This window comes from Nelumbo lutea, chromosome 1 (assembly GCF_056320005.1).
Source record: "Nelumbo lutea isolate HS-2025 chromosome 1, American lotus-T2T, whole genome shotgun sequence".
NCBI lineage: Eukaryota > Viridiplantae > Streptophyta > Magnoliopsida > Proteales > Nelumbonaceae > Nelumbo > Nelumbo lutea.
Genome location: NC_142684.1, coordinates 104,707,515 through 104,779,603, shown reverse-complemented (window position 1 = coordinate 104,779,603; position 72,089 = coordinate 104,707,515). Strand labels below are relative to the sequence as shown.

The 72,089-nt window shown below is 39.7% G+C and overlaps 2 protein-coding genes across 2 annotated transcripts; one reads left to right on the top strand and one right to left on the bottom strand.

Moving 5' to 3' along the window:
• The first annotated feature begins 31,807 nt into the window (after nucleotides 1-31,807).
• Nucleotides 31,808-43,840, top strand: LOC148876559 (uncharacterized). The gene is made up of 5 exons (XM_088963951.1): nucleotides 31,808-32,015; nucleotides 32,947-33,006; nucleotides 42,721-42,801; nucleotides 42,894-43,069; nucleotides 43,531-43,840. The coding sequence occupies exons 1-5, from the start codon at nucleotides 31,994-31,996 to the stop codon at nucleotides 43,627-43,629; spliced, it is 438 nt and encodes a 145-aa protein (XP_088820077.1). The 5' UTR covers nucleotides 31,808-31,993; the 3' UTR covers nucleotides 43,630-43,840.
• A 5,262-nt stretch (nucleotides 43,841-49,102) lies between these two features.
• On the bottom strand, nucleotides 49,103-52,282 carry LOC148876558 (gamma-glutamyl peptidase 5-like). The gene is made up of 3 exons (XM_088963852.1): nucleotides 51,689-52,282; nucleotides 49,574-49,723; nucleotides 49,103-49,469 (listed from the first exon to the last, which is right to left on the bottom strand). Exons 1-3 carry the CDS (start codon nucleotides 51,995-51,997, stop codon nucleotides 49,194-49,196), a joined length of 735 nt encoding a protein of 244 aa, XP_088819978.1. The 5' UTR covers nucleotides 51,998-52,282; the 3' UTR covers nucleotides 49,103-49,193.
• Nucleotides 52,283-72,089: the final 19,807 nt, after the last annotated feature.

The window sequence follows — 72,089 nt, the reverse complement described above, 5'->3', positions numbered from 1 at the left end:
GTCCAAAATGTTCCAAATTATTCATTGGATTGGATTAGACCTGGTCCATTTGTAATGGACTCACATTGGACTGAATCAGATTGGACCAAATTCAGTCCAATGGACACCCTACTTGTAGCTAGAGAGACCTTCTCTTGACTTGGAATTGGAGGGCTCACATCGCGAGAATTCAAATTTACAGAGAAATATAAGGAATTGATTATCCCAATATTAGCTTGAGGATCTGGATTCCTCTCTCTAAAGCATCTCTCATTCCTTGCACAACAAATGAAGTATAGAACTATTGCATACCAACCTAGGGCCAAGTTACAAGTAATTCTATTAGGAAGATTAATGAGTAAATTATTAACACAATTCAGCCAAGAGCCATTAAAAATTATGAACACTTAAAGAACAAATGATTTAATGATTTTGGGTCCTGATTGCGAAGGACACATTGTTGATCTTGAGAAGACAAAAACAGGGTCTGCTTTACTAGAATATAACTGTTCACAACCCTCCAAAAAAAAAAGTTGAAACCTTAGGTGAACGAAAAGTTTCCAAATGACCTTGAAGCATTTTCTTTGAAAATTAGACACTTGGCTCAAAAGAGGATTTGGAGCTTGGATATAGACATGTTTCACCTTAAATTTACATGAGGGGTGACAGGTCCAAACCCAATGAATTGAATTTTCTTCAAGGAATACTGGTGTGTTGATAATATCTCCACTAATCTCATCATAGACGATGATAAATAGCCTACTGATTCCAGTCCCCATTCAAAATAAAATCCGAAATTGGGACATTCTCTAATTCGGATGATGTAGGTTGAGGAATGAAAAGGAGTCGGTCATTGCTTTTTTATGAAGGGGAATTTGGCCGGAACTCATAATAGTAAAACACGTGAATGTGATTCGGCGTAAGTGATAAATCAATATGATCAGATCGGCACGTGGACATGATTCAACACAAGTGATACCTTAGCATAAATCAACTCGCTACAAAGTGACAGCGGGTACCCTGGTACCCCGAACTAAAGTTACTTCGGGCTAAGATCGTCCCAGTACCAGTTCGCGACCAGGACTGCGGTGCCAAATCCGCCACAGGTCGTGCTCGGACAGTTAGGCCCACTTTGGAAAGAATCCACCTCAAGACCAACCCACAGTGCAAAATCACCTCAGCACCAAAGCACTTCGACATTCAGAGCAGGTCGGGTCCGGAGAGCACGAGCTCGAATAGCTCGTCACTAGGCAGCTCGCCACCAAACAGCCCGACACTTCATAGGCAGCTTGCTGCCTAGTCAGATCATCCCGCATGGCCACCCCCAAGGATCACACCTTCGTATCCCGCACCTTACGAAATCATACCTTGCAACGACTATATTAACTCACCCACTCCCCGATTCAGACGGAAATGGCCAACCTCACAATGGGAGACGTTACTCCCAACTAACATGATAACGGGGCCTGCCGCAACGGAAATCCAGGACTTACTCCACCAAACCCGTCAGGGCTCCGGTATATAAAGATCTTATCCCCCAGGGGCGAAGGTAATGCATAATCTTGCTATCTAGCTCTCTAATCCTCTGTTATCATCTTCAAACTCTCTACTATTAAAGTGCTTACTTAACCATTGGAGTGTCCCCATCGGGTAATCCACCCTGGGATCTCTGACTCGTTTATTGCAGGAACCTTAGTTCTCGTCATTGCTGTGAAGGGATAAGAGATCCATCGTATGAACGCCCAAATCTTGTGGAATAAGGGGGCGAATTTCAAAAATTTTTCTCTCCCTTCAACTAGGAATCACATTCACTATTTAGAAAAATCATATTTTCAATGATAAATCTTGAACCATAAATTGAACCAGATCTGAACCAAAAAGGAGTAGGAGAGAGGTAAACCTGATATAGAGAAATATTATCTCTCAATGGAGGTGTTCACACCCAAGGAAGGATCCAAAGACTGCTCCTACTGAAAATGGCGCAATGCAGGATGGAGCAAAATTAACAGCGTTCTCCAAGAACCTGATCCTTCGTAAGAATAGCTGGGTGGCACATGAGCACTGCTTCCAATCAGTCCTTTATCAAGATCGAATCTTGATTTCTCTTACAAAGTTGGAGATCGAACTAGAGGTCTGGCGACGGTAGGAAAGAGGCAGCAAGAAAGTATTTCGTAGAGATTACAAAAATCTTTCTTCTATGATTTCAGCTCTGAAGACTAGAGATCTTGGTGTGTTGTTCTGCTGTCTAAAGACCGCCACCCCTCTTTTTCTTGTAACCCTAAAGGATCAGCTCCTAATCCAATTTGGAGTTGCTTATCCAAATCACATTTGGATCGGGCCTTCCTTTTGGTGAAAATGATAAACCCTTATCTTATCTGTAGACTAGATCAGTCCTCTCCTAATCCTATTAGGAGGCTCCTAGATCTAAATCTTATTTAGATCTTGGACTCTCTGAGTGGATAGGGTCAAACCCCAATCCTATCAACTAATTTAATCCCAGATCCGCCCCTCATTTAAACTTATCAAATCAGTCCAATTCAAAATGGGCTTCAGGCCCATTAATGTTGTGTGCTCATTTATCCTTCCAAACTACTGCCCAGTTGGGATTTCTCGTATGGTGTGGGACCCAAACAGTGATCTACACATCAGCCACATGGGTTCGGCCCAGCCTTTGTTACAAGGCCTGGCCAAATACACTACTATGGATAGTGCACCCCCTGAAACCCATCACATGGGCTCTATGGGCCCAACACTTACATTAAGTAGTCCCTAGGCCAAGCCACCTTGTAACACCCAAGGACTGTGGGCAGATGCAAGATTAGCCCATCAGGTATTGCCCTCAATGGTCTTACACTCAACCTCTCAGCTCATAATGATCAAACACTGCCCGACAAGAGAGGACCTCTCCCTCGACTACAAGGTACAGTGTTGCACTCTCTTCCTATATGGATCCCGGGAATTAAAACATTTTGCAAACATTTTGAAACCATAACATATATATACTTTTATATCTCATATAAAATATATTTTGCAAAAAACAAATCTCAATGATTGAAATCGGATGCCAGCAGTCTTGGTTTCCATCAGTGAGATTACATCCCCGATCATTACATTTGTCCAACAAAGAGGTTGATTCTGTCACTATGATCACCCACTTAGATGAATTCTCAGACTGCCCCAACATACCCAGGTTTTGAACTCCGCTAAAAATCTCACTGATTGGTACATCAAAGATAACCCAACCCAACACCTAGTGTAGTATCATAATCGAGTCTAGGGGTCGGTTGTAATTTTTCAGTTTTGCCCATTAATCTTCAAGGTCCAGGGCAATATAGGAAATCTGGTCCAATTCAAAAATTCAATTAATTCTACACTGCATGTGCCTAGGGTCTCACCCAGGCAGCTGAGATAGGCCACCCCAACCGACTTGGTGGTACATCAGTGCTAGCCTTATCAAAATAGGTTTCCCCAAACCGACCCACTGGTTGTGAACATTCTAAACTAACACGAGTCTCATTAAGTGTCCAGTTTAAGGGTATTACACGGAAACATACCAAGGGAATATGAATCAAATATGTACTTTTATTCATTTACAATAAACTCATAATGTACATCATTCTGATTGAAGTTAAAGGCATACAAAACTGTCTAACATGCCGGCAATCAGATCATCTCCAACAGGGAGCAGTCGGATTACGCCACATCATTTGGTGTCGTCTATGGGAAATCGTTACTAAAAGCCTCTTATCTTCACTTCAAAAACCTCAAGCTCATCCATGACTTCCTCTAGCAATGCCAGATAATACAGCGAAGCGAACATCTCCGGAGGGCAACCCCAGTTCCCGTCTGTCTGCATAGGTCAGTTCACCATACCGCTCTTTGCGGGTGGGATCCCAGCACTAACTGTGCCCATGAACGCCCCACATCCTCCTATCGTGGGTGTGACTTCCGTTGAACCCTCTGTGGTTTCACCATACCGCTCTCTGCGGGCTATTCAAACCCAAATGTTGCAAGTCCAACAGTTCCAACATTACCAGCAGCAGGTTCTACATCACATCTACCAGCAGTTGTTCCCACCACAACAATAGAACTAGCAAATGGCTCCACCCCAATGTCTAGTGACATGGCAGAACCAACAATAGTTCAACCACCGTCAAAGCAACCGCCCTCCCCGCCGAGGAGAGACTTCCCAAGTCTCATCCCGCAGCAGAAGGGGAAAACAAGTAGCCCTTCCCACCTCGCAGCAACGAGACATGACGAGAGATACTTGGCCCACCAAAGCCAATCCGCCCTAGCACGCATAACCAGAAGCTTCACTTACAGGAAATTGATTCGAAGCCCTGGCCACGAACTCTACACAAGACCCTTCTGCTCGAGGAAGCCAATGTCAGTAGTCTGATTATCTTCAAGCCAAGACACGACTAGACAATACCGAAGCAAGCAACACCAACGCAGATTCAATCAAGAAGCAATGAAGACAACATCCTAAGGTGCGTCGGGCAATAATTCCATATCAGCTCACAGAACCCAACCGACCCGAGCTGCCCAAAGGTAAGGCGGAGGCGAGCTCGGAAGTCGCAAAAGCTGCCCCTCTCCTCTCTGTGCCGTCCCTTCTGTCCTGCGAGCTCCTAGCCACTCCAATAACAAAGGACTTCTAAGTGCCCCCGCTGGACAAACAGAACCAAGAAGGTAACCTTATCTCCACTATACTTCCTGTAAACACAGGGTTCATCCGGATTCTACTCGAAATCAAACGATTTGACGGCAGAGTCAAAACGGATGTTCCAACTTCTAGAAGCTTGCTTAAGTCCATAAATGGATCTATAAAGTTTACATACCATGTTTTCCTGACCTACAGCAATGAAGCCTTGTGGCTGCTGCATATAGATATCTTCAATAAGATCTCCATTTAGGAATGCAGTTTTGACATCCATTTGCCAAATCTCATAATCATGGTATGCTGCTACAGCTAGCAGGATCCTAATGGATTTAAGCATGGCCACAGGCGAAAAGGTTTCCTCATAATCGATGCCCTCTTTCTGAGTGTACCCTTTCGCCACCAGACGAACTTGAAGGTCTCAACCTTACCATTGGGGCCCTTCTTCCTCTTGTAAATCCATTTGCAACCGATTGCTTTTACCCCGGATGGTGGATCTACTAGAGTCCAGATTCCATTGGTCTCCATTGAGTCCATCTCTACTCTCATGGCCTCCACCCACTTCTGGGAATCTATGTCCAGCATATGAATCTATGTCCATTGAGTCCATCCTCATGCTAATGATGGAAGGCCTTTAGAGAGTTCATCATATGAATCTCCCTATCACATGCACTCATATTAGCTGGAGGGAATAAAATTACGCCCTAGTTTGATTTAGGTCAAACCAAAGTGGATCCCACTGACTTTCATAAAGCCAGATTTCGGTGGGCCTTGAATCGGCTAGGGTTCCGCACGTAACCTCTTGATGAGGTGTGGGGCCCACCACTGAGGGAAGTCATCCAATGACCAATAGGGACACCATGGCAATGATGTGCATTCAGCCATGGTGTGCGCAAGAGCCACTGTCGAATGAGCATGGGCCAAGTACTTATGGCCCATGTACGTAGCACATCACACATCCATACATCACATGCAGGGATAAATTGATCAAATCAATTAATTATCTGTAAGGCCCGTTGGAAGCGCGTTAAAATTCCATAATATTAACCATTAATATTATCTAGGTATATGGGCAGAATTAGGGTTACCCAGTTCAGCCCATATAGCTTTATCCTTTAAAATTGGCTTTTGCAGTTTTAACTATTTAAAATTGGGCCTTTACAGGCTAGGCCGAATTAACCATTTAATTAAATATCAATCCTTAGGCCCATTAGTGGGAAATTAGGGCTGACTTTCAGCCTTGATTAAACCCTAGAATTGGTCCAAACAGTTTTGAACCAATCTTGGTTCGAATGGGTCTAGTGTTTGATTTTTAATTAAATCCTTAATTCAAGAAAATAATCTGAAATTAAATACTGATAAAAGGAAATACAAGAATCAGTCAAACAGGGTTGTTCGCACAATCCTTCCTGCAAAACAGAGGTTAGATCACAGAATGCAGTTTCACAAACTGCAAATCGCAGATAGCATTTCTCTCATCTGCGAAATCTCCTTCTCTACGAAATCTCCCTTTCTGCGCCGCCAACTTCGATCCAAAATAAAAATAAATAGAATTTCTATTTCTATTAATAATTACATCAAATCGAATACCTATACATTGAGTCTAGAAAATAAAAAAAAAATTATTTACAGACCCAAAATAAATCAAGAACTGCAAAATCGCAGATTCCCGGCACAAACCAAGAATTCGATCTCCTCTTGTACGAACAGCCCATAAATCAAGAAAATTATAAAGAACAATTCTAAATAATAATCAGATTTATTTAAAATTAATTTTAGATTATTTGCCCATCTGTTTTGGCAACAAATTTCCCAAAAACCAAATCTGCGCAAATTGGGTAGAACTCCTTCTTTTTGTTACTTTGAAAAGATCAGCTCCTAATCCCATTAGGAGGTGCTTATCCAAATCATATTTGGATCAGCCTTCTCTTCTACTGATAAGGTTAAACCCTTATCTTATCTGCAGATTAGATTAGCTTTATCCCAATCCCATTAGGAGGTTTCTAGATCTGAATCACATTCAGATCTGGACTCTCTGAGTGGATAGGATTAAGACCCTATCCTAACTGCTAATCCATCTTAGAATTCGCCCCTTTAATTAACTAAATAAATAGCTCAGTTCGAAATGGGCTTTAGGCCCATTAAACTTATGTGCTCACTTAACCTTCCTAACTGCTGCCTAGTTGGGCTTCCTTGTATGGCGTGGGACCCAAGCATTGATCTACACATCAGCCACATGGGTTTGACCGAGCCTTTGTTACAAGGCCTGGTCGAATACACTGTTAAGACAATGCACCCCCTGAAACCCATCGAATGGGCTCTATGGGCCCAACACTTACCCTAAGTGGTCCCTGGGTCAAGCCACCTTGTAACACCCAGGAACTGTGGGCAGATGCAAGATTAGCCCATCAAGTATTATCCTCAATGGTCTTACACTTAACCTCTTAGCCCATAATGATCATACACTGCCCGACAAGAGAAGACCTCTCCCTCGGCTGCAAGGAACAGTGTTGCACTCTCGACTTATATGGATCCCGGGAATTAAAACCTTTTCCAAATTATTTCGAAACCATAATTTATATAATTTTATATCTCATATAAAATATACTTTGCAAAACAAATCTCAACGGTTGAAATCGGCTACCGGCAGTCTTGGTTTCCAACAGTGAGAGTGCATCCCCGATCATTACCTTTGTCCGACAAAGGGGCTGATCCTGTCACTATGATCACCCACTCAGATGAATTCTCGGATTGTCCCAACATACCCAGGTTTTGACCCCCGCTAAGGATCTCACAGATTGGTACATCAAACACACCCCGATCCGACACCTAGTGCAGTATCATAATCGAGTCTAGGGGTCGGGTGTAACTTTCCAGTTTTGCCCATCAATCTCCAAGGTCCAGGGCAATACTGGAAATATGGTCCAGTTCAAACATTCAATTAATCCCACACTGTATGTGCCTAGGGTCTCACCCCGGTAGCTGAGACAAGCCACCCCAACCGACTTGATGGCACCACAGTGTCAGCCTTGTTAGGATAGGTCTCCCCAGACCGACCCATTGGCTGTGAACTTTCTAAACTAACACGAGTCTCAATAAGTGTCCTGTTTAAGGGTATTACACAGAAACATACCAAGGGAACATGAATCAAATATGTACTTTTATTCATTTACAATAAACTCATAAAGTACATCAATTTTGATTGAAGCTAAGGGCATACAAAATTGTCTAACAAACAAGCCCAAAGACATCACCGCAATCCTCAAGCTCACTGATCAATTCATCAAGACTGAAGAGGAAATGAATAAAAAAACCAAAGCTCCAGCGGAGAAGAGGAGGAGGGAAGACGGCAGGTCACACAATGGTAGCGGCAAAAGAAAGAAAAGTGAGTCCCTAACCAGGGGAGGGAACATGTCAGATTTTCATCCTCGAGCTTCCCCGGTTGAAAGAACGAACTTAAGCCCCTCAACGCAAAGTGAGGGGAAATTCTTATGTCAATTAAAGATGCCCCGGTTGAGGGGAGATCCCACCACTAGAAATGAAAATGTATATTGTCACTTTCATAGAGATCATGGTCATAGCACCGAAAATTGTAAGAACCTCCGCAACGAGATCGAAGAGCTCATCCATCGCGGATACCTAAGAAATTTTGTACAAAAGAATAATAAAGGTCAAGCAAATCAGTGGAGGGAGCAAAAGAGAGTTGCTCCCAAGCCCAGCAATAGGCTGAGCGAACAGAGGCAACTGCCTGAAGAAAGACCAGTCTGTTGGGTAATCAATACGATCATCGGCGGGTCGGTTATCGCACGTTGTTCCCTAGTAGAAGGAAGGACTTTAGTTCGCAAACTAGAGTGCGAAGAGCAGAACCCTCCAAAGTGGTCGCGGCCTGAGGACCCTATATTCTTTACTGAGGACAACGCGCACGGGATTCAGTACCCCCACGACGATGTGCATGTCATAAGAATGAAGATCAACGACTTCGAAGTCAAGCGCATCTTGGTAGATTCAGGGAGTTCGGCCGATATCCTGTTCAAGGGCACCTTCGACAAGCTACAACTCCAGGAGAGTGACATCCAACTTGCGAGTACTCCTCTAGTGGGGTTCAGCAGAGAAGTCAGGCCCCTTGAGCGAATTTCATTGCCTGTAGAGGTCAGGACATGGCCCAACATCGCGAGGTTTGAACTTGCCTTCCTAGTAGTCACAATGCCTTCCCCGTGCAATGCCATTATAGGATGGCCCATCACCCATGCACTTCACGCGGTGGTGTCTACCTACTACGTAGCCATGAAGTTCCCCATGGACTTCGGGGTAGGGGTAGCTCGGGGCGACTAGCTCGAGTCACGGAAATGTTACATTGCGTCCCTCAAGGGGAAAGCCAAGTTAGCGGAAGACGTCAAGCTCAAGCAGTCCTCATCCCAACCTCGGAAGAAGATCTGGCCAGGACTTTCCAGATTGGGGTAGCAATCGAAGAACCTCTTCGAGCTCAACTTGTAAGTTTTTTGCTCAAAAATTTAGATGTATTTGCATGGTCCACGGCAGAAATGTCTGGCATAGACTCAAAGGTAATAACTCACAAATTAAATATTGATCCCATAGTCAGGCTCGTTAGATAGAAGAAATGCAACCTCGCCTCGGAATGCTGGAGGATAGTTGACGAGGAGGTCGGGAAACTTCTCATAGTTGATTTCATCAGGGAGGTCCCTTACCCGAGCTGAGAAGCTAAACCCGTTCTGGTAAAGAAGGCCAACGGTAAATGGCGAATGTGCGTCGACTATACTGACCAGAATCGAGCCTGCCCGAAGGATTGTTTCCTGCTCCCCAAGATCGACCGTCTAGTGGACACGACCTCAAGGCACGAGTTGTTGAGTTTTCTGCATGCATACTCGAGCTACAATCAAATCAAGATGAACCCTGCTAACGAAGAAAAAATGGCTTTTATTACCAAACTAGGCCTATATTGTTACAAGGCCATACCCCTTGGGCTTAAAAATGCCGAGGCAACCTACCAAAGACTTATGAACCAAATTTTTGAGTCGTTGATCGGTGACTAGGTTGAATGCTATGTAGACGACATGGTCGTCAAAAACAAATTTCCAAACTGCTTAACAAATGATTTACAACATGTTTTTGAAATTTTACGCAAATATAATATGAAATTAAATCCTAACAAATGTGTCTTCGGTGTCACCTTGGGTAAATTTCAGGGTTACATAGTTAACCAACGTGGCATCGAAACCAACCCCAAAAAAATAAAAGCCATACTAGATATGGAGCCACCTCATAAGTTGAAAGAGGTTCAGAGGCTAAACGATCGCATAGTCGCGCTAAGCCGCTTCATGTCCAAGTCAGCAGATCGTTGCCTTCCCTTCTTCAAGGCAATTAAGAAAAGTAAAGACTTTAAGTGGACTGAAGAATGTCAGTTCGCCTTCGACGAGATGAAGAAATATCTAATTAATATCCCGGTTCTTACCCGACCCGAGGAGAGTGATGTTTTATAGTTGTACCTCTCCGCGAGCAATGAGGTGGTCAACTCGGTACTAATAAAGGAAGTAGATCTGGTCCAACGACCTATCTGCTATGTAAATAAAGTTTTGCAGGACGCCGAAACAAGATACCCAAAGATTGAGAAGATGGTGTACGCATTGGTCATCGCAGCCCGGAAACTTTGACCATACTTCCAAACCCATACTATCATTGTCCTCACCAACAATCCTCTGAGGCAAGTCTTACCCAAACCTGAGGTTTCGGGCAGGCTGATGAAGTGGGACATTGAACTTAGCGAACATCCAGTATGAACCTCAAACAGCTATCAAGGCCCAAGCCTTAGCTGACTTTGTCGCATAATGTACCTTCAGCACTACAGTCCCTGAGCTAACCGAGCCCAAACACAGAAAGGAAGCTTCAACCAGCATGACACCTCTCCCGATTAGAGCAAACCCGACCTAGGACAAGGAGCCCTAGATCCTCCATGTAGACGGCTCATCAAATCAGCAAGGAAGCGAAGCCAGAGTCATTCTGCACGGGCCATGCGGGGTGAAGCTGGAATACACACTTCGGTTTGAGTTCGCAACATCTAACAATGAAGCAGAATATGAAGCACTGATACCCAGACTCATGCTAGCAAATGAAGTACAAGCGAAGCACCTTGTCATCTGTAGCGACTCCCAACTCATGGTCAACCAGGTAACCGGTGATTACGAAGCTCACGACCCCACTATGGCTGCTTTTCTAGTCAAGGTCAGGGAAGTTCTACGCGGCTTCCAATCATTCTTCATCAAGCATATTCCAAGGTCCGAGAACGCTGAGGCGGATGCATTATCTCGGTTAGCCAACACAAGCAATAACTCCATGAGGGCCATGTTTATAGAGAACACGCCTCGGCCTAGCATTCTCGGGGGGGGGGGGGCAAAAGAGGTCGCTCCTGTTGCACAAGCAGAGCCGAGCTGGATTGACCCACTTGCGAGCTACCTGCTTCACAGAACCATCCCTACAGATCGCAACGTGGCCAAAAGGGTAGAGCGCCAGGCAGCCAAGTACGTCGACGAACGACTATACCAGAGATCCTACACGCTCCCCTACTTGCTCTGCTTGCGACCCTCAGAGGCCGAGCTCGTTCTTCGTGACACTCATGAAGGACTATGTGGCAGACACTTGGGGGGTAGGGCTCTCGCCCAGAAAGCGCAACGGAAGGATATTACTGGCCCATGATGAAGGCAGACGCACTCGAGCTCGTCAAGAAATGCGATAAATGCCAAAGTCATGCCAACATCCATCATCAACTTGCTACCGACCTGAAGTACCTCACCAGCCCATGGCCTTTCGCATAGTGGGGGATGGACATTCTCGGACCATTCTCGCCAACGACAGGACAAAGGAAATTCCTAGTAGTAGTAGTGAATTACTTTACAAAATGGGTAGAGGCGGAACCCCTAGCAACAATCACAACTTGAACTGTACATAACTTCTTTTTGAAGAGCATAGTATGTCGCTTCAGACTACCTCAAGTAGTTATATCTAACAACGGAAAGCAGTTCGAAGATATCAAGTTTCAAAACTAGTGTGCCGAGATGGGGATACAACAGAACTTCACTTTAGTGGCACACCCTCAAGCAAATGGGCAAGCAGAAGTCCCGAACAGAGCTATACTCTATGGACTAAAAGCTCATTTAGCCCGAGCTAAAGAACTATGAGTGGACGAGCTGCCCAACGTACTATGAGCCTATCGAACTACTGTCAAGACCGCCATAGGTGAAACCCCCTTTAACCTTACCTATGACACGGAAGCAATAATTCCAGCCAAAATCGAAGTACCTATATTACGCCTAGAGGCATACGACAGAGAAGCAAATGATGACAAGCTTCATACCAACCTCGACCTAGTCGAAGAAGTACGGGACCTCGCGTATATTTGAACTACAGTTTACCAGCAAAGGGTAGCTTGGTACTATAACGCCCAGGTAAAAAAGAGACACTTTCGTGTCGAAGACCTGGTCCTTTGGAAAATTATGGTACCTGAGCCCAGTGTGGGTAAGCTCGGATCAAATTGGGAATGTCCCTACCGAGTGAAGCGAGCACTCGGGGAAGGTACGTATGAGCTCGAAATGTTAGAGGAAAAACAGGTACCTCATGCATGGAACATCAGCAATTTAAGACGATACTACCTGTAATCGTCAAACTAGGGGAGTGGACTGAGAGTCACTCCTAGAAAATCCAGGAGTGGACTTCGAGTCGCTCCCAAAAGCCTAAGGGATAAAATACTACAAGACCTATTCGCATCTTCGGGATGGGCAAAATCAAGGAGAGTGAACTACGAGTCGCTCCCAAAGCCTAAGGGCTAAAATACTACAAGACCCAGTTTCCTCTTCGGCATGGGCAAAACCAAGGAGAGTGGACCTTAAGTCACTCCCAGAGCCTAAGGGCTAAAAACACCGAACTGACGAAGACCTTGACAGGTCAGGCCCGAAAAGGACAAATCGACAATCAAGCAAGTAGCCCGTGCACGGAGTGCATTGCGAGTTACCCCTACTAATAGCCCTAGCATACAGCTCGGGGTGACAGACACTTGGAAAAATTACACTTTGGTTACCCTTACTCGTTACCAAGCTTGGTAACTCGAAAGTCCGGGGTAACCCACACAATTTGGAGTAACAAACAATTTTTACTTTCATTATCCTTACTCGTTGTCCAGCTCCGTAGCTCGACAATTCGGGCAACCTGTACATTTGCTGCCTAGATCGATAGTTATCTGTACTTAGAATACTTTTTACACAAAAGAATACTAAAAAGATTGGTATTTCATTCATAAAAAAGTGCAGGTACAAGGATTTTGTTCTAACCCAAACTCAATGATTTCGGGGTGCACATTCAAGAGCCAAAAAAAAAAAAAATAGAAGACGCTATCATGCAGGAAGACTGCCAACCATATTCGAGGGGTCCACCACTTCGACTCGTCATCGCTCTCCTCCCATGATGAGTCGGGCTCATCGTCCGCTGCCTTGGCCACTCTGAGTGCTAAGCCCGACATCATAATAGCATAGAGGTTGAGATCGGGGAACTTCTGTTGGACCAAATACCTGCACAACTTGAACCTGGAGCGTTAGGAGCTCGAGCCATATTCAACTTGCAAAGGGCGAAACTCTGGGGACTCCTTGAAGCGCTCAACAACCTGTTTCCTTTCTTCTATTTGTGCCTCCTGGATGGCGGTCTCAAGGATTTGGGAACGCTCCTAGACTAGGGCCTCTAGGCTTTCGACCTCTCACTGAAGTCGCGCCCTCTCCTCAGTCAACGCAGAGATCTACCCTTCCTGGACCAAGATCAGCTGCTTTTGGCCCTTAGCTCCCTTTTTGGCTTGAAGTGATTTGCCCCGAACTAGGTCCAAATCGCACTGAAGCTTCCACACCTCCACCTTGGCATCCCAAGCTTCCCTTGAACAGATTGCAGATTGGTAAGCCAGTGTGTGAATATCAGAGTTGGCCTAGCAAAAGAAGACCAAGGTTAGTAAAAAAAAAAACAAAATTGAAGGCATGATACTCACCACCATACAATGGCAAGCGGCTAGTCCCAAGAGCCGAGCTGAAGGCATGTTAGCCCATTTCGTGACCTCACCATGGAAGATGACATCCCGGCTCTTGCACACCGCAAGCGTGTGATCCATTATACTTTCTTGCGTGCTTGCGAGAGCACTCTCTGATTCGGCGTCCACCTCCTCAGGCATAAACGAGCCTCCTAGCTCCTGGGGATGAACTTCCCCCTTGCGGTCCTCACCCATGACCGCTTCGGGAGACACAGGTCGGGCCTCCTCCTTGGGGGGCTTAGTGGAGATCGGCTCCACAGCCAGAACCTTGGTTGGACCAAAGGGTAAAGACCCAATTTCTAGACGAGGTCTCTTCGCGGCCCTCTGCTTCTTCCCCTTCTGGGAACTCCTCAAGAGACTCTCTACATCGACCTTTGGCATTGTGGCTGCAAAAAATAAGACAATTAGTAAAAAATCTTAAAAGATGTTTTAAATAAATACCTGAAAAAGAAACCTACCAAGAGGACTCAAACCAACTCGCACCAGTGCCTCCTCGGCCAAGGAGCTTTTCATCTCAAGGTCGATGTCCCTCCAAGAATTAATCACCGCCCTGGTCTCTGCATCCAAGCTCACCCCGGGGTCCTAGGTAGCCACCCTCCAGTGGGTTGGGAAAGACCACCCTTCTGGGTTACGGACGATGAGATACCGCATTTTCTAGGTTGGAACCTTGTTCGGGCAGCTGGACAGGATTTTGAATCCGGGCTTGAGAGAGATGTAATAGCTCCGTCTTACATCCCTGTGCAGATACGTTGAGTTTCTCTTGATCGCGTAGATCGAGCTGAAGATGTTGGGGGTTAAAGGTCGGTTACAGGCATGGAACAAAGAAATAGTGCCAATGATGTTCCGAATAGAGTTCGGAAGAAGCTAGTCAATAGTGATGTTGTAAAACCTAACTATTTCTATCAAAAAAGGATGAAGAGGGAAAAGCAGCCCTACCGCGAGCTACTCCTAAAAAATAGCGAGCTCATTGTGATCATGAGCCCAAGGGTATTGACCAAGAGGAAGACTAAAGACCAAGCTATCTTAGAGACGATAGTGGGACACTAAGCACAACAATCTATCCAAAAATAGTTTGGAAGGACCAAAGTCATTGGGATCCCGACTTCGGGAAGAGGATCGTCCCTCTTCCTGAGTTTTGGTCTCCCCGAGCCGAGATGGCTCGACTTTAGGGATAGAGGTTCCCTCTAAAGACCGAAGAGGGGAGGCACCCTGCCGAGAGCTGACCTCCCTAGCAGGGATAGCAGCACCCTTCACCTCGCTGGCACTATCTAAGATCCTATCTACACTAGGACTCGACAAAATTAAAGAACAAGAAAAAAACTAAAGAACGAAGACTGACCGAAGGAAAAGACGACTCTGGAAACAGAGGGAAGATCGAGCTAAGAATCTGACACGACCTCGAGAGAGCTCAATCACAGAGTATACAATGAGAAGAATGAATCACAGCCCCCCTATTTATAGCCACTGTGCTGAAGAAGCAACGGTCAAGATCAAAGCAATATGACGGTTCCTAAGAAAACTGGCTGCACGACCCTCGAGATCGAAAACAATTTAGCACATTTTTTGGCATCCATAGAATTTATAGATCATGTGACGTCCGCGCGTAAACCGCACAAAACCTATCTGACAGAGTGGCCTGGGCTTCGAGCCAAATCCACTTGTCACATCGTGAACTCCCCGCAGTAGGTCAAGACCCCTGGCTCGAGGAGTGGGGGGCAATTAATGAAGGGGAATTTGGCCCGACCTCATAACAGGGAGACATGTGGATGTGACTCGGCGTAAGTAACAACTCAACAATATCAAATTGGCACGTGGACATGACTCAACACAAGTGACACCTCTACATAAATCAGCTCGCTACAAAGCGACCTCGGGTTACCCCGAACTAAAGTTACTTCGGGCTAAGATCGTCCTAGTACCAGTTCGCGACTAGGACAACGGTGCCAAATCCGCCACAGATCATGCTCGGACAGCTGGGCCCACTTTGGAAAGAATCCACCTCAAGACCAACCCACAGTGCAAAATCACCTCAGCACCAAGTCACTTTGACATTCAGAGTAGGTCGGGTCTAGAGAGCATGAGCTCTGACAGCTCGTCACTTGGCAGCTCGCCACCAAGTAGCCCGACACTTCATAGGCGGCTTGCTGCCTAGTCAGATCATCCTGCATGGCGACCCCTGAGGATCGCACCTCCGTATCCCGCACCTTACGAAATTGTACCTTGCAATGGCTATATTAGCTCACCCATTCCCTGATTCAGACGGAGATGGCCAACCTCACAATGGGAGACATTACTCCCAACTAACATGATAACAGGGCCTGCCGCAGCGGAAATCCAGGACTTACTCCACCAAACCCGTCAGGGCTCCAGTATATAAAGATCTCACCCCCCAGGGGCGAAGGTAATGCATAATCTTGCTCTCTAGCTCTCTAATCCTCTGTTATCATCTTCAAACTCTCTACTATTAAAGTGCTAACTTAGCCATTGGAGTGTCCCTGCCGGGTAAGCCACCCTTGGATCTCTGACTCGTTTATTGCAGGAACCTTAGTTCTCGTCATTGCTGGCAGCCAAATTGTCTCCGACAGGGAGTAGTTGGATTACGCCACATCACTTTTCACCCAAGGAACTTTATTTATTACCACTACAGAATTTGGTCTCACTAGACATCCAACTTGCGAAGCTTGGGGGCTGTGGACTTCTAGTATAGGGTGCTCGATCTTTTAACATTGTAGGGGAAGAAAAGCTTCTTTGGTATAGTTTGTTAATTATGTGAGAAGCTCGAGGGTATGTGAAAACCCCAAGTTGAATAGGTGGGAGAGAGCCTTATCAAAAGAAAGGAGAAGAGGGAGAAGCTCGTCTGAGAGCGACAAAGAGAAAGGAGTGATAGAGAGAAAGAGCCGAGAGAGAAGAAAAGAGGGAGATGATTGGAAAGCTTCCATCAGCTGCCTCTACTGTCATTGTCAATCACATCTTCATTCAGACCCCAGTGCCGCTCATCTCTGATACACTCTTCTACCATATCGAGCTAGGGTTTCAGCAACGTAAAAAACCCAATTCTATGTTGAACCTTTGTACGTGAATCCTGCAGCATCATCAATCTTAAGGTCACAGGAGGTAAAATCCACTGCCTCATCCTCTATCCCTCTCGAAGTGGGTTTAGTAGTTTGCTAGTGTAGTTTATTTGTTTTTATTTCTTTTTTTTCTTGTCATCTTGCTTATGCTGGTCATTTTTTGTTAGTTCAGTTCTGCAGTTAGAGTATTCTCCAATGACCGAAGGGCTAGCACGTTTCTTCACTCTTCTTACCAGTTAACTGAGTCCGAAGGTGGAGGCTCTGATAAAAAAGGGGTGAGGGATTCCTCACCCTTTTGCTTAGGCCCGTGCATCCAAATGGAGACTAGTCTTGGAAGAGAAGAAATAAACAATTATGCTCATTCAATAAAGAACCAGATTCTTGAATCCAAATTAAGAAGGGAATATTGGTGTTCACACTAACCAAACCCTCTCCCTCTCTCTCTAACTTACCCAGATTAGTTTTGTCCTGGTCGATTTGTATGGAGTCACCATTAAATCCAAATTTATTTAAAAAAAATAAAATATGGGAGGCCAATCACTCCCAACTATCTTACTCTTATGAGTGTCAACTCCATCTCATTGGCCATGAAGTGAACTATTGAAGGTTTTTCCCGACATTCGCAATTGTCTTTCAGATACTTGGATTTTCATAATTGGGCCCACAATTCATGTAAATGCTAGGCAAGTTTCTTGAGCAGAACCAGGTTTACTATTTGAGTAATACAAAGGACCAAACCATCGAATCCTTTGGACTGAGTAAGCTTATTCCTAGCACACCAACAATAAGGATAAGGATTTATCTTTGATTTCTCCCACCAAAAGTTTTTAATGTGTTTGTCAATTTCCAAAATAGTTTTTTTTTTTGGGAGAATTGGACCAAACTCATAGAAGGGATCGAAATGGATTGAAGAACAACTTGTATTAGGGTATGCCTCCCAACTTGACTAAGGGTCGATGCTTTCCAACAGTTTAGCTTAGCCTTAATGTTGTCTAGGACAAAAGAGAAATTGTTGTTTTTATTTCTATACTAGTAAAGAGATACCTAGCAGCAAGTTCCTCCTCGATACTCCACTGCATAGCAGGCCAGGCCCTGCCATCGCAGCGAGCAACCCCCTCGCCAGGGAGAGACCTCCTAGACTCAGAACCCCCTTGGGAGTCAGGCCTCATCCCGCGGCAAGAAGGATAGGCAAGCCTCCCCCCCCCCCACCTCGCAGCATGTAATCAGGCCGGGGGACTCTCAGCCATCCAGGCTCGCATCACCTCGGCCTTCACAGTTCAAGATCCCACTCGTCCTACGGCAAGAAGGATAGGCAAGCCCCTGCCCCCCACCTCGCAGCATGTAATCAGGTCGGGGGACTCTCAGCCATCCAGGCCTGCATCACCTTGGCCTTCATAGTTCAAGATCCCACTCATCAAGAACTATTTCGAGGTACTAGTTGCGGATTATAGACAAGGCCCTTCGATCCACAGCCATCGGCAGCAGTCCGAGCCCCTCCCTAAGCTTACTGTGCCCGACAACACAGAGGTGAGCAACACCAATGCAGAGCCAACAAAGAAGAAGCGGAGATGTCGCCGAGCTCACCGAGCTACAGCCTAGTGCCTACCCGAACTCCACTCCTCTTTGTACCATCTCCTCTAGCTCATGAACTCCTAGCCATCCCAATGCCCAAAGACTTCAAGGTACCTCTCCCAAGGACAAGTATGATGGATCATTCAACCCGAATAATCACGTAGATGCCTTTCAATCGCAGATGCACTTAGTTGGGGAAATTTAGTCCTGCATGTGTGTAGCATTCTCCACCACGTTCAAGGGAGTAGCTCGCACATGGTACAAGAACCTCGCTCCTGGAACGATCAAGAGTTGGGCACAGTTTGTGCAGATTTTCACCTCCCATTTTGTCTCCAGCAAGAGATGCCCGAGGACCCAAGAAAGTCTCCTCGGCATAGTCTAGAGGGAAGGGGAGTCCATCCGCAGCTACATCAAGAGATTCAATGATGCATGTCTGCAGATGCTAGACTTGGACCCCGTGGTGAGGCTCACAACAGCCAAAAGAGGCATAATGCACAAGGAGTTCAAGTGGCACGTGGTTGTCAATAGACCTAAAGACGTAACTGGATTCCTCAAGTTTGCGGATCAGTTCATCAGAACGGAAGAGTAGATCAACCAGAACAGTGAGAACCCGCCTGAGAATAGGAAAAGCGAAGGTGAGTCCTTGACCCACGGGGACAACAAGAAGAGGAAAGAGCTAGTTTGGGGAGGAAGGCCATATCAGTCTTTCCGAGCTCCTCCAACCGAAAGACCGAACTACATGCCATTGAATGCAAAGTGAGCTCAGATCCTTATAGCGATCAAGGGCGCGCCGTACGTGAAGTGGCCACCCCAGCTGAGAGGAGATCTGAATGTTAGAAATAAAAACTTGTATTGTCATTTTCATAAAAATCATGGTCATAGTACTGAAAGTTGTAAAAACCTCTGCGATGATATAGAAGAACTCATCCATAATGGATATTTAAGAAATTTTGTACAAAATGATAATAAAACAGGGCGACAGGTGGAGCAAGGTAGAGATGCTCCCGAGTCCAGCAACAGGCAAGGTGACCTGCAGAGGCAGCCACCCGAAGAAAGGCCAGTTCGGGAACAATGCAAATGATTATCGGCGGGTCGATCATCGCGGGCTGCACCTCAGCTACGGCAAGGACCTCGGCTTGCGAGATTGAAAGAGGAGAGCGAAATCCCCTGAAGTGACCAAAGATAGAGGAACCAATCTTCTTCACCGAGGATGACGCGCGCAGTCCTGTACCCCCATGATGACGCGCTCGTTGTAAAGATAAGAATCAATGATTTTGAGGTGAAGTGTGTCCTCGTTGACTCTGGCGGTTCAACAGACATACTCTTCAAGCCTGCTTTCGACAAGCTTCAGCTTTAGGAGAGCGATCTCAAGCCTGCGAACACTCCCTTGGTGGACTTCAGCGGAGAGAAAGTTAGGCCCCTAGGGAGAGTCGTCGTATTAGTGGAGGTTGGCACCTGGCCTAGCATAGTGAGGCTCGAGCACAGCTTTTTGGTGGTTGCAACTCCCTCCCCGTACAATGCCATAATAGGTTGGCCCATCACCCATGCTCTACGAGCGATGGTCTCCACCTATTATTTGGCCATGAAGTTGCCCACAGGCTTCGGAGTTGGGGTAGCGCGAGGCGATCAACTCGAGTCTTGCAAGTGTTATGTTGCTGCCCTCAAAGGAAAAGCCAAGGTGGCAGATGACCTCAAGCTGGAGTGACCTACGGAGCACTGTGAAGTGCGAGCTGCACCTATAGAAGAGACGACTTCCATGCCTACTTCAACAGAGGACCCAGCTTCGACCCTCCAGATCGGTGCTTCAACGAGGAGCCTCTACGATCTCAATTGGTAAGATTTCTACTTAAAAATTTAAATGTTTTTGCATGGTCCACAGCAGAGATGCCCGGCATAGACCCCGAAATCATCACTCACAAACTAAACACTGATCCTGTAGTTAGGCCTGTTAGACAGAAGAAAGGAACCTAGCCCCGAAGCGTTGGAGAGTAGTTGACGAGGAGGTCGGGAAGCTCATCATAGCCAATTTTATCAAGGAAGTCCATTATTCGAGCTAGGTAGCCATCCCCATTCTGGTAAAAAAGGCTAACGGTAAATGGTGCATGTGTGTCGATTATACCAACCTGAACTGAGTTTGCCCAAAGGACTGCTTCCCACTCCCCAAGATTGACCGTTTGGTGGATGCGATCTCAGGGCATGAGTTATTGAGCTTCTTGGATGCCTATTCGGGCTACAACCAAATCAGGATGGACCCTGCGGATGAAGAAAAAACGGCCTTCATAACTGAGCCCGGCCTGTACTGCTACAAGGTCATGCCCTTCTGACTGAAAAATGCCGTGGAAACATTTCAGAGACATGTAAACCGACTGTTTGAGCCATTGATTGGCAAAAAAGTAGAGTGTTATGTAGACGACATGGTCATCAAAACCCAAATTTCAAATTATTTAATAAAAGATTTGCACTTTGTTTTTGAAATTTTGTGCAAGTTTAATATGAAGTTAAACCCGAACAAGTGCGTTTTCGGTGTCACCACGGTAAATTCCTAGATTACATCATTAACCGACGTGGTATTAAGGCCAACCTTGATAAAATTAAGGTCATCTTAGATATGAGACCACCCCGGAATTTGAAGGAGGTTCAGAGGTTGAATGGTCGAATAGCCGCTTTGAGCCGCTTCATTTTTAAATCGGCAGATCGCTGCCAGCCTTTCTTTAAGGCAATTAAGAGAAGAAAGACTTCGAATGGACTGAAGAGTGCCAACTAGCTTTTGACGAGCTCAAAAGGTACCTCACTGGTATCCTGGTGTTAACCCGACCCGAGGAGGGAGACATTTTGGAGTTGTACCTCACCACGAGTGACGAGGTAATCAGCTCGGTATTGACAAAAGTAGTAGATCGAGTATAACGACCCATCTATTATGTTAGCAAAGTGTTGAAGGAAGCAAAGACGAGGTATCCTAAGATCGAAAAGTTGGCATACGCATTAGTTGTTGTAGCTCAGAAACTGTGACCGTACTTCCAAGCTCATACAATTGTCGTCCTCACTAATAAGCCTCTAAGGCAAGTCTTGTTCAAGCCCGAGGTCTCCGATAGATTGACGAAGTGGGCCATTGAACTCAGCGACTACGACATCCGGTACAAGTCGCGAATTGCCATTAAGGCCCAAGCCTTAGCTAACTTTGTCACGAAATGCACTTTCAGCACTGAGGTCCCTGAGTTGGTCAAGCCCGAGCACAGTGAGGAAGCTCCAACTAGTGCAGCTTCTCTACTGGTTAGACCGAAACCGGCCTGGGATGAGGAGCCTTGGATCCTCCATGTGGATGGCTCGTCAAATCAGCAGGGTAGTGGGGCTGGAATTGTTCTGTATGGGCCAAGCGGTTTGAAATTGGAGTATGTGCTATGCTTCGAGTTCACTGCGTCCAACAATGAAGCGGAGTACAAGATGTTGATAGTCGGGCTGGCCTTAGCAAGCGAAGTGAAAGCTAAGCATATCGTTATCTACAACGACTCCCAACTCGTGGTCAACTAGGTCATTGGCGAATACGAAGCTCGCGAGCCAACCATGGTTGCCTACTTAGCCAAAGTCAGAGAAGCCCTGCTCAACTTCCAGTCCTACTTCATCAAGTAGATTCCAAGATCCGAGAACGCTGAGGCCGATGCCCTATCCCAATTAGCCAGCACAAGCGAGAACACCATGAGAACTGTGTACATAGAGAACTTGCATAGGTCTAGCATTCTCAAGGGGGCAAAGGAGGTCGCTCCTGTCGTACAAGCAGAGCCGAGCTGGATTGACCTACTCACGAGCTACCTGCTACATGGGACCCTCCCTGCAGATCGTAATACTACCAGAAGGGTAGAGCGCCAGACATCCAAATACGTCATAATAGACGGGTAGCTGTACTGAAGATCTTACACGCTCCCTTATCTACGCTGCTTACGGCCCTTTGAAGCCGAGCTCGTGCTCCGTGACACTCATGAGGGCTTGTGCGGCGAATACTTGGGGGGCAGGGCCCTCGGATAGAAAGCACTGCTACAGGGATATTACTGGCCAACGTTAAAGGCAGATGCGATTGAGTTCGTCATAAAGTGTGACAAATGTCAGAAGCACACCAACATCCACCACCAGCCCGCTGTCAACCTAAAGTACCTCACCAGCCCATGGCCCTACGCACAATGGGGGATCGATATACTCGGACCATTTCCACCAGTGACAGGACAGAGGGGGTTCTTAGTGGTAGCAATTGATTATTTCACTAAGTGGGTAGAGGCCGAACCTCTCACAACGATCATAGCGCGGAATGTGCAGAACTTTTGGAAGAATATAGTTTGTCATTTCAGACTACCCCGAATACTCATCTCTGATAACGGCAAGCAATTCGAGGAAATTAAATTTCGGAACTGGTGCAAAGATATGGGAATACAACAAAATTTTACCTCGGTGGTGCACCCTCAAGCAAATGGCCAAGTGGAGGTCACAAACAGAGCCATTCTCCGTGGACTGAAGGCGCGCCTAGACCGAGCTAAGGGACTGTGGGTAGACGAGCTGCCTAGTGTACTATGGGCTTATTGAATCATGGTGAAGACCGTAACAGGCGAGACCCCCTTCAACCTCACTTACGGCACTGAGGCAGTCATCCCAGCCAAGATCAAGGTTCCCACGCTACGTCTGGAAGTGTACGATGACGAAGCAAATGAAGACGAGCTACGCACCAACCTTGACCTACTTGATGAGGTACGGGACCTCACATACATTAGGATCGTGGCCTACCAGCAGAGAGTTGCTCGGTACTATAACGCCAGGGTCAAGAAGCATAACCTCCGCATTGGAGACTTGGTTCTCTGTAAAGTCATGGTACCTGAGCTCCGTGTTGGTAAGCTCGGGCCAAATTGGGAAGGACCCTATCGAGTAAAGCAGGTGTTCGGGGAAGGAACCTATGAGCTTGAAACCCTAGAAGGGAAGCAGATACCTCGGGCATGGAATATTGTCAACCTAAGGCAATATTACCTGTAGTCACCGGGAAGAGTGGACTATAAGTCACTCCCCCAGCCTAAGGACTAGAACGCTGAGCTAAGGACCTCGGCACCCGGTCTCCTCTTCAGCATGGGCAAACTCCAAAAGAGTAGACTATAAGTCACTCCCCCAGCCTAAGGGCTAGAACTCCAAGCTAAGGACCTCGGCACCCAGTTGCCTCTTCAGTATGGGTGAACTCTAGAAGAGTGGACTATAAGTCTCTCCCCCAGCCTAAGGGCTAGAACACCGAGCTAAGGACCTCGGCACCCAGTTGCCTCTTCGGCATGGGCGAACTCCAGAAGAGTGGACTATAAGTCACTCCCCCAGCCAAAGGGCTAGAACGCCGAGCTAAGGATCTCGGCACCCAGTCGCCTCTTCGGCATGGGCGAACTCTAGAAGAGTGGACTATAAGTCGCTCCCCCAGCCTAAGGGCTAGAACGCCGAGCTAAGGACCTCGGCACCTAGTCGCTTCTTCGGCATGGGCGAACTCCAAAAGAGTGGACTATAAGTCGCTCCCCTAACCTAAGGGTTAAAATGCCAAGCTAAGGACCTCGGCACCCAGTTGCTCTTTGGGCATGGACAAACTCTAGGAGAGCAGACTATAAGTCGTTCCCCTAGCCTACGGGCTAAAACGTTGAGTTAACGAAAGACCTCGGCACTATATAAGACCTAGTCGCCTTGTTGGCATAGGCTAAGTACTTGTAATGCCTCAGGCGCAGGTAGCTCGGGTACAAACCTTATGATGCATAGCCCACCTCGGCATACAACAGGTTGAACCCATTAGGAACAATCGATGTCAACTTAAGTAACTCGGGCGCAAACAAGTCGGGCATATACCCTACTATGTTGCTCACCTCGGTGTAAATAAGATTACCCCTACTAAGTACTAGGAGACAGTTCGGGGTGATGACAGTCGAGAAACCCCCACTTCGGGTATTTAGCTCGATAGCTTAATAGTTCGGGGTAAAATAATCACTTCAGCAAATAAAGTAAATAGCACAACACTTAGCAAAGTGTATTTTCATTACAAACATTTCATTACAAAAAAGTTTGTTACAAAGGGGGAAGAAAAGAAAGAAAAATATGAGCTCGCAGGCTCAAAGTACAAGGACTGCCTGAACTAATTAAGGGACTTGTCATTCTTGCTCGAAACCTCCGCAGAAGTGGCGGCCTGGTTGGCAACTTGGCCGGTAGCATCAGCCTCCCTGATGTCTTCGTTGCCCTCCTCCTCAGAGTCTGGGTCTTCAGCGGCTTGCTGGGCTACCTCTCCCGTGATTCGCGAGGTGGTGATGGCGCTTATGTCAAGATGTGGGAACTCGCGCTTTATCAGCTACCTGCTGAGCTTGAAGCCCTTGCGGTAGGCCTCCACCAGCACCCCGTCGAACTCCTCCTATTTGACGTAGTCCTGGACAACCTTGACTTTGGCTTCCTCCATGGAACTAAGGAGAATATCAGTTCGCTCCTTGACGACGGTTTTGAGGTTCTCTACCTCGTGCTTCAGAGCCCCCTTATCTGCCTCAAGGTTTTCCACCTTGCACAACAGCTCCTCCTTCTCGCGTAGCCACCCTCCTTCTCTGACATCAGCGCCTGAATATAATTTTTTTGAGCTATGGCATTGCTCTTAAACCGGTGGATTTGACCGCGAGCTAGCTTCAAATCGGTGTGAGCTGCGCGAGTTGAGTCTTCGGCAACCAGAGCTCACTTTAAGTGCTACTCAGACTGGTAGGTCAGGTGTGCACTACATTGTTCACCTGCCAGGAGAACACCAGTTGGCACCAGTAAGGCAACAATCACAGAAATTGAAGTTGAAATACAACGACTTACCACCTTGCAGTGGGTAGCTACTTGAGCTCTGAGCTGAGCAGGCGATAGTTTGGCCCAGCTGGAGACCTCCTCGACACACGCAACCCCTTTACTCTTTCAAAGGCTGTACTGTGGGTTCAGGATGCTCCGAGCTGTTCCTTCGCTTCCTGAGGTAGTCTCGGGCATGGGAGCGGGCTCTACAGTCATCTCTTAGCAGCTCGCTTCTTCCTTCCTTTCATTTTCCCGAAAAAGCCTTTTTGTGCTAAGTTGCTCCATGGGTCCTGCAACAAAGCTCAACATCAGTCATGCTACCAAAAAGTACCAGCTAAGGTAAAGTACTAACTCTAGACAAGGCGACCTACCAGGACTCGGACCAACTTGAATGAGCTTGTCCTCGGCAAGGTAGTCTTTGTAGTCGAAGCCGAGCTCCGCCCAAGACTGGAGCATTTCCATTGTATCCCGGTCCAGCATAATGCCGGAGTCCTAAACGGACACCCTCTAGTGAGTAGGGAAAGGCCACCCTACAGGGTTGTGAACTACAAAATAATCTCGTTTCCAGGCCGGGATTTTGTTGGGAAGCTCGTGTAACAACTTAAAGCCCGGACGGGGGGACAGGTAGTAGGTCCGCCTGTGCTCAGGGAGAATTCTAGAGGTATTCTTTTTTATGGAGAGAATGAAAGAAAAAATGTCAAGGTCAAGAGGATGGGCGTAGTCAAAACAGAGGGAAATGGTACCGACCACGTTCCGGATAGAGTTCGGGTGGAGCTGATCTATAGTGACGTCGAAGTTATTTAATTCTTTACCTGTATATGGTTGTAATGATTTGTTTTTATCCACCACTAAGACCAAACCCTTTCATCTTCCCAAAACTTTCTTTGTGTCTAAATTGACTACTAGTTTAATATCTATTGGACTTGTTGATGATGGTAATATTGTCTTATTTACTCGTGATGATTGTTTTATTTAGGACCAACACACTGAGAAGCTAAAGGGGAATGGGCATAGGCTTGGGAGGCTGTTTGCTCTGGAATTCGAGACTAAGAGATCTTCACCGGATTCTTGTTTGCTATCTGTTACTCCTAGTTCTTCTATTTCTTCTTGTAATAATATGTGACATTTATGGCATAGACGTTTGTGTCACATTCATGCTAAAAATTTGGATTATTTATTTTCCTTTGGTTGTTTGCCTTTGAATACTTCTTCGATAAATCTTGTTTAACTTGCTGCTATAGTAAAAGTCATGTTTTACTTTTTCCATCTTATACTGAACATGCATCTACACCTTTTTATCTCATTCATAATAATGTGTGGTCATCTCTAGTTATTTCACGCTTGGGTTATAAGTCATTTGTACTATTCATTGATGATTGTACTCGTTACACATGGGTTTATTTTCTTGGAAAGAAATTAGAAGTCTTCACCATGTTTAAAAACTTTCAGGACATGGTGATGACCCAATTTTAAAGCACCATATATCTTTTGAGGTTAGATTCAGGGGGAGAGTATTCTGATGGTGAGTTTTAAACCTATCTTAAACAACATGGCATTCAGTCCCAGAGATGTTGCCCTGGTACTCCTCAACTGAATGGAGTATTGAAGCGCAAGAATCGTCACATTGCTAGTATGGTGAGATCCTTGTTACAAGACTCATGCTCCCTTACCTTCTGGGTGGAGGCGACCCGCATTGCTGTTCATCTCATCAATAGTCTTCCTACACCTATTATTGAAAATTCTTTTCCCCATCAGGCCTTATTTCATCATCCACCAAACCTATCAACTCTTCGTGTATTTGGATGTGTTTGCTTTGTCCATCTCCCTCCCCTTGAATGCACAAAACTAACAACTCAATCAGCTATGTGTGTTTTCATGGGATATAGTACTGAACATAAGGGATTTCTCTGTTATGCTCCCAAAGTCTGTCGATTGCGCATTTCTTGCAATGTCATCTTTCTTGAGAATCTCTCAATCTTTGAACATATTTGTAAACTACCTGCACCATCCATTTCTGTTTTGCATGACTTTGGATCTATAGGTGATTCTCCTTTTCTTCAGCTTTTTCAGACATATTTCACGAAGCATCTAGTTCAACCGTCGCCTATGCCTCCTCCACCTCAAGCAATAGTGATTAGTCATTCCTCTTCACCCACCACTACTATAAGTGTAGATTCTCCTCCTGAGGATTTACCTTCATCTATTCCTTTGCATCGATCATCTTGTATTTCTCGTCCACTCGATCACTATGGCTTCTTTTCAAGTCATAGCTCCTTCTCGGCTGTTTTGTCATCCATAGATATTCCTAAGTCTTACAGCTAAGTCGTAGCAGTTGAGCATTGGAAAGAAGCTATGCAATCAGAGGTTAAGGCTTTATTGGAAAATGATACATGGGATCTTGTCTCTCCTCCCCCATATGCCTCTATAATTGGTAATCGGTGGGTTTACATCATAAAACTCAAATCTAGTGGTACTCTAGACAGATATAAGGCCCGTTTGGTTGCTCAAGGCTACAAGTAAGAGCATGGAATTGACTATGATGAAACTTTTGCACTTGTGGCCAAAATGACAATAGTTCGTTTGCTATTAGCCATTACTGCTCTTAAACAGTAGACTGTTCACCAGATGGATGTCAATAATGCCTTCCTCCATGGTGAGTTACAAGAGAGAGTTTATATGAAACCACCTCTCGGCTATTGTGACAGTCCTTAGTTGGTGGTAAATTGAAGAAATCTCTATATGGCCTTAAACAAGCTACACGAGCTTGGTTTGATTGCTTTCGTTGGAAGTTGGTTTTCAGCAGAGTGCATCAGACTACTCTCTCTCCACTCTCAAGTGAGCTCAGGGATTGACTCTTATTTTGGTCCATGTTGATGACATCCTTATTATTGGAGATGATGTAGATGGTATTAGCAAACTCAAACCTCTGGTTAGTAACTCCTTCAAAATGAAAGATCTTGGGCTAGTAATATACTTTATTGGACTCAAAATTCAAAGATGTCATCAGAGTTACTTTGTCAACCAACAGAAATATGCTTATGATTTGGTGTCTCTTGCTCGCTTGACTGACTTTAAACATGTTGATACACCTTTGGAGCTTAATTTTAAATTGAGTAAAGATGATGGTGATCTTCTTCCTGATGCTACCATATATAGACAACTTGTAGGTAGTCTTATTTACCTAACCATGACTAGACTTGGCATTTCCTATGCAGTTCAAATTGTGAGTTAGTTTGTTTCTGCTCCACGTCAGCCTCACTATTCTGCAGTTCTTTGAATTATTCGTTATGTATGGAATACACTATCACATGGCTTATTTTTCTCATCCTCTTCATCCACACAGCTCCGAGCTTATGCAGATGTTGACTGGGAAAATTGTCTTGACACTCATTGCTCTACTACTGGCTGGTGTATATTCCTTGGTGATTCTCTAATTTCTTGAAAATGCAAAAAACACCAAACGGTTTTCAAGTCATTTACTGAAGCCGAGTACTGAGGCATGTCTTTAGTATGCAGTGAAATAATTTGGCTTAAGGCACTTCTTCATGACATGAATATTAATTACTCATCTGCTATTCCTCTATTTGTTGACAACATGAGCGCAATCAAGATTGCAACTAATCCTATATTTCATAAGCGCACTAAACATATTGAGGTGGATTGTCACTTCATTTGTGACCTTTTCCATGTGGGTTACATCTCTCTCCCACATGTTTCATCGGGTCTACAACTTGCGGATTTCTTCACCAAAGCCCGACATAATTTCCTTGTTGACAAACTGATGCTTATACCCCAACATCAATTTGAGGGGGAGTGTAGAAGAATTACTGAAGAGTAGTTTTGTAATTCTACTATACTTTATTTTTCTTTCTTGTATTGTAATAGGCATGTACTTTAGTGTACAATTTTTTTTTCTCTTTGTAAGGACAATCTTGTCCGTTTACATAAGATTAATATAAATATATTTTTTCTAGGTTGATTTGATTAGATTGATCAAGCCTAACAGATCTAAACCTTTGTCTCTTTCATTGCTCTTTCACTTTCTCACGAGCTAACAATAAGAGTTGGGGCTTGCTGGGCGGTTAATATTGGTAATAATATCAAGTTGTGGGAGGACCCTTGGTTACCCAAAATACCCAGATTAAGAATTCATGGTCCTAGACCAGAAAATCCAAATTTGACTTGGGTTTCGGACTTAATGGCCAGGGAAAGGAAAGAGTGGAATGAAGGGCTAATTAATAGTTCCTTTGTTCCAAATGTTGCAGAGAATAGCCTTAGGATCCCTCTAGCTGAAGGTCAGTGGAGAGACAAACTCTCATGGACTCTCTAAGAGAATGGCAAATTCAACGTTAAATATGCTTATTGGGTGGCAAAAAATCAAACTACATATCTGGGTGAAACTTTAAATAATTCAGGCCAAATAAGGAAGAAATTGGAAAGAAATATAGAAAATTAAATGTAGCCCCAAAGTTAAAAAAATCATACAGAGATGTAGCTGGAATGCCCTATCTGCAAGAAAGAAGAGGAAATAGTGCTCCATGCACTCTTCTATTGTCATCATGCAAATGCCACATGGTTTGGTAGTGAACTAAATTGTAGAACCTTTGATTTTGGAAACCCAAATTCTTTTGCTGCTTGGTTTGAATAGATTTTTATAAAAATTAAGAAAATCAAAACCTAGATTGCATGGCTATATCTGTCTTGGTGTTATGGGCTATTTGGAATGCTAGAAATAAACATATCTTTGAGAATGTTGATCCGGATCCCAGTTTGGAAATTAACTTTGTTTATAGGACGATGAAGGAGAGGAGGTTGATTTCCCCTCATACATTGCAACATTCTTTGCAAACCCCTAAGTCTAGGCCGAAGGATGGCCCATGAGCTGGCAAACAAAGGTATTACAGTTTCAAGGGCCTTTAGTTCAAACTGTCCAATCTGGATTCTGGATTCAGGATTGGGCGGCTATGGTTCGGTTGAATCCTTGAACCTGATTCTTGTATGGTTTGCTTTGCTGTTGTTTATTTATTAATACAAATTCTCCTTTTCTTACAAAAAGAAAGATAAAGACACATGAATCCATGTAATTTGAGTTTTGGACAGAGATAGACAAATAATTTATCCACCCTCTAGGATGGAAAAAAGCTTTGGAAGAATGACCGATAACCCTAGGGTCAGAATTTGTAGGCTTAAAATATATTTGGGATAGATACCAATTTGGAATTGATGCTAATTCATGGGAAGGTATAGATGCATAGAGTGTGGTTTTTTGACATTCTGAATGTTTATAACTTTATTGTGGGAATAAAAAATTTGCATTAGGCCTGTCCTCACTTTTCCGAAAAGTTTTTCATGGGCTCTATTGTCAAGATCGGCTTCTCATGGACCTCATTATAGAGATTGAATTTTCATGAGCCCCACATTATAGAGATCAGATCTCATTATAGAGCCTCGCACCCACCTCACAACTTGTTTCAGCTGTAAATATGAATATCTCCCCATGAATTAAAAAAATTTACAAGTACAAGATATTCTATATGTGCATGCTCGGTTTTAGAGCAGATCCGAACTCCCCATTATAAAATTCCATGAACCACCCATTTATTGAATTTACATGTAAGCCCGAGGTGGGGCATGCTACGAACAAGTACATATCCTCTGAATCGTCTGTATCGGAACGATACGCATAAGTATCGAATTGTATCCGATACGGACCGATAGACGAGTGATTCGCGTTTTCGCATGTTCGCACGTCTAATTTAAAAAAACAGCAGCTGACGAGGCTTGAACCTACGTGCAAACTTGAAATGCCATTAAGGCAACCGTTAAATCTTGTTAAAAGGTGAAACAAAATTATTCTTTATTAATGTCTACATATAACATATATTTATATTCAATAATTATTAAATAATATTATTTAAATTTAATATTCTATAAATTAATGAAGTAAATAATTTCTCAAATCTGCATTCATATCAAAAAGAGGTTTTTAATCTCAAAAAAATTATACAAATAAAAATATTAATAATAGAATAATAATTTTAGTACTTAAAATTTATAAATTTGAATGTGAAATGTATCTTAAAAATTTTATAAATTATTAATTAACATTTTAATTTGCATTAAATAAAAATATATTTATTATTTACAAAAATGACAATTTATTTCATAAAATTATAAAAATAATAATATAATAAGTTTAGTAAATAAAAATTATGAATTTATATACGATATGTATCTTAGAAATTTTAGTATATTTGAGAGAGTTTAATTTAAGATTATATGTTTTTATAAATTATTAATTAATATTTTAATTACATTTTATAATAACATTTTTATTGTTTACCAAACATTTGAGAATTAATTTTCAGTTAATGTTAAAATATAAAAATATAAAAATCTTAAATTAAACTCTCATTCACTTGATTTAACACCCCGTATATCTCAAAACGTAACGTGTTTTGTTCGCAGGTTCGGACCCTTTGGAACTGGAGCCTGGAGGAGGTGATTGACGAACGGTCAATCGATTTGTGCTTTGAAACAAAAATATTCCAATCCAACGATCTTTTAACCAAGTCTGTCATCCAATCCTTTAAGAGCAAGTGGGTCTGCAAGCATACTGTAAATAGCATTTCTAGAGGGGGCGTATAATGTAAATACGCTTCATCTTGACTTGGTGGGGAAGATATCTTGCTATAAATCGAAAACTTGTTTCTGCCTGCTCCCGTCGAGTTGGAGATCCGCAGTCGATTTGGGCTTCTAGGTAGCAACCTTTGCTTTTTTTCTCTCCCTTGTTCTACTTTCATCTCACTACCCTTTTGCCGCTTCACCTGATAAACCATGCCTCGTCGCAGCTCCGGTGGTGCGTTTCGATCTTTTCTTTGATTCGCTTTCCTTGATCTGTAGAAGCTCGACGAACAAATTTTAACAAAATTTTCTTTTTCTATTATCCTGCTTGATGTTTATTTTATCAGGGTTTATTTGTTCTTCGATTAGCGCCAGATGAATTTGTTTTCTTTGCATTTCTCGGAATCATTTTCTTTGATTTATAATCACATATTTTGTTGTTTATATAGTTTCCCCCTCTCATTTCGTTAAATTCTGATTGATTCTCCTCTTTACATGCGAGTCCGACTATGATACCGAAAAAATGATAACGAATCAACTGGTATCATAGAAATGGTAATCAATCCACCGGGGGGGTTCTGATTGGTCAAAGTTTTTCTGGTACATACCTTTCCGGCATCATAGAAATTGCCTATAGGCACATATGTTTATAGGGTTCGTACTATTTATTTGAATGCATCTGGTTGTTATCTGATAATCTATCGACATTTATTTTTCTCTCTTTAATCTGTTTCTGATACGGTGGATAAGCAGACGGGTTTTCTCTAAGGGCCATAAGAGATGTACAATGTTTTATGTTTCTTTTAATGTCTATTGGACAAGTGGGCATCGTCTTTAACTATATCTAGTAACTTGTTTCTTATTGTTCCAGGTTTTTTTGGTTTATTGGTGTATGTGCATTCTACTTGATGAAGGCCAATAATTATAATTATTTGCTTTTGGTTCATTATCGTTTCTTTAATTCGGACCCTTTTGAGGAAGTTTTTGAATTTCATTTCAAATTTCATGTTGATATTACTTTTTTTCTTTGCACATACCAGTTCTTGGTTCCTTCACAGATTTGTTGTGACTAGATAGGCCTTTTTGACTATTGATTGGTTCTAGTGCGCTTCTCCTGTTTATTTGTTTCTTTTATTTAAATGAGTGACTTGACGTTATTTCTGCAGGAAGATCTGCTCCTCGTGCAGCTCGTCGTCCTGCACCTGTGCGTAACCCCCCACAACCAGGTATTTATATTAAATTGTATACTAGTTTGACAATTCAGTCATTTATAGTGTATGTTTTGCCCTTACAATTCATTCATTTATGGTATATGTTTTTCCCTTTTTTCTGTTGTTTCAAATCGAGGTTGCTGTTTGGCAGCCTGCCCTTTTTTCTGTGTGTGTGTGTGTGGACCTGCACTTTTGCATGTTATGCAGAAGCAAATCTGCTCTCAGAACTTTGGCACTTGTCAAGCTTACCCTAAGTATCAACAAACAAATAAACAAAGATGACCCCAAGTATCCATGTGTTCTTGTGCCCTTGTCAAGCTTACCCTAAAAAAATTTGCCTCTTAAAATCATCTGGAGCCAGATTCCATGGAGATGTTATTAATTATTGATCTGAATTCATTGGTAGGCTCCCTTGTTGTGGTGAAAACTAGATAAGTTGCTTGGGGAGTTGACAAATTAGTGCCCCCCCATTATTAGATAGAGCTCTCATGAATACATGGAGCTCTTATCCTCGATATTATAAAGATGAAAAATGCAGGATTCTGGTATAGTAATGGATGTGAATATTCTATAAATGCATGCTAGTTTTGCTTACATGGAGAATTCATATAGTAGCATGTAATTACATTCCAAATCTCTCTTTCTCTCTCTCTCTCTCCCCCCGAGTGAACATGCCTCCAGCCACAATGATTTGCTAATGCTGTTAAATCAGCCTACTTATATTCAGATTAGACCAGTGATTTAAAAGGTGTGCCTAGGCAGTAGGCACACAGACGGGGCACATTTTAAGGTATGCACCTTGTCGAGCCCCCATGTGCAGCACTTTCAAAAGGTGCGCGCCTGGTGCACCTAGGCATGCACCTAGTGTGCCTTGTGGTTCAGCCCAAAGCTCTGAAAACCCCATATTTTCTAAAGTTTCTCATTCATTCATCTTAATAAATTATATTTTTGAAAGACAATTGCAGTTAAAGTCTTTTTATAGGGATTAGGAATTTAACACCTTGATATGGACTTGTTTGGGATTGCCTCAAGTGGTTTGGTACAAAAGTGGTTTGTAGAATTGGGAATGCATAATGTTTAACATCACATTAGCTATTTGAAGTAATGCAATTAGGAAAAGAATAAAGCGGTTGAGAGTTTTTAAATTTTCATTTTAAATATGTTTTACATGCTATGTTTATGTATCACTGTATCCAAATTTTAAAATAGGTGTTTAAATTGCTTTTTGTTTAATATTTTTAATTAATAAAAAGGGCATTGAGGATCCCACCAATGCGGGGTCTGGGGAGAGACAGATGTGTGCAACCTTACCTTTGCACATGCAGAGAGGCTACTTCCAAGATTTGAACTCTAGTCACCTAGGTCGCAATGGAGCAACCCAACTGTTTATATTATGTTTAATATTAATATGTTTTGCAGTTTATATTTTTAATTAATATTACATAAAAGTATTATTTAATTTTTTGTTTTTTTTTTCTGAAAATTCGGCATTTCGTTTTGTGCCCCCTTGCTCTTTTAAAACACTATATTAGACCAATGGACTCCAAGGAGGTTGGAAACAAGAGACTGCATTTTTTAAGCCATCATCTCATGAACATAACAAACAAGTACTGGGAGAAACTGGAGATGTGTATCTTAAATTGGTTTTTCTTTTGTATGGGGCAAGGCATTATTCACTTCTTTTTGTTACACTTTCAAGAATACAATTACCTAGCAGCACCATAGGGGGCCATCACCACTGCACCATAACCCACGAAGATATGACTTGTATTCACCACTTTGGGCCTGTTGATTACCAATTAGTGGGGTCCTTTGCTGGATCCCTAATAGGAATATACCTTTGAGCATGTAAGTATAGATGCTGGATAAATATAATATGCAGTTTTTTTTTTACACATTTGGAGTTGCATTCTTATTGGGGATCCAACCATAGATCCCACTAATAGGTAATCAGTAAATCCCCAATGCTATATTCACTTTTATTCTCATTGTTACAAATATGAGAAGTAGATCCATGCAGGCACTACCATAGGGACCTATGATCCATTGTAGATTGTTCCTATGACATTTAGAGTTCAAACAATGTACTCTATATAGGATTTAAATGTTCGATAGGGATGGGGGAGATGATTATTGGAGGTAAGAAGGGGCGGTTCCCGTTGTAGAAGTTGTTGAAGCAATAAAGGGAGTTTTAGTCTCTTCATGATGATGGAATTGAACTAGTTCAAGAGGGGTAGGTGAAGGTGGGGAGCGGAGATGTGGTTCAACCCATGTAGAAAGGGAGATAGCTTTAGAAGAAACTTTTCTTATAAGAAAGTGGCAGTGGTGGGAGCGTGGCTGAACTTTGGAGTAACTAAACGGTGGAGGGGGTGAGGGTGAGAAGGGTATTCTTGTAAGGCTGTTTAGTGGGCTATTTTGATATGAAGTACTTGGTTGATGAAGTTGAAGCATTGGCTGCAAGTCGTTGGAGTGTAGTAGGTGGGGTGAGGGTGAAAAAACTTATTGAAGATCTGTTTTTGTTCATTTTCTCATCTAAGGAAGAGGTGGAATTGGTCCTCCTGAATGGACCTTGATCTTGCGGTCAAAATAGACTGGCGTTGGAGTGGTGGGAGGAAACAATGTTGAGTTACCTTCCCGAGAATTTGGGGTATAAGGGACGAATGACTTTTCTGAAGAACTCTAAACATGTGAATGGGTTAGAACAAAGGTTAAGGCTTGAGGTGTGATCCTAGAAAAGATGGAGATTGAAATAGGGGACCTGTCATTCAGTGTTTGGATTTGGTCGGAGAGAAGATTGAGGGTGATTCAAAAGGAGGTGAAAAAGGAGCTGAGAGAGGAAGGGGATGGGGTGAGGGGTCAAGGGAATCTGGAAGAGCGGGAGGGCTCATCGGTGAGTTGAACTTAGGTTCTTGTTGACGAAGAAGAGGAAGGCAGTGGTGAAGGGAGTTCGCCAGAGAGGGAGAAGACGAATGGGGAGAGGGGCGGACTTGTGGTCTGTAATGCGGACGGACCATGATCAGTCCTGTTGTATCGTACGGGTGAATCCAAAAGATATCCTTCTCTGGACAACTGTTGGATGGAGTCTTCGGATTCAATTGATAGCCAAGGAAATTATCAAATTTCAAATAAAGATCAGGGCTGGGTGGGTTTCTCAAAAAATTGGTTCCAAGAGACCTTGATGGAATGTCTATAGGAACTGGATCTACTGGCATCTGGAGATTCTCTCCAATTGAAAAGGCTGACAAGTGGTGGGGTGTTGGGAAACGATGTTTTTAAAATCGTGTGATTCACGATTTTAAGGCATATGATTTGGGGCCAAAATGATAAAAATCGTATATATTAATCGTTTTTTGGAATTAATCGTACGATTTATAGTCAAATCTCTAATTTAAATTGTGAGTTGTGATTCATACACGATTCAAACAATTAGAGCTGAAAGGTTAATTTAAGAGTAAATGCTGATTTAACCCCCTCCTTTTTAAAGTTTCATTTTTACATCAAGGGGCAGAATTGTAATTTCAGTTAGAAAACATAAAATAGCCTCTTTGGTCGATCAAACATGACTTGCCATCAAGGAAAAGACTTGAGTGGGGGATTGGGAGAGAAGAAACCCTCCATTGTTTCGGTTTAAGCTCCAAACCTCCTTCTCTACTGGTTTTCTGTACATGATTTCTACTGTTATTCTTCTTCTTCTTCTTCTTCCTCCTTTTTCTTCTTTCTTCTAAATATATTCTTTCTTGTATTGACACAAAAGCCAGGGGTTCCGCCCCATTTCTTTCAATCTTTTTTTTTTTTGAAATGAAAACAGGGGCTCTGCTCCATGTTTTTCATTCTTTTTTTTTTCCATGATAGCAGGGGGCTTCGATCCATATGTTTTTCCTCCTTTTGCATGAACTAGGGGTCCTCCCTAGTTTCATCCTTTCTTCTTGCATAAAAACAGGGGCTCAGAGCCCTATTACATTTTCCTATTTTTTCATAGTTTTTATCTTAATTTTTTTGCATAAGAACAGGGGATCAGCTCTTCTATATTTCTCCTTTTCTCCATGCATAAAACAGTGGCTTCTCCTCAATCCTTTTACTTGTTTTCTTGCATGAAAATAGGGCTTTAGCGTTGATATATACCCCTTACTCTCTCTAATCTCAAAACAGGGGTTTATTCCCATTTTTCATTCTTTCTTACACATAAAACAAAACTGTATTATGAAAAAACAGAGATGTATTTGCACTTTGCAGGTTAAAACGGGATGCTTTCTATTGTGCAAAAACATCATTTTTTTTTAATGAAAAGACAGGGATATATCCTATTTTTTCACTCTTTTTTTGACATGAAAATAGGGTTCATTTATTTTCTTTCTTTCATATTAAAACATTGACTTTGTCCCATTATTTCTTATATTCATTTTCCCCTTGTTTGTATTTTTTTCCTCCTTAAAATTAGATTATGATTTACGAAGCACTTCTTTTTGGACTTAAAAATTTGATCTATACACATCTTATCTTTTGATAGTCATTCATTTCACATGACTTTGGTGTCCTTTTGTGTATAAATGGTAGGAGACAATGATAGAATAGGGCATCTTTGCATCTGAACACTCAAGAACTTTATTTTCCTTGATGATCAGTGAGGATTTCTTTGTTAGCTCCAGCCTTTAAGTCTTTATTTATGCTGGTTTAGTGGAGATGGCTAGGCTGATAGCTAGATTTGTAATTTATTATACTTGTCCACATAGCATCTCTTTGGTTATTTAGCTATTTATGTCAATGGAATGTGCTCATGAGTTATGTCCAATTATGCAATGGTATTAGTTACCAAAACATTTATAAAAAAATGGTATTAGTTACCAAAAAGATTATTAAACTTCAGAATTTAATTTCTTTGATTGCATTGTTTCACTATTGTATTCTTGTATTGATGATTTAATGTGTGAATTTTTTGAATTATCATGTTCTTGGATGTGTGAGACTTCAAATTATCATGTTCTTGTATTGATGATTTGGTTTAAATTATTGAAACTTGAAAAATGAAACATTAGGAGTTAGAATATTAGATAACCTTTTAGTTCCTTTTGTTGAGCCTTGGGGATGAAGAGTGAAGACATGATGCCATGTAAAGCTCATATTTATATAATTATATGATGATATCAAATAGCAATACAATTAAAGATATATTTTTTATTGCTTAAAATTGAAGTTGAACGTGATCTTATCCATGTCTTCTATTGAATTATGATTTATGAAAGTGGTAATTGTCAGACTCACTACCGGTCTACTAGTACAGTACTACTACCTATTTATCTTATGTCTATAGGCTAAAAATTACTACAAAGTCATTATTTTTCCTAATTTTTAAAGGGTTTAGGTATTTTTATAGTTTTTTGACAATTTTTAGAAAAAATAGAAAAAAATTTTATGATTTATGATACGCTTCACGATACGATTTGATTGAAACCTCTTTATGATTGTGATATGATTACGATTTTCAAAACATTGTTGGGAAAGGATGGAGGTAGAGGAGGGGTAGTTTTGGAAAAACAAGTTTTTCCAAGAGTTCAAAAAGGGGACAATTCTGGGTGAGTCCATCTTAATATTGTTTGCACCCATCATCCGGATTTGGTTCTGACCCAGAGAACCTAGGTCGAAAATGGATCTTCTTCCCTAGTTGGCTCGAACTATCTCCAAATTTGTGTTCAACCATCGATAGAAGGTAGTAGAAGCCCTACTCAACATTCAGATGGAAGAGGCATGCCTGAAGAGAATCCAAGCGTTGGTGCTATGCTTAGAAGGGCAAGTTCAGTTGATGAAGACTCCTCCGACGTTGTGTTGTAGTGGAGATGGTGATGCTCTGATCCTGGTGACTATTCCTGCTCCAGAGGTAGTGCTGGCAGAAATAACTTCACTAGCAGTGATAAGAGATTAGGAAGCTCAAGTACCAGGGGTGATGTATAAGCCCCTAAGATGATGAAAACCAGGTACGTCCTATGGGAGTGGGGGGGTGGGTGTGATGTGGGAGGAGAAAATGGTTTGGAGTTGGCAAAAGGGCAAGAGGGCGGAAGGGTTGTTAGTGGGAAAGAGGGAGGCAAAGGAAAGGTGGTGGAAGCCACCTTGGCGTGGGTGAATTCCAAGATTTTGGGACTGAGAAAGTTCTTGGGGGGTGTCAATTGTGGGTATGGAGGAAGAACGGTGAGTTAGCTAAACTGAATGCAAAAAAAAAAGGTGGAACTGGGGGGGGGTTCTTTCTCACTATTTATGGATTTAAAAATTCTTTCGTGGAATGTTGGGGGGTTGGGATCAGGTAGGAGAAGGATGGTGACTTGTGATTTGCTCAAAAGGTGGAAGTCAGATGTGGTGTTCTTCCAAGAAACTAAACTGGACTTAGTGGAGGCTGAAATAATTAGGAGTTTCTGGGGTGATGGTCAAGTGAGATGGGTAAGTAAACTAGCTAGAGGAATTGTTGGGAGTATCCTTACTCTCTGGGATGAATCAAAGTGTAAACTTGATTCCTTCTCGAGTTGGTGATTTCTTGGTGTCGGTTATCTTGGAGTTTGAGGGAGGCTTTCAAGGGCAGTTCATTAATGTTTATGGCCCAACGAACAATGTGGAGAGGGGGAGTTTCTGGGAAGACCTGACTGAAGCTAGAGGGGTGCACTCCATCCCTTGGGTGATAGGTGGGGACTTTAATGTGGTTAGATTCTTGGAGGAAAGAAACGGAGTGAATTGGCATACAAGGGATATGAGAAGATTTGCAGATTTTGTGAATTGTTTTGACCTATTGACCTTCCTTTGTTAGGGGCTCAATTCACCTGGACCAATAACCAAGAGTCCCTGACATTGGTTAAGTTAGATAGGTTTCTTATATTTCCAGAATGGGAGAATGCATTTAACCTCTCAAAACAAGTGGCCCTCCCATGACCAGTTTCAGACCATTCTTCTATTTATCTGGTGTGTGGTAAACAAGGTCCAAAAAATACCCCCTTCATGATGGAAAATATGTGGTTCGAAGAGGTAGAGTTGGTTCCCCTTTTGAGCTCTAAATGGACTGAACTCCAGCTAGATGGCACAAGCTCTTTCAAATTTGCAAAAAAGATCAAATTAGTTAAGGAGATCCTGAAATCTTGGAGGTTGGAGTTCCGTGGGGCCTCAGAATCAGAGAAAAAAAGGTGTCTTGATTCTTGAAGTGATTAAAGATTTGGACTTGGCTGAGGAATCAGAGAAAAAAAAGGCCTATGGCCATGTCAACTGGAAATGCTTGGATTTTGTCTTGGAGAAGATGAACTTTGGACAGAAATGGAGGAACCAGATCAAAGTATGTTTTTCTTCCCCCAAATTTGCAGTTCTACTAAATGGAGAACTGGCTGACTTCATCAAAAGCTCTAGAGGCCTCAGGCAAGGGGACCCCTTTCCCCTCTTCTGTTTATTTATATAATGGAGAAATTGTTTTTATTTGTTAACTGAGTTGGTGAAGAGGGTTTGTGGAAGGGGTTTGAGTCAGCTCCAGGAGGAGAAAAAGTTCATTACTTCAGTTTGCAGATGGTACCTTGTGTTTTTTTTGATGCGGATCTAGATCAATTGGAGGTCATGCTTGGGGTGGTGAGTTGGTTTGAAGTGGTGACAGGCTTGAGAGTCAGTTGGGCCAAGATTAGAGTAATTCCAGTGGGGAAGATATAGAATATAGAGACTCTAGCAGAAGCTCCTGCATGCCAGATTGATTTTTTGCCAACTATGTACCTAGGCCTCCCCGTGGGGGGCCTGGGGGATAAATGTTTCTCCTCCCTAATATGGGACCTGGTGGTGGAAAGATTGGAAAGGAAACCGGGAAGAGAAAAAGAAAATCCATCTGGTCAGCTGGAAACAGGTTTGTACTCCAAAGGAAAAAGGTGGTTTGGAGGTGAGAAGTCTGAATACTTTTAACAGAGCTTTCATGGGAAAATGGATTTGGAGGTTTGCAAGAGAAAGAGGTAGTTGGTGGAGGATCTTAATTGCAGCCAAGTATGAAACAGATAGAGGGGGCTGGTTAACCATTTAAAACCTTCTTTCCCTGGGTCTGTCCCCTGAGTTGGGTTCACAATGGTCTACCCTCTTCTTCACGATGGTCTGTCCCCTAAGTTGTTCAGGGCAGTCTGAAGTTCTGGAAAGATAAATGGTGCAGTAACAGGTCCTTTGAAGAGCTGTTCCCCCAGCTTTTTCAACTAGCAGAAAACCAAGATGCAATGGTGGCAGATTGTTGTGAAGTGAATGGAAATGGATTTTCCTGGATTCCTGCTTTCAGAAGACCTTTTCAAGATTGGGAAGTGGATCAAGCGGTGGATCTGTTCGGCTTGCTTTCAATTTTGAACCCCTTAGAAGAAGATTTGTGGATCTGGAAGTGGAATGTAGATGGAATTTTCACTGTGAATCCCTTTGCCGGAAGGTTATCAGGTGGAGGAACTGAAAATATCTCTGCTGTTAAAATTTGGAACCAGATTCCTCCTTTCAAGGTGAATGCTCTACTTTGGGCTGTAGTTTTGGATGGAAACCTATCTAAACAGAATCTGGCCAGAAGAGGATTTCTGATTCAGAACATGCTTTGTGAGCTTTGTGGTCAAGCAGAAGAGGATAAATAGTAATCTCTTCATCCATTGCCCTATTTCGGTAGCATTATGGGGCCACTTCCTTTCTTCTGAAGCTCTTTCCTGGGTCATGCCAAAACAAGTATCGGATCTGTTATGGAGCTGGGACCTGCAAGGTCTCTCTAAGCTGGCTAGAAGTGTGTGATGGGCTATTCCTGCAGCTGTGATCAGTTCCATCTGGACGGAGAGAAACAGAAGAATCTTTCAAAATAAAGCTAAGGATGTAGACTGTCTAATTTCCTGTGCTAGTGGGAAAATTAGTGTCATGGACTGCAGGTGAGAAAGGCTTCCAGCCTAGGCTATTTGGAACTCAGTTGAGGTCCAGAAGTGTATTTGAATTGTAATGTAAGCTGGGAGTCTGTTCTCAGTTTTGCTCCTTTTTTGGGGCTTATTTGTACAGTTCTGTTTCAGTTAATAAATTTACCTTAACCTTTTTTCAAAAAAAAAAAAAAAGATTTAAATGTCCAGGGGTACAACCTTCTTGTTTGTGGCATGATTGTCTCACTCCTTGAGGTAGTATGCTTATTAAAATGTAATATTTTTCCAAGAGTTTATATTTGCATAGACTTATTTCTTTCAAAGGTGTTGCCTCATATTTGTTTAGGCAGTGACTTGCTGTGCATTTTGTGCCTTAGGCTCTAAGTACCCCTTGGCTTACAGGCTTAGTTGTGCATCTCACTTTTAAGTAACTGATTAAGTTCTGTGCTCTGGATGTATTTATATGGTCATCATGGAAAGAGACACGTACTACTATTACTGGTATTTACCAATATGATCGATACTCAGAAATGGGGAGAACAGGTTTCCTTGAAGCAAAACCATACCATCCCTAGTTCCCCTGTAGCAGCAATTTCTGTATGGTACTTTGGCCACTGAATTTTGGTGGTCCTTGTCAAATCTGGGTCTGATATGTTTTCTTCCTCCATTGTTGCCCTATTAAATACATCCTCCATAACCGATTGTATATGGAAAGAAACACCTTGTTGTGGTCCTAAGGTTGATATAATTTGGTCATGTCTTTGTGGAACCATGAGTTTATGGTGCTCACTAACTATTGTAACCAGTGCTACTGAATTTTTTCCTTGTTTTGACTCTTAGTTTTTTTCACTTAATGTTATTGCAGCAAGCCATGCTCCTCCTCCAGCCCCTGTTCAGGGTAGCAGTGGTGGCATTCTTGGCAATCTTGGTGCCACTGTAGCTCAGGGTATGTGAACAGGAATCTGAAATTTGTAATTCACTGCACCTGGTGCATATATATTTTCATAAGATGATGAAATCACATTTATTTCTTTACAGGCATGGCTTTTGGCACTGGAAGTGCAGTTGCACACCGGGCTGTTGATGCTGTACTTGGTCCTCGCACCATTCAACATGAAACTGTTGTCTCTGAGGCTGCTGCTGCTGCACCAGCTCCTACCATGAACAATGTTGGTTCTGATGCATGCAATATTCATTCCAAGGCATTCCAAGATGTATGTTGAATTCCTTCATTCGTTCATTCATTCTGGTCTCTGCTTTTCTAAGATGCATGAATGGGGAGGGGTGCTATTAAAATTAGTAAGAAAGAAAGATTCACTGTGCTTATTTGGTGATCTATTTTTCGTTAGGTATATATATAACTCATTCATGCAAGATGTAGATCTACTATTACATGCATGTGTTCTTTAGTTTTGGCATGTGTGCATGCATGTTCCCTATTTTTTTTTTTATTTGTTGGTGGCTGCATGTCTAGTTCTAACATGAGAATGTCTTTAGTATTATATGTGATTGGCTATATGGTTCTATCTTGGTAGACTTGCCAAGTTTTGTACTAATTATTGTCATTGTTAAAGAAATATTGACAAGTTTCATAAGGTTTATAATTTCATATCAGATTGTAGCTGCTCATCTTCTGTAATAGGTAGTAATACAATTTCTTTCATTGGTCTTGCAGTGCCTCAACAACTATGGGAGTGACATCAGCAAGTGCCAATTCTATCTTGATATGTTGAGTGAATGCCGGAGGAACTCTGGTTCAGTTTTGAGTGCTTGAGTAGTTGCCTTGTTTTGTTGAGGATATAACTTTCAAACTCACATTCCTTTTACGTTCGAAATTATCAGTTGGCATTTGAATTTTGATCCATTGGTGGGGGAGTTATTGGTCAATCGATGGCAAGGGGATCATTCACGTCAATAATAATGTTGATATTGTGACGTTTTGAGTACTTTATTTAAATGGTAGAACATTCTGCAGACTTGAATTATCTAATGCTCCCCGTCATTTGGAATTCTGTTCTAGTTGATTACATTGGCATTGGCACTGTTTTTTAGATTCTGTTTGGAAAATGTTGCTATCCCCAAAGCTTGCACGCTGATGATTGGAATTGGTCTGATTGCTGATATTAGTTAGGCCTTGGACAAGATGAGATTAGAGGCAAAAGTTAAAAACTGTTGGTGTTGTGTTAGGCAGGTACGAGTGATATCATACTTTGTAAATACCTATTCTGCCCTTTGTAAATTAACATAAATATTCCTGAAAATTGAAAAAAAAAATTGATAGAAAAAATTGAAAATAAAATCTCCCTGCATGATTTATCACCTGTTAATATTTTTTTTTCAACAAATTGAAAGACAGGAACAGTGTTTATACTGGAGGGAAAGACAGGAACAGTGTTTATACTGGAGGGAAGTCACTGGATGACACTCACATAAAAAGAATATAATGTAAAATTCCTGAGATATAAAACGGTTGTTTGCACAAACTTGGTTTCATGGATTGAGATTTTGAGTTGGGCTTGACACTCGAATGTTTAATGTAAAATTCCTGAGCATGGCCAAATTCGAATGGTAGAGAAGCACGGCTGATACTATAGAAGTACGACACCCGATATTAAATTCTGAATTCCAGCCCCTCCTATTACTAGCCCTCTCCCCAATAAAGCACAGCACATCCTGCCTGTGAATTTGGCATCAATTCATGGTCAGGATGCATTCGAAATTCTGATCTGAGCCGATTGATCATTCTCTCTATAATCTATTTTGACAGAATTCACAGTGAAAAAAACTTTTCTTCGTCTCAGTAGCATTCGGAGAGAGGTCCCCAGCAAAACCCGGTTCAAGAGATATTGAGGAGAGATTCGTTGCTCTGCAAGTTGGTTCAGCTCCTCTTGCTTCAGGGATTCTTTATAAGGTACCTCAAAAAAGAGGAGAGAACACAAGCAAAATCCAAGAGCTCGACAAGACCGAGTAAGAAGATAACTGTGAAAAGAATCGCAGAAACCTCTCCTAACTCTCCTGAGAGACAGAGTGCCACCAATCACACCATGATCGGGGGTCTGAAATAGCTGTGCTACAGTGGAATTCAGGGATAAGAAAAGAGGATAAAGAGGTTGAAGGGAGATTTTTGTCAATTTTTAAAATAGTGTATTTCAGTAAAAATATAAATTTATAAAAAGGGTAAAATGGGTATTTGAAAAAAAAGATACATTAGTCTAACAATTTTCGTCTAGGCCAATGACGAAAGGTTTTTGTCAAGTTTTTTAAAAGTTTAAGGGAGGTTTTTATTGAAGTGAAATTATAGGGGAGGTTTTTATGGTTGCCAGAAACTTGAGGGAAGGTTTTTGTATTTTACCCTAAAAGTAATGGAAAGGCGTTGAAATTTGCCAGGTTTTTGTTTTTCATGTATTTTAATGCAACAAATTAATAACTATCTACTACTAATCCATGCAAATTGCCCTACCCATTTCCGAACTCTAGGTACCTTTTATGCCAAACCTATTTCAAATCCATTTAACTTTTCCTCTTAGCTTTTTAAACCTCTCGTCCCAAACTTGTTAAACCCGTCCTGATCCATCCAACCTGATTATAATATCATATATTATAATATGTTAGATATGTGAGACTTATATATTATATGAAAACTGTATCAAAACCTTCTAAATTCTAGAAAGGTTCATCAAACATTGAAAAAAAAGCCAAACCAAAGAAAGATGAAAAATCCTTGTGGTTTCAAATAACCTATAAAAAAATTATTAATTGAACTGATTAGTATATATATATTTTTTTAACATATCATATATTTATATATTTATCTATTATATATATTATAAATATAAAAATCAAAGAAGCGAATCGATCAAAAGCTGAACCAATCAATTACTTTGGTTCGGCTTTGGTTCTCAACATTACAAAAACCGAGGAAACAATTGGGTTTCAATAATTTGCCCATGGTTTGGTCAACCATGAGCAAACCTACCAAATTCTAAGGCACTTGTTTTTTCTGATTTTATTTTTTATTTTTTATTTTGACATCATAAGGGGTTAGAGGCTTGGGGATGAGGGTAGTCTATATTCGTCCCCCCTACCCATAAGGTCATAACCACTAACCCTGTCCCTTGTGAGAGTCGAATTTGATTTAAAGCACTTAAGAGTTAAGACTAGCATTTCAAGTTGAGTTTGAATTTGAATTTTGACAAATAGATACCATTTACAATCTTAATTACAACAACAAAATTTTATAAATAATTGTAAATATTTAAAAATCATTAACAAGTATGTCACCTAAAAACAATATTTGGATTGGACTTGAATTTACCGAGACCAATTGAGTCTCAATCTAAATTTAGACAAATAAGTACCATTTAAAAATCCCAAATCTTAACAACATTAGTTTAAAGTCCATTTGAATTTAGAAATAATTACATCAATATTTTTTTAAATTAATTGATCAAAAATAAAAATTCATAGACAAATATTTCACATAGAAATATTACTTGGATTGGACTTAACTTGCCCAAACCAATTGGGTCTTAATTGAATTTAGACAAATAGATACCATTTGTATTTTGCAATCTTAAAGCCTAATTATATTAATTTAAAATCTGCTTAAACTTAATAATAATTACATTAATAAAATTTTAAAATTAACTAATAAAAATTTAAATTTCATAAACAAGCAACTCACCTAAAAGTATTGCTTGGATTTGACTTGAACGTAACCAAATGCCCCAAACTTGCAAATTAACCAATCAAGAACATTATAGGCCATAGGGCTCCTCTTAGTTCTCTTGATATATTATTTATTATAAATTGTTTTATACTATATATTGTATCACATTATATATAATTGGGTATTGGGAACGGGTACCCACATTAAATAAAACTGGGTATTGAGTATCAGATATCTTATAGGGTTTTAATCTAAAATCCCAAACCCATCAAATGGGCCCAATTAGGGTCAGAATGGATTATTAATAGTAATCAATATTTTATTTTTTAATTTATATTTTAATATTAATATTTTATTTTAGTAACACTTATGAGTTATGACATAATTAATAATTTTAATGTTTTATTCTAAAAGTAATTAATTATTAAATTACTTATATATTAATAATTTATTTTAAGTTATTTATTAATCATTTAAATTAAATTGTTTTATTAAGATGTTATTAAATAATTAAGAATTAACTCTTAGAAATACTACAAGGAAGCTGCTTTTTTTTTTTTGTTAAATAAGTTTTCCCCTACATTCCAACTTGTTTCTCACCAAACCACATCCCAAGAATTGGGATATATAATCCCACCTTTTTCCCATCCCATTTCATGATATCCCAGAAGCCAAACATGAGAAGGGAGGAATATTCCATATTTTCCCTCCCGATTCCATAAACAAAATGGAGCCCAAGGGTGAACATGCTAGTGTTTTATACTCATGGACCCATATCCCGAATCTAGGACCAAATGGGCTAGAAAGAAAGTAGGTTAGGCAACCTATTAAGAGCGAATAAATCAGTATTTTGTTCTAATGTATCCAAGCATGTATAGGGAACACAGGCGTATTCACTCTTGATAGGTTGCCTGGCCTACTTTGTTTCTAATGCATCCAGGCTCCCTATATCCGAACTTGTACTTTCTTTAAACTGATATGGTCAGGTTGGAGGAATTCACATCTGTGCCTCATAACACATCCCAATTCCCAACGGTGTATTGGGAACATCTCCCAATGACAACTTTGGGATACGTTCCCAATGCAGGCTGAGATGTGCATGTGAGGCACCTTTGAGGCATGCTGTGGGGCGCAGATGTGAACTCAGGTTGGTGTCCCATGTTTCCATAATCTTCCATTGGTTGAGTTAGGAATCGTTGTCCAGTCCGAGGGAGAAAGAGCTGCATTTTGGTATAGGAAATTTAGATTTGCTCATCACGGAGCATACCTCACACCAATCCCACAACGCATCGCAGCCATGCATTAGAAGCATCTCCCCACTAATAACAACTTACAAGTATAGAAATGTTCTCAATGTGTAGCTCTAAGTAAGGGTGTCAATGGACCGGTTTTGGATTGGATCTCATATAGTCCAAAATCAATTTGGATGGACCGATAAGACATATTGGATTGGATCAATCTGATCCACAATATTTATTAGATTGGATTGAATCTAGTCCGTCCATAATAAATTTATATTAGATTGGGTTGGATTAAGCCAATATCTGGTCCATTGATATAAAATAAGAATATAGGTGTTGATGAACTTGACTTGGGTTAAAACCAATCTAAATCAAAATGAATCTGAACAGATTAGACAGCCCAGATATTAAATTGGACCAATCCAAAATATCCATTGGATTGTATCTGGTCTATTTATAATGAACTCAACATAGATTAAATTGGATCGGAGCAAATTCAGTCCAATTGACACCCCTATCTCTTAGTGCTGAGGTTGGTGTAGGGCATGCTCTGTGAGGATCAAATCCTGATTCCACAGGAAGTTGCAGAATTCCCAGTTTCCCAATATATGTGGATTAGTGACAGATAGGAGAGGGAAAAACTCATGATGCTGAAAAGACATGATTCCTAGAAGGGCTTTTGACCAATCAAGGACCCCTGAATTTTGATAAATATATTATTTGATTGGTTACCACTTGTGTGAGATTATGATGAATGAGGAATGCAACCCGGTTATTTTAAGTTAAGAGTTGGTGCTCGGTTACAGTACTGGATGCTTTCGTAATGAAATTGAACTTGGGCATTTGAGTTTTGAGTTTTGAGAGACCACCAACACCATGCTTTGGTACTGAAACTCAACTCGTGAACTTTGATAGATAAGTTTGCCACTGGAGTCTTCTCAAGTCTCGTCTCATCAATCTAAGAAGAAAATTAAATAGAAATACAGAAAGATTAGCGTGGCGTGTAGTCGTGTAGAAGCGAATTAGAGTTTTGAGGCATGCGCGTAACCATGCTATATTTATATAGGCTGCTGACTTGGGAGTCGAAGCATTACGATAGTCGTCGGGTGTCATAACTAAACTCAGCACCATACAAATAAATAATATTTCAATCTCGCTGCTGGTGAATGGTGATATATGTCCGTGTTTTCTTGGCGGGTCACAAGAGATTCTTCAGGAAACAATTTCAATACTCAATGGTGTGGGGCGTGGTATCTCTATTTTACGATTATCGCTGACTCAGACACAGAGGCGCATAGCCGTATATCAATGGACATAAAGATCAGAACAAGTGAGTATAATAATAAAAAGGGTAATTCTTGATGTGATTATGTACAAATTACATGGGTGATCAATGCCATTGCCAATGGTAATTGAATTTACTTATTACTACAACAGAAGACGACCCTTGAGGAAGGCTTTGCAGAGTCGCTTCCAGGCGTCGCTGTCTGGGTCGCGTTGCTCCACGTTTAGCTTGGCCAGCTCAAGTTGGGAGGCATCAACCAGGTTGCGCTGATGGAGACGGTCGACGATGTTGAGGAAAACGTCCTTGGTGTACTCGGGGTGGCCCTGAATCCCCATCATGTGATCCCCATACCTGAACATCTCCACCCCTGTCTTGTCAGAACGCGCCATCACCTCTGCCTCGGGAGGCAATTCCTTCACCTACATTCAATTCACACCATTGTCTCATCTCCCTACTGTCTCTCTCTATATGTTAATCACTTTTTAAGTCTAACCCAACAACAAGAGGCAACCGAATTACAGACCTCATCTCGATGGCATTCGATGATGGGTAGCCGGGGCGGCAATTTGAGGGCGGAGAAAAGCTTGCTGGGCGCCAGGTTGACGCTTCTCACTCCAATGTCCCATCCCGACCCTGCACGTCCCGTCTTTCCTCCCAATGCCCGGCTCAATATCTGCTACCACCACTTCCACAATTCCTATCACCTTTTCATTCTTTATATCAACATACTATTAACGCTATTTATTAATTTAAGCCTCGTTTGCGATTGCGAGTCGCTTTTTGTACTTGAGTAAGCTAAAAATCGGCCAAAATTTTGTTTGAAAAAAAAAATAATCGCTTTAAAATGCAGAAAAAACCTTATTTAGGCCCCGCCTGACCATGTCTTTCCGGCAGGCCGTGCAACCCACGTTTTCGTCCTTTCCCATTTGGTTTGGTTGTAAAAAGATCTAATTACCAGTTTGAGACTATTTTCAACTTTTTTTCATCGTGTTTTCACATGGGAAGACGGACACTTAGCCAAATAGTCTTCATGTCGCTAAAAACCTGGACACAAAAGTTCATATCGTCTTTTGACTATCATTTCTTTCAAAAATATCTTTTAAAAAAGACTTGCCAAATAAAACCTTAACTTTTCATGTTTAAATAAAGCTATATAAGAAAAAAATAATTGACAATCATTTACACATATACATATACATATATACAGTATAAAAATGCTTTTGAAAATCCCATTTAGGCCATAAACAATACTAAGTGCATCATAAATTAATATAGGATTGGTGAGTTGGTGAGTCCCATGAAAAATGAAAAAGAAAGCAACCCATGTTTCACATTAATGGGTCCCACAAAAGAGAATGACGGGCTAGGTTACCTAACACACCAATGCCCATTGCAGACCCCACCTAAGACTCATATGTGATAAATAACCCAGCCCGATGTACATGATTTGTCTCCAGCCAATCCGGGCTCAAGTAATACCCTTATAGCGAGAGAACATGCCAATATTCATATGGGCCCATTTGTTCTCGACTCGCTAGTGTTCACTCATGATAGATAGCCCAGCTCAGTGTGTACAATTTTGGAGATCGGCTTCCAGCCCGCACCGTTCTAACCATCCTTTGATGAATTAAAGCATATTCTTAAGGAGATATTCTCAATGCAAGGCAGTAAAGGCTGAAGCCGATTCCACGATTTTGTCCTCAGCTACTCCTGGCTCCATTAGATTTGGGTAAATAAGTTTTTTGTTGGTGCAAAAAAATTCTAAAAAAATTATGGTTTATGAGGTGAAATAAAAAGCCCTAAATTTCTAAAACATGATGGGACAAACCTGTCCCTTCATTTATCATTATATAATTTTACCTGATTAATCAAAAAGGCTTAAATGATTTATTGAAATATTTAATTAAAATTAAGTATTAAAATTTACCCCCGGATAACTGTATATACTTGGATAAATGATTGATCAAAAGGATACAATAAATGATAGGGTTAAATGGTTAAATTCTCTTTTTAGATTTTACCACACATCCCGTAACTCTCGTTCCCTGCTTTTTTTGCCTAGATAGAAATAACGGGGTTTGAGGCTTTCGGCATCGTATCGACCTGATAGCAATGTGGCATTAGAGACTCAACGGTACCCCCTGATTTCCTTGCCGGTATTGGTCAGATAATCGGACGGATATGAGGCCACCGGCACTTCTACGTGCCAGACCGAGACCGCACCTGATAGGTTCGCACTGGATTTCCATCTCCTCACTCCATCACTCATCCCACCCAAAGACAAAAGCCTTACAAACCACCACATCTTTTCCCCATTAAACGGGTCTCATACGTACTAAATGACCATCACTCCTGATTATCTTGGGTAATCAGCTCTTAGGTAGGTCTACTTTAGTCCAACTGAAAATCCAAATCCTCCCCTCCGTCTTAAATTCTGAACCCAAATCAAGACGATTTGGATAATCAGATAGAAACAAACAGGAGACATGCATGAACAACAATCAGACCGATCGCGCCAATGTATTAAACAAAAACGAAATTAAACGATAAACCAGATCTGCAATATATCTGAATATTCATAAATTCCATCAGAAACAGCCCTTTCTTGGTTGTTTGTTGGTAGAAAAGACGCCCATACCTGGTGGCCAAAGCAAATGCCCAGAACCTTCTTCTTCATGGAATCCAACTTGTTCAGCAGATTGATCAGCTTCAGGATCCACAATTCATTGCCGTGAGCGTCGCTGCAGCTGCCCGTGATCACAAACCCGTCGTAGGAGTCGAGCTTATCGTCGTCGGGGAACTCGCAGGCGGCCACCTTGTACCTGTCCCAGGTCTCGCCGTCGTCCCCCAGCATTCCCACGAATATCCCGAAATACCCGCCGTAAAGCTTCTTGACGTAGTCCGAATCGTCGGCGCAGAGAAGAACAGCGAATCTTTTCTCACCCATTTCTTCGAATCCCACCAATCGCCGGACGCCCACGCCGCTCTTCTCCGACTCCCCCCCTCTCTCTCTCAATCAGAAACGAAGAAAGTGTGCAACTGCTGGGCTGCGCAATCGGCCTATTTAAGCGAGCGCGTTTCCGAAAACGCCCGATGGCCACCCTAATTTACGAATATACCCTCTCCTGTTTTGGGATTAAATTCGAATTCCCATATAGCAAGTTTACACAACTGCCGTCGTTAAGTCATAATTTGTTTAGCTGGAAGCCTGGGAGTGGAAACGCACTGCCTTGTCCGGTTTTCCGTAGCGATTATGTGGCTTTCTTTCTTTGGTTGATTTTTAACGCTTCGTTTGTTGTAGTTAATGCAAAATTATAATAATATTAAATGTAAATTATCATTTATTTTTGTTTCAAAGTAACGATACTTTAAAATAAAATTAAATCAGAATTTCTATGCGCATTCCAATTAGTACATGCAAAATTGCACTACAATCAAATACAGCCTTGTAAATATATGTTTAATTAGATAATTAGACCTAATTAAAAAAAAAAAGAAGTATCTTTTTGGGTAGTTCTCAGTTCTCACTTCTGACTTAAACCACGTTAAACTGTAGAACTCAAACGTGGCACTCTCTCAATGCCACCTTGCTGCTATCGACGGAAATACCCTTTTGCCGGAAAAAAATGTATAGCACGATTCTAACCGGTGATGGTCCTGAATGAATTGGGATCTGCTTCCTTATATACGGTCAAGACATATTATCAGGTCCGTATTAGATGTTCTCTACTTGCGCATGCATGGTGGCAAATTATAATATTTGTGCTAAATCAAATGACATGCTCTCACTTTCTAAGTGGATAGGGATTTACTATCCAATAAAATCATGGTTTTTAAAACCGACCCCGTGACCGAACCGGTCAGGGGTTCGGTTATTGGGTTGAACGGTCCGATCATTCGAACCGAATGCTCAGCTCGTTCTGAAAGATAAATAAAAAATTTCAAAAAAAAAAAAAAAACTGTTAAAACCATTCAAACGGTTCAAATGATTAATTGTCTGATTCAGCGGTTCGCTGACCAAAATCAATAGTTTTGGAGGAAAATCCAATTTTTGGGGAAAACAGAATCGGTTAGGTGATCGGTTCCCGCTTTTTCCGATTTGATCATCCAGTCCAGTCCGGTTTTAAAAATCATGAATAAAACACTCTCAACACTCTACCAACAAGCCATTGCTTATCATCAATGTAACAACAAGCCAGTGACAGTAGTCAATTGGGACAAGTTGGGAGCATTTTGTTTAGGGGTGTTAACGGTATTCGAAAATTTGATTTCAAATTCGAGATTTAACATGATTCGATTTGATAAATATTTGAATTCGATTGATTATTTAATTTTTATATATAATATATAATATTAAATATATAATTAATTTATATACTTATATACTTTATATAAATAAAATATTTATTTTATATATTAATTAATTACCTCAAATAATTAATTGGTCGAATTTGATTCAAATCAAATATTCAAATGTTTAATTAAATTCAAATATCGGTTGAATATCGAATCAAATTCGGATATTAGATTTTCTAATCGAATTCAAATTCGAATGTGGCCTGATTTGATTCAAATTCGATCCTTTTACACCCCTAGTTTTGGTGGTAGCAGATCTGATCACCTTGTATGTAGGGTTTTATCACGACTTCATATATAATGTGGGCCCCACATAAGGGTGATCATAGGCGGGGTCAGGCTTAAGCACTTATGATAAGTCTTTGCCCAAAATATAAGCCGGGTCAAGAATGATCACCCCTACGTCCCACACAAAACAGCCTATAAGTTACGTTGGTGAAAAATCCGGAAAGCTCAAAAGCAGGGTTGTTTAGGATATGATTTTTAAACTGCCGTTGACTTAGATGATTGGATTGTTCGTCCCAAAAATTGTTCAAGCAAGTGGTTCCATTTTATCTTAAATTTGGTTTTTGGTAAAAAAAATGTTCAATCAGTCAATGATCCATTGACCTGGGCGGTTGAACTGTTGACCCGTCGATTCGTTCAACGATTTTGACTTTTTTTTTTAATTATTTTTAAATTTTTGTTGTTAGAACGGGCTATCCATTCGAACCGGATGGTCAAACCGTCAACCTAAAAACCGGTGGCCAAAATGGTTTTATTTTTGGGTCATTTTTTTAGAACCATGGTTTAAGAAGAAAACTGGCTTTTTGGTCTTCTTTAGTTCTTTTTCTTTTATTCCTTTTAGTTCCCATTTGGGAAGACACTTCGACGCAATTGAACCAGTTTAGGTGAACCTTCAGCTCAACCGTCCCAAACCAGCCCTTAATAACTTCTTCAAAGTGGTTCAATAAAAGTAGCTCAATCAATGCTTTTTCCCATGGTTTCGAAAAACCAGACTGGACCAGACGGTTGGATCAGAAAAGGGAACCGATCAGGTGAACGTTTCCATTTTATCCCAGAACCATTATTTTGCCCAAAACCATTGATTTGGTTAACAAACCGCTGACTCAGGCGGTCGAACCGTTCAAACTGTCCAACGGTTTTGACTTGTTTTTATTTATTGTCAGAATGGGCCATCTATTCAGTTCAAACGATTGGACTATTTGACCTGAGAACCGGATCCTGACCAATTCGTTGTCCGGTTCAATTTTAAAAACCTTGCTTCTTCCCTCCCAAATGGGCCTTAGACTTTTAGAAGTCTTCTTTTTTTTTTTTCATCGAATTGGATTAATTAATGGATTAAGAGTTCACATCTGCGCCCCACAACGTCCCACAGCACATCCCTACCGTATATCTCAATGATAATATTATCGGTTCTGGTACTATCATAAGGAGATGTTCTCACCGCAGAAATATGATCTGGGACATTGTGGGGCACAAATCTGAACTCATGGATTAAATAAGATATAAAGAAAATGAGAAGACATGGTCCCCATAAACGTCGAAAAGCCAAATCCGGTGCCTTCGTTGAAGGAACAAACAAACAATACCATTAATCCAAATCATATTCACCACCCGAAGAAGAGGATTCTCAGAGAATTAGTGTTCGATTTCCGTTGACTATAAATCCACAGACAAGTAGGGAGAAAGTTAATTAATTGCTGGTTGTGCATTGCTCTTTTTTTTTCTCTTCTTTCATTTCGCTTTCAGCCGTGTCAAGCGTGGGATGGCCGAAGCCGTTTTATAAAGTGTTTATCTACGTAGATTGCCCAAAAGAGGAAGTTAACCAAAACTTGTTGATCTACTAATAAAAGCTTCGAATTTAGGGTTTTATTACCGCATACTGTTTTTAGTACTAGGGATGTGATGGGTGGATCAATAGGCGAAAGCTTGACAAAAGAGAAAATAGGGATTAATAAAGACAATGTTCTGACGCTGAATTCAATCAAGGAGGTATCTTACCCATTCATAAAAAAAAGAAGAAATGGACGAATCGTCCAACACCTTAATTTTATATTTTATATTTTCAATCTTATTCCTTAATGATTTTATATTTTCAATCCAATCCCCCTTTAGAATGTCTGGAGAGAATGGAACAAGTAGAGTTTGGGGGCTTTCAATCCTATTCCTCACTGATTTCATATTTCCAATCCTATCTCCTCTCAAAAATGCTTGAAGAGAATAGATTCGTCTAACACCCTGATTTTATATTTCCAATCCTATTCCATCCCTGATTTCATATTTCCAATCCTATCCCTCCTAAAATGCTTGAAGAGAATGGGACAAGTAGAGTTTTGACGAACACCCTAGACTACAAATGTTTGGTCTATTTTTAGAACAGGTCCAGTCCAACCAGATTAGTAAATGAGATAATTAATAAACTACTAATGCATTAATTAATAAACAAGTATATTACAATAATCTATAATTAATATGTTAATTAGCAAGGCAATAATTAATAAATTAGAACAATTAAAGCATTATTATTTTTAATAAATTTATTATTTATAATTATTAATCAATAATATTCATTTAAATTTACAAAAATAATAATAGTAATTTCTGAAAATAAATACAAATAATTAATTTATTAATAAATTACTATTAATATTTATCAGTAAATCATTATCAATAATTTCTAAAAATTTTAGTAATTGATTGTTGGTAAAAGATATTGAAATAATTACATTTCTAAAAATTATAATTATGACTTCAGATAATTATAAATTATTAATTAATTTCATTCGAAAATGAAAGATAGTTTGGTGTAGTTTTAGGAAATTATGGATGATTTATGGATTATTCATTAGATTACTGAAATTATTGAAAATTTATTGATCATTCAACCAATAAATAATTATTGAAAATTAATAATTTATTATTCAGAAGATTGGTATAATTCTCATTATTACATTTTCAGAAAATTATTGATTAATTTTAATTGAAAATAACAAATAAATTACTGCAATTTTGGAAATTTATGACATTTTTTTAATATTTGGAATATTATGAAAATTATTGTCATTATTGAAAATTTATAATTATTGAATTTTTTATTATTATCAATGTAATTATAATTGTTATACTAAAATAATTGTTAGTGTAGTTTAACTAATTCCTTTTTTCATAATCTCAAATAGTAATTCCTATTATCTAATAATTTTTGAAAAATTAATAATAGAAAAAACTTTGAATCTTGATTTAAAATAATGGAAATTAATAGTAATAATTATTGTTACATAAATAACAAATTTCCATTTTGTACCAATCCCAATAATGTAATTATTAAATTACACAAGTTTCCATTATTTAATAATAATAATTACTACAGAATTATAAATTACAATAAAATCTGTTATTTGAAATTACTATAATTACAGTAATTTTGAAATACAGAAATTCAAATAATAATTATTAGTGTAATAATTACAGTTTGTTTCAAAATAATTTTATTACACTTATAAATCTTATTGGAATTTTATTGTAATAACTCAATTACAATGATTATTGTAATGAAAGTTTTATTTCAAATTACAGATTTGTTTTTCATATTAACTTTATTACAGAAATAATTATGTTTGAATTTTTAGTGTAAATTATTATTTTATGGAAATTTATAACAATAATTATTATTGGAATTGTATTACTGATAATAATTATCATTGGAATTTACATTTTCAGAAATTTATTAATGTAATTTTATTGGTGTAATAATAATTATTAATAGGGGTGGAGACGAGCCAAGCCGAGCCGAATATTTGACTATTCGAGCTCATCTTGACAATAAAACATCAAGCTCGAATTCGGGCTCGAGCTCGATTCGAACTAGAAATATTAGTTTGAATTCGGCATGAAAAAAACATTTATATTCGAGCTTGGTTCGGCTCGAGCTCGAAATGATTCGAGCCTACTCAAGCTTGAACTCAAATCCGAATGAATGTTATTATTCTTGTAGAAAATCAGAATTATCCTCATTTCTAATTAAAAAATGACCTGTAGAAAATCAGAATGAATGTTATTATTTTTCAACTAAAAATTACTTATTTCAAATTCCTTTTTTAATGGCATGGATGCAACTTGCAAGACGAACCAAAATCACAAAGTCCCTGTAGAAGCCATAAGAAAATCCGGAAGAAGAAGAAGAAGAAGAAGAAGAAGAAGAAGAAGAAGACCTGGAGTTGCAGAGTTGCAGATAGTAGGTAATCAGTCCTCTTTGGCGGCGGCATCTTCACTTGTTGTTGTTAGACAGTTTTGTATGCCCTTAGCTTCAATCAGAATGATGTACTTTATGAGTTTATTGTAAATGAATAAAAGTGCATATTTGATTCATGTTCCCTTGGTATGTTTCTTTGTAATACCCTTAAATTGGACACTTAATGAGACTCGTGTTAGTTTAGAATGTTCATAGCCAGTGGGTCGGTCTGGGGAGACCTACCCTGACAAGGCTGACACTGTGGTGCCACCAAGTCAGTTGGGGTGGCCTGTCTCAGCTGCCAGGGTGAGACCCTAGGCACATACAATGTAGGATTAATTGAATCTATGAACTGGACCAGATTTCCAGTATTGCCCTGGACCTTGGAGATTGATGGGCAAAACTGGAAAGTTACACCCGATCCCTAAACTCAAATATGATACTGCACTAGGTGTCGGATTGGGTTGTCTTTGATATACCAATCAGTGAGATCCTTAATGGGGGTCAAAACCTAGGTATGTTGGGACAGCATAAGAATTCATCTGAGTGGGTGATCATAGTGACTGGATTAACCCCTTTGTCGGACAAAGGTAATGATCGGGGATGCACTTTCATTGATGAAAACCAAGACTGCTGGCAACCGATTTCAATCGTTGAGATTTGTTTTGCAAAATATATTTTATATGAGATATGAAAGTATATATATATGTATATATATAGTTTCGAAATGATTTACAAAAGGTTTTTCCCGGGATCCACATAAGCAAAGAGTGCAACACTATTCCTTGCAGCCGAGGGAGAGGTCTTCTCTTGTCGGGCAGTGTATGATCATTATGGGCTGAAAGGTTAAGTGTAAGACCATTGAGGATAATACTAATCTTGCATCTGCCCACAGTCCCTGGGTGTTACAAGGTGGCTTGGCCTAGGGACCACTTAGGGTAAGTGTTGGGCCCATAGAGCCCATAAGATGGGTTTCAGGGGGTGCATTGTCCATAATAGTATATTCGGTTAGGCTTTGTAACAAAGGCTGGGCTGAACCCATGTGGGTCAATGTTTGGGTCTCAATGTTTGGGTCTCACGCCATACAAGGAACCCCAACTGGGCAGCAATTTGGAAGGCTAAGTGAATACATAACCTTAAATGGGCCTTAAGCCCATTTCGAACTGGGCTGATTTGATTAGTCACTTAAAGAGTCCAAGATCTAAATAATAAGATTTAGATCTGGAAGCCTCCTAATTAGATTAGGAGACGGTTGATCTGATCAGTAGATAAGATAAGAGTTATCCCTTATCATTTAAAGGGACTTCTAATCCAAATATGATTTGGATCTCCAACTCCTAATGGGATTAGGAGCTGATCCCTTTAAGATTATAAAAGGAGGAAGGGGGCGGCAGCCTTTAGACATGCAACCAACACACTCTTGTCTTCAGAGCTGAGATTACAAGAAGAGAGAATTCTGCACCCTGCGGATACTCTCTTGCTGCCTCCTTCTTGCAGCCGCCGCCTCCAGCAGTTCGATCTCCTACTTTCTGCAGGAGTAATGAAGATTTGATCTTGATCTCAATCTTTTGGGGAAAAGATTGTTTGGAGCTCTATTCACAAGCCATCCTATTGATTCTTGCGAAGGGTCAAGTTCTTTTGGAAGAACACTGTTGATTCTGCTCCATCCTACACTGTGCCATCTTCAGTGGGAGCAGATTTTGGATCATTCCTTGGGCATGAACACCTCCATTGGTCCCTTCCTACTTCTTTTGGTTCAGATCTGGTTCAGTTTATGGTTCAAGAATGATCATTGAAAATATGATTTTCTAAATAGGGAATGCGATTCCCAGTTGAAGGGAGAGAAATTTTTTTGAAATTCGCCCCCTTATTCCGCAATCTTTGGGCATCCATGTGATGGATATCCTATCCCTTCAGTTGCACACTCGCACAGTCGCACTCGCACTTGCTCTCTACTCGTCTCTCATAGTTGCAGACTTGCAGTTTTGTGTTCGGCAGTTTTGTCTCAAACTAGTTTGAGTTCGGCAGTTCAAGTCTTCAAGATTCAATTGAGGGTTTTCTCTTTGTTCCATCCTAGGCATTAGATAAAGTAAGAAAATATAAAATACAATAGGGACCACAATAGTGTGTACACCAATAAATTTAAATATAAATTATATAAGTATATAAGAATATTATATATATATATATATATATATATATATATATACAGGGTTCGAATAGGCTTGCGAGCCTGACGAACCGAATTGCATAATATTTGAGCTCGGCTCAATTAGTAAATGAGCTCGGTATTCCAACTTGAATTCGATTTGAAGCTTGGTCTGGACCGAGCCAAGTTGAGCTTTTCATGAGCCAAGTTCGAATATCTCGTGAAAAGCTCAGTTCGCATCCACCCCTAATTATTAAGTTACATTAATTATTATAGTAAAATTTGTTATTTTCAAAATACTATAATTACAGTAATTTTGAAATAACTATAATTCCAATAATTATTATTAATGTAGTTAAATTAATTATTTTTTCAAAATAACTATTACACTAATAATTATTATTGGAATTTTGGTGTAGTAATTAAATAGACTAATCATTATAATAAATATTTTACTATAGTTACAATTTCTTAAAATTAATTTTATTACACTAACAATTAAATTGTGTTATTTTCCAGAAAAATTACTAGAAATCAATGAATATACAAAATTTTCAACCAATAATTTCTTTATAAATGTCATTTAAAATTAATTAAAAATTAAAAAATTGAAAAATAAAGTCAACAATTATAGCTCCAGGAAAGAGTTGCTGGAGTTTACAAATTGTCAAACAAAATATCATAATTTTGGAGAAGAAAATAAAAAATATAATAATGTAATTTTGGAATATTTCTTTAAAATGTAGTAAATAATTATTGAAAATTATTAGGATATTTTGGAAATTTGGGAAATTTTATTACATTTGATAGATTTTGGAAAATTATTTAAAAATTATGATTTTCATTTTAAATTATTAAAGATAAATTAGTATTGGTAAAGGAAAACGTTAATTTGAACCAATAATTACACAAATTATTTCTGTTATTAATATAAATTAGTATAATATTGGAAAGTTTTAGGAAAGGAAATTATTAATTAACTTATATTGAAAATAAAAGATAAATTAGTGTAACTTTGTAAATAATATATTTAAAAAAGAAAATAAATTATTTAATATATTTAAAAACTCAAGAATTTAGTATATGTACTTTTGAAAATTTACCAGTGGCCGACATTCAATATATCCTTTTGATCCTTTTTACCAGCAAATTAGAGATTGTGTTTTTCCCGTGCATCACACGGGTCCCCTACTAATTTACTTAGAAAAATTGATGGTGTGTTTTAAAATTTAAATCATTGGGCCCCTTTATGGGAGTTGATTGATCACATCTATATTTGGTAGTATCATGTAGGGTTCAAATCTGCTGCCCATTCTACATCCCTATTCACGGGATATTACAACTGTGCAGTGAGAATATCTCCTTTATCATTTATAGGAAGATGTTTCCGATGGTGTTTTGTGGGTAAAAAAAGCGGAGCAATTTGTGGGCAGTAGATCTGGAGTGCTTGATTGTCTGGTATGACTAATTGATGGATTCCGTTGGTAAAATCTCTGAATCGTTGTAGTGAATTGATGCCTATTCAGAATTCTGAGGTGGAGTGTAGACTATTTATCTCTTTTCTTTTCATCTTTCAATGGATTCAAAGATCAATACTTGGCGATATTTTAAACATTTACTATGGATCATTCTGGAATTGGAGTTGAATGAGATACATATATGATCCATTGATCCAGACCATACCTCACAATATTATATATGAAATCCGATATAATAGGTCATTTTATGAATTAGAAATGGAAGTTGGAAAGATGGATGCTGAAACCTACTGAGTGCGTAGTGCCTAGATAAAGAACGGTCATGTGGTGAAATTTGAGATGACATCTCCTCCCATAAAGAGCGCCCCACATGCATTGGAAACATCTTCCAAGATTGTCAGTGGGACATGATTCCAATACAGGGTTGGGATATATTGTGGGGCGCATATGTAAATTCTTGACATTTGGCCTTGCCCTTAAGAGTGAAAATAGAATTTGCTCCTCACGGAGCGCATCTCACACTAACCTCACAGTTATCCTTATGAATAACAACACAAAGTACAGGAAATATTTTTGATGTGCGGCTCAAAGGTGCTGTGAGGTTTGTATGAGGAGTGCTCTGTGAGGAGTAGATCCGGACTCTTAAAAGTGGTGGTGCAGTTAGAGACTTCCAACCCACTGAAATAACATACGTATAATTTTTCGATACTGCTTTTTCTGTAATTTGTTTTGGTATTACAACTAAGAAATCCACTGCTTGCACTACTTTTTCTGTACTCTGTTTCACTGTAATCACCTGTTTCAGCTGAAAGTTGTAAATTAACATGGATTTATGTTCTCAACTTCTAGGATGTAATAAAGAAAAGAAGAAGAGAAGAAAAAAAAAAAATAGAGAAAGGAATGAAATGAAAATAAGCATTTTCTCTTTTTGGTCTGTTGAGAAAGGAAGAAAAATGAGAGGAAGATCAAATCCCATCCAACTGACGTTACCAGTATGTTAGGTCTCTTTGGTTTGTGGTTGGAATTGGAATAGGAATAGTCTATGACCCCTTTGTTTGGTTCAGATGAAAATCAGAATCAGATTTCATAAAAGATGCATGGCTCTCAAGAAAAATTGGTGTCACATACAGAAAATAGGGTTGGGGAAGGGGGTGAAGGGCAAGTTGTTTGTCTTTTTTGGGTAAATTGCTGAAACCTCCCTTAAAGTTTTTGATCATTGTTGAAACTTTCTTTAAAGTTTATTAATTGCAATCACCTTCCCATAACTTTTTGATACAATTGCAAGTAGACCCCCTTTGGTAGAATCTTCTAAAAAGGGGCATGATTGAAAATGTCCAAAATACCCATGGAATTACTATGGAGTTTGGTTTCTACTAGAAGAAAACAATATGAACTTTATGAACAACAAAAACAAAGAGAATTGTTACAACTTTACATTTTAGTTATTGATATGAAGGAAAAATTTGGAAAATAAATCAATTTCAGAAAAGAGATTGGAAGGGTTTGGGGTAGCGATTCATATGAATAGAAAATTTGGAAGACAAATCAATTTTAGAAAAGAGATTGGAAGGGTTTGGGGTAGCCATTCATATGAATAGAAAATTGGAAACAAACATTTTTGTCAAAAGTAGCTGCATGGGTATCTTGGACATTTTTGTGCTTCTTTTTAAAAGATTCTACCAAAGAAGGTCTACTTGCAATTATGCCAAAAAGTTAAGGGGAGGTGATTGCAATTATTAAATTTTGGGAGAGTTTCAACAATAACCAGAAACTTTAGGGGAGGTTTCAGCAATTTACCTTTTTCTGTGGTAGCTGGAATGAGATTCTTATTCCCCAGAGAGAGGATAGAATGACCATTCCTTCAAATGGGAGAATTGACATTCCACCAAGAATGGGAATTGGAATCCCATTCCTCTAACTAAATGACTAGATTTAGATTACCCATTTCGACTTTGATTCCAAACCCCCTATTCGTGCAAACCAAATAGACCCATAATTCATGATATCTCTATAGATCCATTACCTACAAGAGATATCACTTTTCTAGGTTTGAAATTTCATGTGATATCAAATAGAGAAAAAAAAATTAATTGGTCAATACCATTAAAATACTATTTTTGTTATGGTGATAGTGAGCTCGAATTCTGTGGACGCTCGGGCTCACGGGAAGCATGCACCTATAAATGAAAAATGAGCATGTCACCTTATTAAGTTAACATGAATTTAGCGGAATTGCTCTGTTAAGGCTGGTCCAACCAGCCACTAAAAGACAAAAAAGTGAAAAACGACAACATCCTCCATTCGAACTCCCCTCTCACCATCTTTTAGCATCAAACCACAACAACCAAGTTGGGAGACCGATAATCGGTGATCAACAGTAAAATCATCATCTTCATCTCCTCTTCTTGTCAGAGACAGAATGGAAGTAGATGATATATGTTAGAAAATGGGGTCACTGTAACTTGTAATTTTGGAGGAGAAGTTCTGAGGCGCGTCTGAAGATATTGTCTTTAGAACGTTATTTGCCCCCACTCAATTTCATTGAGTTTGTTGTTGGGTTACAGGTAAATCCGTTCCTAGGATGCAACAGAGCCTTGGACGAGAATCTGCAACCAGCAAAGTTGAAGAATCTCCGGATAAACCTTCTGTGAGACTGTAGCAAATCGGACTGAGAAAGAGAGAGAAAGTGGATTTCGAAAATGTGTGTTTTTGAAGTTTGATTCATGCTCCTTAATTAGTTTATGAAGAGGTATGAAGAAAATGTAGGTGCTGGTTCAGAGAAGGAACTTTGAACAATCACAAATTCAAATATTGCGACTATTTAAAAAGTAGTTAACAGTTAATGACTGTTAACTTTGAATTGTGCCTCTTGATCACACCCGATCGAATCGTGACCGTTGATCTCATCAATGGTGATCAACGGTCAGCATCGCACCAAAATCAAAGCCGCCCTTCGCGAGCCATGCGGGTGTGAGCAAAGTGCGCCTCTAAAACGCCTCATTATGCGGCACACACGCACACATGTGTGCACGCGTGTTGCGCGGTATCAAATCCTCATACTCTCCTCTACTATTTCTAAGGAATGTAAATCAACTCCTATTAGCTGAATTTCATGTATTGTGAGATCAATGTTTTGTACTCTAGTATTTAGACTTTTAGGTAATCTTTTGCTATCACCAGCTTCTGTGTGTGGGGATCAGATCAACTATAATCCAAACTTCATGTAATTGTGCTACAGTCGATTTCTTCTTTGATTATTCAGTCTATAATTTCAAGTGTTTAAATGCTCTTGGAAAATCTACATGTACTTAGCGAGTATTGGGGAATTCTTTAAAGCTATTAGAAATGAGGTTTAATTGTATAGTTTTGATTGCCCTGTATTTTTTTTTTCTCTTTTTGATATTTCAGGGAAAAGGAGAAAGCAAGAAATGAAGGTAATGACAAACAACTGATTTTTTTTTAACTGTCCCTGGATAGATTTTCTTTCCTAATACCTCAAGTAGCAATTCGGCTTTATTCATGCTTTCCTTTTCTCCCCTCAAATATAAAAACTGAGCCTATTTTAATGATCTTAATTTTGAAGGTTAGGCTTACTTTACTCTGATGGCAACTGGTAGCGATTGATTCCTTGCCGCCGGATCAGATAGAGTGTGTGTTGGGGTTATGGGACATGGCATTAAGATTTCAGAGCATTGTTGTCGATAAAAATGAGAAAAATAATAAGAAAGGGGGAAGAAGAAGAAGAATTTATCATCAGTCTCTGGTCATCGGTTGATGCCTCACGCTGAGCATCGATTGTTGTGGTGGCCGGTGGTCTAGTTATAGTATGTTGAGACTTGAGAGACAGTGGGAGGGGAGTTCGAATGAGAGAGGGAAGTATTATTGGGTTTTATTTATTTATTTATTTTATTGTCTTTTAATGTCTGGTTCAACCAGTTAGACCATTATTAACCGAACAACCCCGTTAAACTCGTGATAACTTATTAAGACGACGTGTTCATTTTTCATGGGCAGGTGCAAGCTTCTTGTGAACCGATCCATTAATTTTTATGGTCTCTGTTAAAGTGGTAGTCCAGTATCCGGTCCACATTGTGGAACAGATCCATTTATCTTTCATTTTCTTTTTCAGCAACTAGAAAAATGCAAAAATAGTAATAACTATTATCCGATATTATGTATGGACAATTTTTAATCCAAAAAATTCAATTATTTAAGTAGTTTTGTATTTTTTTCCGAAATATATTTATGCAAAATTAAGCTTCACAAGTGGACGAATTTTCTAGTAGACAACTTATGTCATTTTCATTATCACTGCCAAATTGTTGATCTCGTGTTATAGCGCAATTGGAAGCGAAAATTAAACAGTCTATCACTAACATATCAATACTTTGTACCTAGTCCATATTTTGGGAATGGTTCACAATTCTCTTTCAATTTGATTTGTTTGGACCATTTACATAGAAATTTAATGCAAAATGCCAGCTTATTTGGATGTTCTAACCATCCAATATTATTGTATATTTCTTTGCTTTTCTTGTCTATTTCACTACAATAAAAATAAAAATGAGGTCACATCTCCGCCCTTCGATGTCCTATAACACATTCCTGCTGTGCATTTGAAACATCTTCTAATAATACCAAGAGATATTCTCAATACATAGCCGGGATATGCTGTGGGGCGTTGTAGAACGGCCCCTTATGGTGGGAGACGTGAACTCAAGAAAAATGACCTAAACGGGTTCTTTCTTTTCTTGTGGCCGCCAGATCTAAATCGCCCGGTTAGCTCACTTTTATTTTGTGGCGTTTCTATTATGAAAGAAAAAAAAAAAAAAACAATCATGAGTTGACACATTTGGTACAAGCTTTTATAATGATGAACTCGGTACTTGTTGAAGAAATATCTCCCTTATTATCTGCGAGATATTCCCAATACACAGCATGATATTTTGTGAGTAGTGAGTAGAACAGTTTGTCGGTAGTGGATCCAGAGTGGGGATGTCTCTAGCAATCTGGATCACCTCATTTAATGGATTTGCAACTCATTGAGTTGGGCACTGGCACCCAAAATAACAGCCCAAGGGATAGTCTTTGCCTTTGATTACCTTCTTGCATCCCATCCAAGGGGTCAGAGAGAGAGACACCAAATAGGATGGTGAATACAATGAAGAAACCTGTGATTAATAGCAATGCTTTTAAAACCGGATTGGACCGAATGGTCGGATCAGAAAATGGGAACCGGTCAAGAACTGTTGATTTGGTCAGAGAACTGTTATTTGGCCAAGAACTATTATTTGGCTAAAACCGTTATTTGGCCAAGAATTATTGATTTGGTCAGCGAATCGTTGATCTAAGTAATTGAACCGTTGAACTATTCGACCCGCGAACAGTTTTGACTGTTTTTTGGCTTTTTAATTTTTTAAATTTTTTTGTCAAAGTGGACCATCCATTCAGACCAGATGATTGGACCGTTGAACCCGAGAACCAGACTCAAAACGATCCTCTATCCGGTCTGATTTTAAAAACCTTGATCAATAATTTCTGGTGATTGATTACAAATTGGGCAAGAGCTATCTACATAGAGGTAAATGAGAAATTCTCCATAAGCTCTTCCAACTAAGGCCCGGGCTGACCAAGTGGCTAGTAGAAGAAGAAGAAACAGAATCTCATACCAGTAATTTATACGCTGAATTGGAAGTAAACTTCCCACTGTTGGTAGCTTCATATGGAGGAAAAGAGATTATGAACCCGATCAGTGATCCAATGCCTGTAGTAGGAATGCAATGGGGCGGCTTTGGGGTGGGGGTCATATTTCCCATCCCCGCCTCCGATTTTAAAATTAACCCCTATCTTCATCTCCAATCCCTGTTAGGGATAAAATTTGTCTTCCATCCCTGATCCTCAATGCGGATAGGTTTCACGCGAGGACCTAAATCTCCGAAATGTTTTTTAGATAACAGTATATTTTTAAATAAATTTACTTGTTATAAATAATGTTTTAAATATGTTTTGATAAATAAATAAATAAATAAATTTACTTATTAGACGAAGAAGGAATCTCTTACTAGTAATGTATAAGCTGAACTACAAGTAAGGCTTAATTTAGAAAAAGTATAAATAAAAATATGTACAGTACAAATACATACAAAACATAAGGTTTTGCACTCTACATATTTGTATTTATACTACTATCGAATCCTCCAAAATATCATTGATAAGTGGGAGTCGAGAAGATAGAATGCAACTAGCTTCATGTGCAGGAAAGAGATTATGAACCCGATCAATGATCCAACGCCTGCTATCATCAACCAAGTATGCAACTTTAATGTTAGTGGCAAGAGTATTATTGTCACTTAGGCTGTGTTTGGCTGCAGCGCAATTTTGTTTGTACTAGTACAAATGTATGAGAGTGCAAATGAAAAAATTGTAAATTCTCATTTAATTTTGTTTTCTGTTTTACTCTATATTGACCAATGTCTTAATTTACTTCATTTGTAATGAAATCAAACAAGATAAGCTAAAATTTAAAACAAAAATAGGTCAGAATTTACATTCAAATCATTTGCACTGTCACAATTTCACATCAGTGCAAATTTATTTGCATTGCAACCAAATATAACCTTAGGCTCAGTTTGGAAGGAATACAAATACAAATATGTAAAGTGCAGAATCTTGTATTTTGTATTTATTTACATTGTACATATTTGTATTTATACTATTTTCAGGGCTCAGTTTGAGATACAAAAATATGCACAATGCACTGTACACATTTGTATTTATACTATTTCCAAACTGAGAATTAATGGGCTATCATGAATATCCCAGCCATAGAGAACCAGCCAGCGGATTCCTTTAATTAAGTCACCTCTGATTTTCAGGATGCCCGACCCAATGCCTAGGGGGTATTCAATAGGTTTTGTTTTTTTGAAAACAAAAACAATTGTCATATCAACAAAAAACAATACGTTAATACATTTTTGCTGATGTGGTAATTGTTTTTATTTTTGAAAATAAAACCAACCTTGTTGTTGAACATCCCCTTAGGCTGCATTTGGAAACGATGCAAACGAAATATAAATCTCGATTCAGGGTAAATTTGCACTCTATTTCACTTTTGCCCGTGTTTGGCAACATTACATTTATGTATTGACAAATGACAGACCAATGCATATATTTATATTGATAATAAGATGTAAAAGTACATCAATAAAAAAGAAGTAAATTTGCATTTAAGTGGACTTTTGATAAAAAAAGAGCATATGCATTATTGAAATTCATGTTTGTATCCATTACAACTAAAAGTCTGTTTGGTAAGAAGGTAAATTTGTCAGTGCAAAACTAACCCAATTTTGCAGTTTATATGAACCATTTTACACTCTACATATTTGCATTCACACTTATTTGCATCGTTTCCAAATGTAGCCTTAGTAGTCTAAAGAGATCCATGCATTGGATGTATTAGGTATTTAAAATTCTTTTCCAAAGTTTAGGCTTTTGCTTCACCAATCCCAACCCAACTTCATAACAAGGGAGACATTCTTTAGGTACATGCTCCTTCATGTAGAGCTTGGTTTTCAAAACCGGACCAGACCGAACGATCGGCCTTGAAAAACGGGTACTGATCTTGACCGGTTCCGTTTTACTCCAGAACCGTTATTTCTCCAAAAATCATCGATTTGATCAGCAAACCACTGACCCAGGTGGTCAAACTGTTTGAACAGTTCAACGGTTAAGCCAGTTTTTATTTTTTTGTTAGAATGGGCCGCCCATTTGGTTCGAATGATCAGACCATTTGACCCAAGAACTGGACACTGACCGGTTTGGTTTTAAAAACGTTGATGTAGAGGTTTAAGGAAATAGTCTCACGCTTATGCCTTAAGATACTTTCTATCATGTATCATCATCCCATTCCCACCAAAAGTCCCTTAGCTTTGAGTTAAATGTGCTTTCCATCATTATCCCAACCCCACCAAAAATCCCTTATGAGACACATCTTTAGGCTGTGCTTGGTTTGAAGGAAAAAGTAGGGGTGTTCAAATTTTGTTACCAAATCGAAAAGCCCATTTGGTTTGGTTTAATGAGTTTTTAGTTTGGTTCAGTTAGGAAAAATTTTCAACTGAATCGAACTAAAAACTAAATTAATTGAAACAAATACATATATTTATATTTTAATTATAAATAATGATATTAATATTAACATTACTATATATTAATATCAGTATATGTTTTAATATTAATATATAATATATATTTTAGTTATAAATGTTGATATATTTTAATGAAAATATTAATATTAATATAAATATAATATACAATTATATTTTAATTAATCAAATTAACCAATTTAAAACCAAATCAAACCGATGATCTGAGCTGATTTAAATTCGGTTCCTAATTTGGTTCAATTCAACTTTTGAAAATGGCCTAACTAGAATGTGGGTTAATTAGGTTCTATTTCTAAATCGAACCAGACCGAACCGATCAAATGCACACCCCTAACTGATGCTTTCTACAACTAAGGGTGATGCTACTAAACCAAATTGAGGATTTAGCATAATTAATTGATTGGCCCAACCAACCGCGAAAGGTAGGCAGGACATCTTTAGTTTAATTGAGTGCAGTTGATGAGGAATGATTCATTCAAACATTGGTATGTCATCCACAAAGAGTAAATGCTTTATTTCTACCAAATCATATTCCCACTAGATCTCCATTCTTCACTTTAAATTCAATAAATGAGAGAAAATTTTAATGTAAAGAATGAAGAGATAAGGAGAAAGAGGGAGGCCTTGGTGTAGATCTCTGCGCCATAAGATATCATTTTTGTAATATATTTTTTCCACAACATTATCATATTTTTTTAGCCATAATTTTGAATCTAGTCACATGTATCTATGCGTAAATTATTATTTTTTTTTAAATTTATTTTACTATTATTATTTCCTCATTTCTTGTTTAGAAACATATCCCATACATTTACTCACTTGAAAATAGACATTTATTGGAAAACTTTATTTTCCATTAATTTTTATGGTCTCTACTCTCTATGGAGAAGTTGTGGAACAGGTACATTTTTTTACCTTTCAACTTTTTTTCAGCAATTGGGAAACAAAAAATTGCATTTTTTGTCCAAAAAAAAATCAATTATATATAGTAGTTTTATTTTTTTTTGAAATGTACTTGTGTTTTATTTTTGTTAAAAAATTAAACTTCACCTTTGGATAAGTCTTCTAGTTGACAACTTTTGTCAGTCATTATCACTGCAAACTGTTAATGAAATAGTCCGTCACTCCATCACAAACATACCAATACTTTGTACCTAGTCCATTTTGACCAGAAATGTCCAGGCAATTGGTTCGTGGCCAAAAATTATTGAACGGATTAACGATCTGTTGATTCAGGCGGTCAAATCATCAACCCGTTTGACCCATTCAATATTTTTTGATCATTTTTTATTTTAATGATTTTTTTTTTAATTTTAAATTATTTGTCAAAATGGTGCATCCGCTTGAATTGAATGATTAAACCATCAATCCAGAAACTGGTGACCATAACGATTCCAATTTTAGATCAATTTTTAAAACATTGGTTTCAGAAGTTTGGCGCAAGCTTTCTATTTGATGTTGATTTTCCCAGTCATTTTCACTATTAAATTAGTAATCTCATGATGTAGCAATTAGGGGAAGAACTAGTTAATTCGTCAACTATCTTTTCTCCTCTACACCTACCTGTTGTTTCTTCTTGTTTTCCTCCTCTATGCAGATACTACCTTAATTCTTTTTGTACCAAAATCATAATTTTGTTTATTAATACTGTGAAAAAAATACCCAATTATTTAATCATATCAAGTGTAATTGTGTTCTAAACGCTTTTTTTTTTTATAGTTTTAAAAAACTGAACATATTTATTTTTTGAAATTTAAAGCTTGGAATATGCCCTCTATTTCACAGTTTATGCCTTTGTGGTTTGCCTTTTCAAAATGTAGACAAAATTTGATGGAAATTTTGAGGTTGACTGGATGTCCCAATTATCTGATCTTATTGACATTTTGATCAGCTATATATGTTAAGAAATTATTATTTCCAGAGTTCAAATGTATAAAAATCAAAAGAAAATGGCGAAAACCCTTTTTTTTTGTTGGTTTTGATTTCAGATCATTCAGTTGGATGAGTGTTAGTTAGGGATAAGCATGGGTTGGTTTGGTTCAGTTATAAGGCAGAACCTAGACCCTACCTTGTAGGGGTTGGTTCCAGTTCAAATCTATTATTTCCTTACCCTCCTTCCCTGACCCTCAAAAATAGGGACATGTTCCTTAAAATCTTGGTTTTCAATAACAGTTTATTATCATTATTAATTAAATTTTGTAGAAATTATCTTTTATGTTATTTATTAGGCACATCTAAATATTAAATTCAAGAAAAATGGTCAAATTATTAAAGTGACTCAATGGTTAAGTGAAACTATAGTCTTTATAACCATGAGTGCTCTCTGCATCCTTAAATTATTTTGGGATAAACTCATACACCCTAGAACCGGTTTGGGTGAAGATTGATTGCAAGAATTTAAACTAGACCCTACCGGATAACTGAATGGATATGTTCAACTTGAAGTCGGTTTCATTTGATTTGGTACCTACTCATTAACTCACCCCTAACTGTTAGCCACATGAATCACCCACCTTCATGTGCATTATGGTGTGGTTCTAATTAGAGAGCCAAATTGACGTCATTGCAAGTTAGTTCCCTAACTACATATTCCTTTTAATGGCGTGGTTTCTGATTAGAGAGAACCCAAGTTGACATCATTACCACAAATGGAAGTACCA

Bases quoted from the DNA above. Each gene is read 5' to 3' on its own strand.
- LOC148876559 (XM_088963951.1), top strand. From the start codon at position 31,994: ATGCCTCGTCGCAGCTCCGGTG. The intron at 32,016-32,946 runs GTGCGTTTCGAT...TTATTTCTGCAG, and splicing joins GCCTCGTCGCAGCTCCGGTG to GAAGATCTGCTCCTCGTGCA. The intron at 33,007-42,720 runs GTATTTATATTA...ATGTTATTGCAG, and splicing joins GCGTAACCCCCCACAACCAG to CAAGCCATGCTCCTCCTCCA.
- LOC148876558 (XM_088963852.1), bottom strand. From the start codon at position 51,997: ATGGGTGAGAAAAGATTCGCTGTTCTTCTCTGCGCCGACGATTCGGAC. The intron at 49,724-51,688 runs GTATGGGCGTCT...TGGTGGTAGCAG, and splicing joins GCATTTGCTTTGGCCACCAG to ATATTGAGCCGGGCATTGGG. The intron at 49,470-49,573 runs GTCTGTAATTCG...AATTGAATGTAG, and splicing joins TCGAATGCCATCGAGATGAG to GTGAAGGAATTGCCTCCCGA.